This window comes from Glycine soja, chromosome 17 (assembly GCF_004193775.1).
Source record: "Glycine soja cultivar W05 chromosome 17, ASM419377v2, whole genome shotgun sequence".
In the NCBI taxonomy this organism is placed as follows: Eukaryota; Viridiplantae; Streptophyta; class Magnoliopsida; order Fabales; family Fabaceae; genus Glycine; species Glycine soja.
The window spans coordinates 26,146,548-26,218,636 of NC_041018.1; the positions used below are offsets into that span (position 1 = coordinate 26,146,548).

Consider the following 72,089-nt stretch of genomic DNA (forward strand, 5'->3'; position numbering starts at 1 on the left):
TTAGAACAAGGTTAGTTTCAGTGCATCTATTCAAAACCTTTTCCAGACTATCCAAACAATCATCAAAAGAGGATCCATATACAGTTAAATCATCCATAAACACCTCTATGCAATTTTCTTAAAAATCACTAAAAATACTAATCATTCACGGCTGGAAGGTACCAGGGGCATTGCATAGGCCGAAAGGCATCCTCCTATAGGCAAAAGTGCCGAAGGGGCAGGTGAATGTGGTTTTTTTCCTGATCCTCAAGAGCAATAGTGATTTGCATATAACCAGAAAAACCATCAAGGAAACAGTAGTGAGATTTACATGCCAGGCGTTCAAGCATCTGGTCAATGAATGGCAGTGGAAAATGGTCTTTTTTGGTAACCTGATTCAGCCTCCTATAGTCGATGCAGACTCTCCAACTGTTCTGCACCCGAGTAGGAATCAACTTCTCCTTCTCATTTTTTATCACGGTGAGGCCGGTTTTCTTCAGAACTACCTGGACGGGACTCACCCATTGGCTATCGGAGATAGGATAAATGATTCCAGCTTGCAAAAGCTTGGTTACCTCCTTCTTCACTACATCAAGAATCACCGGGTTGAGTCTTCTCTGTGGCTGTCTTAATGGTTTAGCCCCATCTTCTAAATTTATTTGATGCATACATGTGGATGGGCTAATACCAAGAATGTCCGCCAGGGTCCAGCCTATAGCCTTCTTATGCTTCTTGAGAACAGATAACAGCTTCTCCTCTTGCTCATCAGCAAGGGAGGCAGATATAATTACTAGAAAACTTTTGCTATCACCCAAGTAAGCATATTTTAAATTTGATGGCAGAGGCTTCAATTCTGGTGTGGGCGGCTAGATAATGTTTCTCAGCCTGTACCTCATAAAGAAAGTCAGAGGTATGTGTACTTCCTGAAACATGGTTAGTTCTATCTGACTCTATAAAATCAATCTCAAGAGGTAAAACATCACCAGACATGTAATCAATATCAAATTCAGATTCACTCTCAGCATCAAATTCAGACATATGATCAAGTGCAAATTCATATTCAATGCATGAAGAGTGACATGAATGTAGATTAGAATGAAGATCAGTCATGTATTCATCAACAATATGGTCAATTATTTCAACACGAAATACAGAAAGATCTTCAGATGGGTGTTTCATAGCATCAAGAATATTAAAATGAACAGTTGTATCACCAAACTCCATAGATAGTGTGCCTGCATATACATCGATCTTAGTTCTAGCAGTTTTCATAAAAGGTCTGCCTAGAATGATAGGAACTGATCCTTTAGAAAATCCCTCCTCCATATTCAAAATATAAAAATCAAGAGGGAAAATCAGCTCACCAACTCTAAATAAGACATCCTCTATGAAACCAGCAGGATAGGCAACACTTCTATTAGCTAAATGAATTACCACATCAGTTGACTGCAAAGGACCTAGAGATAGAGAATTAAAAATAGACAGAGGCATAATACTAATAGAAGCTCCTAAATCTAGCATGGCATTGTCAAACTTACTGTTCCCTATAATACAAGGTATGCTGAATGTACCTGGATCTTTACAGTTTTCCAAGATTTGGGGAACAGATATACCAATCAATGCAGAGACATTTCTGCCCATACTAATTCTTTCACTTCCTTTAAGCTTCTGCTTATTAGTGCACAACTCCTTCAAGAATTTAGCATATCTTGGAATTTACTTTATTGCATCCAGTAGAGGTATGTTTACCTCTACTTTTCTAAATGATTCCAAGATCTCCTTCTCCGCCTCTTCCATTTTTTTTGTTGGAAATTGCTCTTGGAGGGAATGGAAGAGGGATATGATGCTTCTCTTTAGATTCACCTGCATAGAAATTGTTAGGTAACTTACTCTTTAAATTTTTGTCATCATCTTTTTCTGGAGTAGAGTGAGGTTGGGCAGGTTCATTTGCGGATGAGGAAGATGCTACTGGTTAAGGTCCTTGACACTGCTTTCCTGACCTTAATGTAATGGCACTCACATTTTTGGGATTCTGGACAGATTGAGAAGGTAATCTATTAGAATTCTGGGACTGATGTTGATTTAACTGTATAGCCAACTGTCCCATATGATTAGTTAAGCTATGAATGGAGGCTCTGGTCTCTTGTTGAAACTGCATGTTTTGCATACTTATTTGCCTCACAAGTTCTTCAAGGGAAGGTTGCGGAGGGGCCTCAACTGTTTGGTGTTTCTGAGACTGTTGCCGTTGTTGCTGCTGGATTAGTGGAGGAACGTATGGTCTGCTTGGGCCAGCAGCATTCTGAAAATAAGGCTGTTGTTGTTGTTGTTGTTGTTGCTGATGCTGTTGTTGTGAAGGATTCGACCATCTAAGGTTGGGATGATTCCTCCACCTGGGATTGTACCTGTTGCTGGAGAGGTCATAATTATTCTGCTGTGGCTGGTTTTGCTGTTGAGGTTGAGGAGGTCTGTTGTAGATGTTTGCAGCATAAGCTTCAGGATGTTCAATTGCTTCAGATTGTTGCACAGAAGGGCAAAGGTCTGTGTGGTGGTCGACAGAGGAGCATAAACCACAGAGTCTGGCGACAGGTGCAGATTTTTGATTCATGGCCAGTTGGGTTACCAGGTTAACCAAGGCATCTAGTTTACCTTTAAGCTTTTTAGTCTCAGCTGATGAAGATGAATTTGTGGCTACTTTATGCACTCCTCTAATGACAATAGCATCACTTCTGGCACTAAATTGCTGGGAGTTTGAAGCTGTCTTCTCAATTAAATTTCTGGCTTCAGCAGGGGTCATGTCTCGAAGGGCTCCACCACTGGCAGCATCTATCATACTTCTCTCCATGTTGCTGAGTCCTTCATAAAAATATTGGATGAGAAGCTGCTCAGAAATTTGGAGGTGAGGGAAACTGGCACATAATTTCTTAAATCTCTCCCAATATTCATATAAGCTCTCTCCACTGAGTTGTCTAATGCCTGAAATATCTTTTCTGATGGTCGTGGTCCTGGAAGCAGGGAAATTTTTTTCTAAGAATACTCTCTTGAGGTCATCCCAGCTAGTGATGGACCTTGGAGCAAGGTAATATAGCCAGTCCTTTGCCACTCCCTCTAAAGAATGAGGAAAGGCCTTCACAAATATGTGATCCTCCTGAACATCTGGTGGCTTCATGGTGGAGCAGACAATATGGAATTCTTTTAGATGTTTGTGCGGGTCTTCACCTGCAAGGCCATGAAACTTTGGAAGCAAATGGGTCAGTTAAGTTTTAAGAACATATGGAACTTCCTCATCAGGGTATTGGATGCACAAGCTTTTGTAGGTGAAATCTGGTGCAGCCATTTCCCTTAGAGTCCTCTCACGGGGTGGAGGTTGTGCCATGTTCTCAGAATGTTCAAAACTATAATGCTCATGTCATACCCTAATTTCATCCGGGGATTATTACTTGTTGACATGCAACCTTTGGTTAGCCGCTTTGAGATACTTGGCGTCCTTTGTTGCACAATAAATGAAGTCCCGAGACGTGTCAGAAATCAAAAGGAAGCGGGCTAGCGTAATCCGTGAAATTCCGTGATGTGGCGAAAATCGAAAAGAGGTGTTTTTGCGTAATCTGTGAGTTTCCGTAACTTCTTCGAAAGCTAAAAATGGTGGCTTTGTTCCACGACATGATGCATCAAGAAATCGAGGTCTATGTAGACGACATGATCGCCAAGTCTAAAACCGAGGAGGAACACCTTGTCAACTTGTGGATGTTGTTCGAAAGGCTTAGGAAGTATCGATTGAGGTTAAACCCGGCTAAATGCACCTTCAGGGTCAAGTCAAGGAAATTACTGGGTTTCATCGTAAGCCAGAAAGGGATAGAGGTGGACCCCGAAAAGGTGAAAGCCATCCTTGAAATTCCAAAAACCGCGTACCGAGAAGCAGGTCCGAGGTTTCCTAGGGCGTTTGAACTACATTGCCAGATTCATATCACAGCTCACCGCTATCTGTGAGCCGTTGTTCAAGCTCTTACGCAAGAACCAATCCATCTGCTGGAATGAGGACTGTCAAGAGGCATTTGGAAGGATCAAACAATACCTCATGAACCCTCCCATGCTTATGCCGCCGGTGCCCGGAAGACCTCTCATCTTATATATGACGATTTTGGACGAGTCAATGGGGTGTATGCTGGGGCAACATGACGAGTCAGGGAAAAGAGAGCGCGCCATCTACTACTTGAGTAAAAAGTTCACGGCCTGTGAGATGAACTACTCCCTGCTGGAAAGAACGTGTTGTGCTTTAGTCTGGGCGTCCCATCGTCTAAGACAATACATGCTGAGCCATACCACCTGGCTGATATCCAAAATGGACCCCGTCAAGTACATCTTTGAGAAGTCTGCTCTGATAGGGCGGATCGCCCGGTGGCAGGTTTTGCTATCCGAGTTCGATATATTCTATGTCACCCAAAAGGCGATAAAGGGAAGTGCCTTGGCGGATTATTTGGCTTAGCAGCCTCCCAACGACTATCAACCCATGCATCTCGAGTTCCCGGATGAGGACATCATGGCCTTGTTTGAGGAAAAACTAGACGAGGACAGGGACAAGTGGATCGTGTGGTTTGATGGAGCCTCAAACGTTCTAGGCCATGGCGTTGGGGCAGCATTGGTCTCTTCAGACAATCAATGTATACCTTTCACAGCCAGGCTGGGGTTTGACTGCACCAATAACATGGCTGAATATGAAGCATGCGCTCTGGGCGTCCTGGCAGCAATTGACTTTAACGTCAAGCTACTCAAGGTGTACGGAGACTCGGCACTGGTGATTCACCAGCTGAGAGGATAATGGCAAACTAGAGACCACAAGCTGATACCCTATCAGGCCTATATCAAGGAACTGGATGGTTTCTTTGATGAGATCTCCTTCCATCACGTTCCCCGAGAGGAAAATCAAATGGCGGATGCGCTTGCCACTTTAGCGTCCATGTTCCAGCTGACACCGCACGGAGACCTACCGTACATTGAGTTCAGGTGTCATGGCAGACCCGCACATTGTTGTCTGGTGGAAGAAGAGCGGGACGGTAAGCCTTGGTATTTCGATATCAAGCGATACGTTGAAAGCAAAGAGTACCCACCGGAGGCTTCCGACAACGACAAGAGGACGTTGAGGAGATTGGCGGCAGGCTTCGTGAGCGGAAGCATACTATACAAGAGAAACCATGACATGGTTCTGCTACGCTACGTGAACGCTAAGGAAGCTGAGAGCATGCTAGGGGAGGTCCATGAGGGCTCTTTTGGTACGCACGCTAACGGGCACGTCATGGCTAGGAAGATCTTAAGGGTGGGTTACTATTGGCTCACCATGGAGAGCGATTCTTGTCTCCATGTGAGGAAGTGTCACAAATGCCATACGTTTGCAAACAATGTCAACGCTCCGCCCGTGCCTCTGAATGTTTTGACCGCACCATGGCCGTTTTCCATGTAGGGAATAGATGTGATTGGGGCCATAGAGCCCAAAGCCGCGAACGGACACCGTTTCATCCTAGTGGCGATCAATTATTTCACTAAGTGGGTCGAAGCCACGTCATACGCTAGCGTCACCAGAAGTGTGGTGGTCAGGTTCATTAAGAGGGAGATTTTCTGCTTGTATGGTTTGCCGAGGAAGATTATCATGGACAATGGCACCAACTTGAATAACAAGATGATGGGGGAAATGTGCGAGGAGTTTAAGATCCAACATCACAATTCCACACCATACAAACCCAAGATGAACGGAGCGGTTGATGTGCCATCATTATCTTCTATTTCTTAAACCCTTTTTGCGCCATTTTAATTACTGATTAGTCTTAATTGTCAAATTAATTAGGCAGTTTTATTATTTGGGCTCATTCAGCTAATTTGATGTTTTTAATCTAATTTCAGGAATTAATGAAACATTGGGCTTAATCCGGATTTTGGTTGTGGACTTGAAGAGGGCAAATAAAGCAGCGCTTACCTTAGTTAATTTCTAATTAGGAGATTGTAATTTTATTTTATGTGGTTCAGTGTTTATTTCGTTTTGGGCCAGAATAATGTAATAAGGCCCAGTGACTTTGAGTGACTCTTTTAAATAGCATCCTTGGGATTCGTGCAAGGCTATTCTGTTAGACTATTATTTAGAGCATAGGTTTTAGGGTTTTACATTTTTTCTAAGCTTATTGTTACTGTTCACGTAATGCACTTTTCCATTCTCTACTTCTAATTGCAATTTCGTTTTATATCTTCTGCTGCCTTTAGTTTCATTTACGTTTCTGCTTTAGTTTCAATTGCGTTTTTATTTCCAGTTTCATTTACGTTTCTGCCTTTAGCTTCAATTACGTTTTCTGTTTTTGGTTGAAATTATGGAAGACTAAATTTCTAGTGTTGTTTCCTTCTGAGGACGAAGCTTAACTCTCTTTGAGGTTCTGTTTATAATGTAGCTTCCTGGCAGTTTTCCCTTCACCAATTAACCCACATGCGTTTTGTTAATATGTGCACGTCTTGTGTTTGATTAATTGCCTTTGTGTTTAAATTGCGTTCATGCTTAATGAACAAGGGTTTAATTGGTGTATGTGTTGCTTAATCACATATTGACAGCCCTAAATTGATTTTCGCTTAGTAAATTAAAATAGGGTTGGATTAAGTGGTTAACTGTTAGGGACGAATTCTTCATAACCTAGGACAAGAGAATGGCTTCTGAATCAGAGGAAACAACACGTTTTTACTATTATTAATTTCATATTCTAGTTTGATTGTTATTTAATTCACACAACAAACAACCCCCCCATTGTTACTATTACTGCTAGTTATGAACATTTGGTTTATCATTGCTCGTTGGGAAAGGACCTAGGATCACTTCCTAGTTACTGCATTTTAACGTTTATTTGATTCGGGTACGGCCTCGATCAAATTTGGTGCCATTGCCGGGGAGCAGTGTCCAAAGGTTCATAATAGCTAGTGTCGTGTTAGTGTTTAATTCTTTCGTGTTTTATGTTTAATTGTTAGTGTTGTGTTAGTGTGTGTGTTAGTGTTGTTTAGGATCTTGGTATTTTGTTTAGTGTGTGTTCTGTTTTAGTTTTTCTGTTAAGCGCTTCCCCTGTTTCAGTTTTGGGTGTTTTGCTGTGAATAGTGTTTTGCGACGGATTTAGCGACCACTTTTGCTTGCGGCAAAACAGAGTAGTAGTGGAAATCATGTAGCGACGGATTTTAGCGACCACCCTTGCTGAATTATTTGGGATTTTTTGTTTAAGTAGCTAGAGTTGTTATTTTTGGCTGAATTTTTTTGTGGTAACTTCTTTTAATCCATATTTTGTGGGAAAAATAGCTAGAGCCTTTAGTTTGGTCAGATTTGAAAGTTCCAAAAAAGTAGCAAATTTTATTTTTGTCAAAACTTCAAACGACCATAACTTTTGCTTCAGTTATCAGAATCGCAAATATTATATAAGTATTTGGGGTAGAAAAAAATTTCCCATGCCGTGGGAGCCAGCCTATGGCCAGTTGAGGTCTCCTTCTTCCAAAAATTGCGATTTTGTCAAAAGTTTTTTACTTTCCAAGTATTATTCTCTTATTTTTCTTAACTTATCATTTTTAGCTTCTATAGTTAGACTTTGAATTTTCATTTGAATTTTTTTTTGCTATCCTCTCATCATTTTATAAGGTTGCTCACAAAATTTCAAGTCATTTGAATGTCATTTAATGGTAGTTGTAGTTCAAACCTACACTGTTACTTGCATCAGAAGGCAACTAGTTGTGTGCATGCTGAATGTAGTGTATGACTAGAGGCAATCCATTTGACTTACAACCCTTTGATCCTGAGATAGATAGGACATTTCATAGATTAGTTAGACATCATTTTATACCTTTTGAGCATCCTGAGCATTCTGTTACTAGAGAGTCTATGCATTATGTTATTGGTGATTTTGAACATCCTGATTTTGAGCATTCTGGTTGTGAACATTCTGAGAACATGGAACAACCTCCACCCCGTGAGAGGACTCTAAGGGAAATGGCTGCACCTGATTTCACCTACAAAAGCTTGTGCATCCAATACCCTGATGAGGATGTCCCACATGTTCTTAAAACTGGACTGATCCATTTGCTTCCAAAGTTTCATGGCCTTGCAGGTGAAGACCCACACAAACACCTGAAAGAATTCCATAGTGTCTACTCCACCATGAAACCACCAGATGTCCAGGAGGATCACATATTTCTGAAGGCCTTTCCTCATTCTTTAGAGGGAGTGGCAAAGGACTGGCTATACTACCTTGCTCCAAGGTCCATCACGAGCTGGGATGACCTCAAGAGAGTATTCTTAGAAAAAAATTTCCCTGCTTCCAGGACCATGACCATCAGAAAGGATATTTCAGGTATTAGACAACTCAGTGGGGAGAGCCTATATGAATACTGGGAGAGATTTAAAAAACTATGTGCCAGTTGCCCTCACCATCAGATTTCGGAGCAACTTCTTCTCCAATATTTTTATGAAGGACTCAGTAACATGGAGAGAAGTATGATAGATGCTGCCAGCGGTGGAGCCCTTAGTGACATGACCCCTACTGAAGCCAGAAATTTAATTGAGAAGATGGCTTCTAACTCCTAGTAGTTTAGCGCCATAAATGATGCTATAGTCATTAGAGGAGTGCATGAGGTAGCTACAAACTCATCTGCATCATCTGAAACAAAGAAGCTTGAAGGTAAACTAGATGCCTTGGTTAACTTGGTAACCCTATTGGCCTTGAATAAGAAATCTGCACCTGTCGCAAGAGTCTGTGGTTTATGCTCCTCTGCTGCCCACCATATAGACCTTTGCCCTTCCATGCAGCAACCTAGAGCAATTGAGCAGCCTGAAGCTTATGCTGCAAACATTTACAATAGACCTCCTCAACCTCAGCAGCAAAATCAATCACAGCAGAACAATTATGACCTCTCCAGCAACAGATACAATCCCGGATGGAGGAATCACCCTAATCTCAGATGGTCTAGCCCTCAACAACAACAACAACAGCCTGCTCCTTCCTTCCAAAATGCTGCTGGCCCAAGCAGACCATACATTCGTTCACCAATCCAACAACAACAACAGCCCCAGAAACAATAAACAGTTAAGGCTCCTCCGTAACCTTCCCTCGAAGAACTTTTGAGGCAAATGACTATGCAAAACATGCAGTTTCAAAAAGAGACCAGAGCCTCCATTCAGAGCTTAACTAATTAGATGGGACAATTGGCTACACAGTTAAATCAACAACAGTCCCAGAATTCTGACAAGCTGCCTTCTCAATCTGTCCAGAATCCCAAAAATGTGAGTGCCATTTCATTGAGGTTGGGAAAGCAGTGTCAAGGACCTCAACCAGTAGCACCTTCCTCATCTGCAAATGAACCTGCCCAACTTCACTCTACTCCAGAAAAAGATGATGACAAAAATTTAAAGAGTAAGTTACCTAACAATTTATGTGTAGGTGAATCTTCCACTAGTAATTCTGACTTGCAGAAGCAACATATCCCTCTTACATTCCCTCCAAGAGCAGTTCCCAACAAAAAAATGGAAGAGGCAGAGAAAGAGATCTTGGAAACATTTAGAAAGGTAGAGGTAAACATACCTTTGCAGGATGCAATAAAGCAAATTCCAAGATATGCTAAATTCTTGAAGGAGCTGTGCACTAATAAGCAAAAGCTTAAAGGAAGTGAACGAATTAGCATGGGCAGAAATGTCTCCGCATTGATTGGTAAATCTGTCCCCCAAATCCCTGAAAAATGTAAAGATCTAATGCAATCCTACCCCCCAAGGGCATTTGATAGAAGACTCCAAGAAGATTGGGCCAAAGATGCAAGAGAAGGCCCTAGGATTCTCATGAGCCTTAGGGTAGATTTCGGGCCAATGGGTTAAGTATGAGCCCACTTATCTTTGTACATATTAGATTAAGGTTTCATTAATTTTGGTCCTTGTATTTAGGGCTCCATAATGTAGGTAGGGTACCCTAGAAATATAGGATTTTTCAGCCTTTGTATTTTAGGGCACCTAGACTAGTTTTTGTATTAGGGGTAGTTTTGTAATTTCACATGCACTGAGTGAATATTTGATGTGTGTGGTTGGAAATAAATTTAATTGAATTGGTAGAAGCCCAATCCAATTAAATTTTAGAGGGGGAGGTGAGCATTTGCTTACCACACCCCATTGTCACATCATATAGTCACACTTTGTGCATGTTCTTCATGCTTTACATGCCTCATGACACCTAAGCACACTTAGTGGAGAATCTTGGAATTGATCTTGTATTAGTGGGCTGAACCATAACTAAAATTCACTAATCATAATTAGTGAAATTTTGGCTCCAAAGTTTGGCTCCACAAATTTAATTTCAAATTCAAGTGAAATTTGAATTGAAATTCAAATTTCCCTCCAATTTTGTGTGACACTTAGGCTATAAATAGAGGTCATGTGTGTGCATTTTTTTGGAACTTTGATCATTTGAATATTAACTTCAGATTTTAGAGCTCTTTTAGAGCACAAAATTTCGTGCTCTTCTCTCCCTCTCCCTTCATTCATTTCCTTCTTCCTCCAAGCTCTTATCCATGGCCTCCTATGGTGGTGAGCTTCTTCTAGACTCATCTTCTCCTTGAAGTGGCGTCTCCTCTCTCTCTTCCTTCTCCATTCTGTTGCCATTTATCTTCCAAGAAGCAAAGGAATCCATTGATGAAGAAGATCCTAGGCCTACAAGCTCCAATGGAGCTTACATCAAGATCCAGGTACATTCAACATACCTTGTATTATAGGGAATAGTAAGTTTGACAATGCCATGCTAGATTTAGGAGCTTCTGTTAGTGTTATGCCTCTGTCTATTTTTAATTCTCTATCTCTAGGTCCCTTGCAGTCAACTAATGTGGTAATTCATTTAGCTAATAGAAATGTTGCCTATCCTGCTGGTTTCATAGAGGATGTCTTAGTTAGAGTTGGTGAATTGATTTTCCCTGTTGATTTTTATATTTTGAATATAGAGGAGGGATTTTCTCAAGGATCAGTTCCCATCATTCTAGGCAGGCCCTTTATGAAAACTGCTAGAACTAAGATAGATGTATATGCAGGCACACTATCTATGGAGTTTGGTGACATAACTGTTCATTTTAATATTTTGGATGCTATGAAACACCCATCTGAAGATCTTTCTGTATTTCGTGCTGAAATAATTGACCATGTTGTTGATGAATACATGAATGATCTTTATTCTAATCTGCATGCCTCCCACTCTTCAAGCATTGAGTCTAAAATTGTACTTGATCATATGTCTGAATTTGATGCTGAGAGTGAATCTGAAATTGATATTGATTGCATGTCTGGTGGTGTTTTACCTCTTTAGATTGATTTTATAGAGTCAGATAGAACTAACCATGTTTCAGGAAGTACACATACATCTGACTTTCTTTATGAGGTACAGGTTGAGAAACCAACCATCTCCTTCTACCATTATCCAGCCGGCCACACCAGAATTGAAGCCACTGCCATCAAATTTAAAATACGCTTACTTGCATGATAGCAAAAGTTTTCCAGTAATTATATCTGCCTCCCTTGTTGATGAGCAAGAGGAGAAGTTGTTATTTGTTCTCAAGAAGCATAAGAAGGCTATAGGTTGGACCCTGGCGGACATTCCTGGTATTAGCCCATCCACGTGTATGCATCGAATAAATTTAGAGGATGGAGCTTGTCATACCCTAATTTCGTCCGGGGACTGTTGTTTGATGGCATGCAACCTTTGGTTGACCGCTTCGAGGTACTTGGCACCCTTTGTTGCACAATAGGTGAAGTTCCGAGACATGCCAGAAATCAAAAGGAAGCATTGTTACGCAATCCGTGAAATTCCGTAACATGCCGGAAATCAAAAGGAAGTATTGTTATGCAATCCGTGAGTTTTCCTAACATTCCGAAAGCTAAAAAAGGGAGCAATTACATGACCCGTAAGGTTCCGTAACCTTACGGAAAGAAAACAAGTATCGTTACGAAATTCGTAAAGTTTCATAACGTTACGGAAAAAGAATCACCAAAAAAAAGCAAAGGGGGTGTATTTAGTAAAAAAAAAAGGGGGTGCAAATAGCAACCAGGCCCACTTGGGCCTTCCAGGATGTTCCTCCAGAAGGCGGTTTCTTCTAGAGGAAGCAACTCCCCTATTGTCCTATAAATAGAGGGAGGAGTGAAGGTTAAAGGGGTTAAGCCCTTCTAGTACTTCGTAATCACTTAAAATTAGTGAGGAAAATTGTTTCCGTGAAGAAAATCCAAGCCGAGGCGCTTCCGTAACATTTCCGTGGGTGATTTCGCAAAGATTTTCGACCGTTCTTCATCGTTCGTCGTTCGTTCTTCGTCGTTCTTCGGTCTTCAACCGGTAAGTTCCCGAAATCAAACTTTTCAATTCATTCTATGTACCCTTGGTGGTCCGCATTTGTTTCGCGTACTTTTATTTTCGTTTCATTTACTTTTCGTACCCCCTTTTGACGTGCTTTAGTCATTTACTTAATTCATTTTCTCGCCTAATCAAAAAAATAAAATAAATTTCCACCGATCATTTGATTTGTAGTATCCGTTAATTTCTGTTAAAATGAAATCCGACCGTTCGATCATGCCGTAACCACGTTGGAAACCAAAAAGAGGTAAAATAATAATATAATAATCAAAAAATATCTTTTAGTAAAATAAACCAAAAAAAAGCAATCGGACGTTTCTCTTTGGGATTTCTCTTTCTTAAGTGAATTGACTAATAACTAAAGTCAAACTAAGGCTAAAATCAACTCGCAAAGTCAAGCTCGTCCACAAAAAATCACTAAAAAGGATTTTAAGGTTCGATACCTCAGTTTTTCTCACCAAGTAAAAATGGATCATTTTAAGGTCCAACGCCTTTAAAGGACCACCTTCCAAGTAAAAAGAATCGCTTGATTCGCCCTTTAGAAAGAACTACGTAGGTCTGATTTCCTCTTCAATGGAGGGTACGTAGGAGCAAAAGCCCTGCTTTTGTCGACCTCAAAAATAAAAAAGAAATAAAAGTTTAGATACGCAATTTCACACAATTCTAATTTAAGGTTGTTGTCCTTTGGGACAAACGTGAGAGGTGCTAATACCTTCCTCAAGCGTAAATACAACTCTCGAATCTGGAATATTCTTCATGACCGGTTTCCTTCGGTTTTTTCGACGTTTTCCCCAAATAAACGTTGGTGGCGACTCCGCGCATTTTCCTCCTTTGGAAGACGCACCCGTGAGCCTCGCCTCGCTCGCCTGCAAAAGGGTAGGTTGCGACAGTTAGTGACTCCACTGGGGACTGTTTTTGTGAGTTAGGCATATTTTAGGAAATTGTGGAATTGTGAAACTTTGTGTGTGCATTTTTTTTGAACTGTGTAAATATAATAAATGTTGTCTTTTCCACATTTTTACACTGCATTCTAAGCACCCACGGGTTTGAGTAAAAAAGGGGCCCTATACCCGGGTCCATGGGAATCTAAGGAGTGGAGGTGAATCTATGGTCATGCTAGGTCTCTGACTTGCTTGATAATAGTGAAACCTCGTCTAGAGCTTTCTCTCTTTATAATGTGTTGTCGCTGGTATTCCATACCGCCGCAATATTATTATCTTGAGTGATGATACCTCTAGAAAACAACCATGTGAGATATGGATCGTTGGGAGTAGTTATTAGAGACCCCTAGCTATTATCCTATAGGTCCCCAAATAGGGGCATGGAGAAAACACGCTCTGTGCCATTTGTTCTCATGCATTTTTCTGCGAATAGCACATAGATTATAGTTTTGCTGTATAGCTAGTGATATTTTGTCTCTTTAGAGTAATGCGTCACTTTTTAATGCATACGTTGGGGGCGCCGCAACGCCTACAACGTAGTATTAAAAAGATGGATCTTTTTCGGTCTCGCATATGTAAATTACCACTTGTTTTTCTTTTCGTTTCATGCATGCGCATTGCATCATTCATATCGGAGCCTTGACTCACCCTTTTTTAGGTAAATGATGGGGACAAATCAAAACGGAAAAAGATTCTATCAAGTCAAGATTAAGGGCCTAAATGTCACCAGCCTTAAGGAGTTGGGATGGTTGATGGGACCCCTCCAAAGGCAAGCCTTCCGCAAAGTGTACGGAAAGATTTTAGATTTGACCACAGCGGAGGTATTTACGGAAGCCATTGTATCCCTCGCCCAATACTATGACCAGTCGTTGAGATGCTTCACGTTTGGGGACTTCCAAATAGTACTGACTGTTGAAGAATTTGAGGAGAGTTTAGGATGCCCTCTTGGGAGAAGAAAACCGTATCTTTTCTCCGGGTTTCTTCCCTCCTTGAGCAAGATTGCAGCTGTGGTCGGAGATTCGGCGAGAGAGTTGGATTGTATGAAGCAAACTCGAAACGGCATAGTGGGCCTACCGCAGAAATACCTGGAAGGCAAGGCAAGGGATATGGCGAATCAAGAGGAGTGGGTCCCGTTTGTGGATATACTAGCTTTGCTAATCTTTGGGGTTGTCCTCTTTCCAAACATGGATGGTTTGGTGGACCTAGCCGCAATTGATGCTTTCCTTGCATATATCACCATAGCAAGGAGAGCCCAGTGGTAGCTATCTTGGCGGACTTATTTGATACATTTGACCGAAGGTGCGAGAAGAACATCGCACGGATTGTCTGCTGTTTACCCGCTCTTTGTGTGTGGTTGGTTTCGCACCTATTCCGACAAGACATAAGGCACCCGTGTCCGCTTCAAAGTCATCGTTCGTGCGTTGAAAAGAGAAGAGTAGATTAGGACCAATACTTGGCTGGGATAGGAGGCAGCACAATCAACTGGTTTCCTCGATGGAAGGAAGGAAAGGAGGGAGTTTTCTTCTCATGTGGGGACTACCCAAACGTTCCGTTGATAGGGACGATGGGTTGTATTAACTATAATCCCGCACTTGCTATAAGACAGTTAGGGTACCCCATGAGGAGAGCACCGATGGAAGAGAGCCTTTCACCTTTCCTTGTGAGAGATTTCGGCGCGCAAAGTTTCAAGATTGTACAAAGAGTCCACAAGACGTGGGAAAGCCCGTTAAGGAAAGATAAAGAACTTAGGGGCATCCGTAATGGCATCATCGGTGGTTATCATGAATGGCTAAGAGTTCATACATGAGGGTTAGATTGGCTCTCCAAGTTGAAAATTATCAACGAGGAGAACTTCGAAGCTCCGGAAGAGGATGAAGAAGTCCAAGCTCTAAAGTCAGAGCTAGGAAAGGCAAGGCTCGCCAAAGAAAAATTCAAGTTAGTCGCTACTGACATCCAGAAAGAGTGTGCCGAATTACGAGAGGAAAATGCAGCTACTGGAAGAGCCCTCGAACGAGAAACCAAGAGGGCTCGCAAGGAAGAGCATGGCCGAGATAAATTCCGAGGAGCTTTGTGGGGCAGCAACAATGAGCTCAAGCTCCGGAGAGAGGAAAGAGACCAGTCACGAGTACATGGCATGGTCTTAAAGGAAGAGTTAGCTGCTTGCTCAAGATCCAAGAGGAGTTTGGCCCAACACTTAGAAGCCACGGAGCAAAGCATGCTAGCTATAATAGGGCAGTACAAAGAAGAGTTAAGCCAGTCTTTGACCCATGAACAAAAACTAGTAGAGGACTTCGCACAAGCGTACGCCGAGAAGGAAGCAAGAGGGAGGGTGATTGATGCATTGCATCAAGAAGCAACCATGTGGATGGATCGGTTCGCCTTGACCTTAAATGGAAGTCAAGACCTCCCGGGACTACTAGCCAAAGCAAAGGCCATCGCCGAAGTGTGTTCAGCCCCAGAGGAAATTCATGGGCTAATCAATTACTGTCAACACATGATAGACGTAATGGCCCATATAATTAGAAACCGTTAGGTTCTGTTGTAACACTTTTGTATGATCTTGGCTAGATAAAATCTTTTGTTCCTTTTTATAAAAAGAGAAGTTCTAAAACTCATCACTTGTCTAAAAAGGCCTTGAGGTGGATCCAAGTGCTCTGATCATTCATTAGCATATTCATGTTTTGGTGGCATGCTCACCACTGTTTGTTTCTTTAGGGAACTCACTATAACTAAAAAAGCGCGAAGGCACCCCTATAACACTCGATCCAGAAGTAAGATGGATAACGAAGAGGGAGTGCAAGAACAGATGAAGGCTGACCTATCAGTCTTAAAAGATCAGATGGCTTCTATCACGGAGGCCATGCTAAAGATTCAAAAAACTATAGAAGATAATGCTACGGCGACCACTTCCAATATAGTTAGGGAAGCGGAACCGGTGCTACAGCCCGCAATAAACTTGGGCCGAGACAAAAACACGACGGTTTTCAATCGGAGGTATAGTCCTCAAGCCTACCCTTATGGTTTGCCTCCGAACTTCACTCCCCGTTCCGCTCTAGACGATTTGAGCCAAGCCCCTACCTTCGAGGGGCAGCTACCTCCTCATGCCGACTATCCTCTGCAGGAAGATGATGAAGGAGATGCCCATTTAGGCCCTCTACTTCCCCTCAAGGAACCGGCCCCCCAGGAGTTACCTCAACCAAACATAGTCCGCCACGTCCCGTCTCCATCCGCACCTGTTAAGGAACTCATTCCCATTGCAAAAGACAAGGGAAAGATTGATCTACTTGAAGAGAGGCTGAGAGCGGTATAAGGCCTCGGTAACTATCCGTTCTCGGATTTAGCGGATCTGTGTCTGGTACCTGACATCGTCATTCCTCCCAAGTTTAAAGTACCAGACTTTGATAAATACAAAGGGACAACGTGTCCAAAAGGTCATCTTCGGATGTATTGCCGAAGGATGGGGACATATTCTACGGACGAAAAGTTGTTAATGCACTTCTTTCAAGATAGCTTAGCCGGAGCAGCTGTGGCATGGTACACCAATCTGGAAGCTTCTCAGATCCGGTCATGGAAAGACTTGGCAACTGCCTTCATTAGGCAGTACCAATACAACACGGATATGGCTCCTGATCGGAACCAACTTCAGAGCATGACCAAGCGGGAACATGAGTCCATTAAAGAATATGCTCTGATGGAAGCTTGCTTGTGGGGCTTCTATGGAGGCTGGATCTTTGAGCTTCAATGGGGTCCTTTAATGGTGATTTTCCACCATGGAGATGCAGCGGAAGACAAATGAAAAGAGGTGAGAAAAGGCGCCATCCATTAAGGAATAAGCCATGGAAGAAGGAGCTTCACCACCAAGATGAGCCTTGGATAAGAAGCTTGGAGAGGATGCTTCAATGGAGGAAAAGAAAGAGGGAGAGAAAGAGAGAGGGGGGAGCACGAAATTGAAGGAAGAAAAAGGGAGAGAAGTTGAACTTTGAGTTATGTCTCACAAGACTCTCATTCATCAAAGTTACAACAAGTGTTACACATGCTTCTATTTATAGACTAGGTAGCTTCCTTGAGAAGCTTTCTTAAGAAAACTTCCTTGAGAAGCTTCTTTGAGAAAACTTCCTTGAGAAGCTAGAGTTTAGCTACACACACCCCTCTCATAACTAAGCTCACCTCCTTGAGAAGCTTCCTTAAGAAGATTCCTAAAGAAGCTAGAGCTTAGCTACACATACCTCTCTAATAGCTAAGCTCACCTCCTTGAGATGAGAAGCTAGAGCTTAGCTACACACCCCCTATAATAGCTAAGCTCACCCCCATGACAAAAAACATGAAAATAACAAAAAAAGTCCTTATTACAAAGACTACTCAAAATGCCCCGAAATACAAGGCTAAAACCCTATACTACTAGAATAACCAAAATACAAGGCCCAGACGAAGGAGAAACCTATTCTAATATTTACAAAGATAAGCGGGCTCATACTTAGCCTATGGGCTCGAAATCTACCCTAAGGCTCATGAGAACCCTAGGGCCTTCCCTTGGATCTGTAGCCCAATCTACTTGGAGTCTTCTAGCCAATGCCCTTGCGGGGTAGGATTGCATCATGCTCAAAGGTGGAGAGACCTAGCAGCCCAAGTCGTCCCACCTATGACTGAGAGGGAAATGATCACGATTATGGTAGATACGTTGCCTACGTTCTACTATGAGAAGCTGATAGGATATATGCCGGCTAACTTTGCAGACCTCGTCTTTGCCGGAGAAAGAATCGAGTCCAGACTGAGGAAAGGCAAGTTTGAATATGCCTCCAACGCTGCCCCTAACAACAATAGAAGAGCCCCAATGGTGGGCACACGAAAAAAGGAAGGAGATACCCACGCAGTCACCACCGCCCCAACATGGATGAAAATGCCCCAAAATGCCCAAAACTCATACCAACACAACCACCCAAACTTTTCGATCCGAGCCGGAAGTTCCCTCCCAACTCAAGTGGAAGGGCCTCCCGCAATAGAAAAAACGCCTGCCCAACACACAGCTCCAGCTACTCCTCGGCCAGCCAATAATACAACTCCTGGCGCGAGCTATAACAATGCACGACAGTCCCTAAAAGACGAGTTCTCTCCTGTTCCCATGGCATATTCTGAGTTGTGGCCATACCTGGGAAGGTCTTCCAGCCACCATACCACAAGTGGTACAACTTGAATGCCACATGCGCATACCATAGTGGAGCCCCCGGACACAACATTGACTCTTGCCTGCCGTTCAAGTATAAGGTGCAACACCTAATAAATGTCGGCTGGCTATCATTCCAAGAGGAGGGCCCCAACGTTAAAACCAATCCACTAGCCAGTCATGGAGGGGCTAGCGTAAACACCATCAAAAAGGATAGGCCATCAGGGTCAAAGAGATTAGAAGATGTGGCGACATCTAGACGATTCATCTGCCAGTTGCTGCAGGCAACATGCATGGTCTCTCGTGGTGAAGGCGAAAGTGACGAATGTCTGTTTCATCTCGGGGAATCACACGGCATGGAAACCTGCCCCGCGGTGGAAGAGTTACTTCAACAGCTCATGGACTGGGGGCAGCTCGAAGTGTACGAGGGAGATAGGGAAGAACCGCAGATTTGCATGCAGTCGGCAGAAAGGAAGATTCCCCTAACCCCCAATGCCCTAGTAATATGTTTCACTAGGAATGTGACCGGCTCCAGGTCCAAGTACCCCCCCGACAGCGCCCAAGCCAACGTCGTTTTCCTATCAAAGCAATAAGGCCGTTCCATGGAAGTATACCCCTCCCGCTTTTGGAGAAAGAGCTGCAACCGAGGTTTTGTTAGCCAAGGTGACCAACATCACCGGCCTTAGTGACGTAACCCGCAGTTGTCGGGTGTTTGCTCCCCCTCACTCGGCGGAATTTCCCTCCAAGGGGAAAGCACCCATGATCCAAGAGCCCGCAGATGTGGCCACCCCCTCAAAAGAAGTGGATCCCCCGATGGTAAAAGGAGCTGAAAAGAAAGAAGGTCTTCAAGGAAAGGCGGTGACCTTGGAAGAGGCTCATGAGTTTCTTCATCTCATCTAGCAAAGTGATTTTAAAGTAGTTGAGCAACTGAATAAAACTACGACAAGGATCTCTTTGCTCGAACTGCTCATAAACTCCGAGCCTCATCGTGCACTATTGGTAAAGGTCCTCAATGAAGCCCACGTAGCACACGACATCTCAGTCGAGGGTTTTGAAGGTATTGTTAATCATATAACTACCAATAACTACATCACGTTCGTGGAAGAAGAGATTCCCGTCGAGGGGAGAGGGTACAACAAAGCTCTACATGTATCTGTCAGATGCATGGACCATGTCGTCGCTAAGGTGCTCATCAACAATGGTTCAAGTTTAAATGTGATGCCAAAGACCACCTTGGAGAAGCTTCCTTTTAATGCATCACGTCTAAAACCATGTTCGATGGTAGTACGAGCCTTTGACGGTAGTCGGGGGGAGGTGATGGGGGAAATCGACATCCCCATTCAGATAGGCCCCCACACTTGCAATGTGGTTTTTCAAGTAATGGACATAAATCCCGCCTACAGCTGCCTTTTGGGGAGACCTTGGATTCACCCGCTAGGAGTGGTCCCTTCGACGCTTCACCAAAAATTGAAATTCGCGGTTGGTGGACTCTTGGTAATAGTGTCGGGCGAAGAAGATATGTTGGTAAGCTGCCCCTCCTTCGCACCATATGTAGAAGCAGCGGAGGAATCATTGGAAACAACTTTCCAATCCTTCGAGGTGGTGAGTTGTGCCTCTGTGTAAACGAGTCCGTTGCTACCTTGTCTCTCTAATGCGGCCCTAATGGTGGCGCGAGTAATGCTCAGGCACAGTTATGATCCCGGAATGGGTCTGGGCAAGGACAGCCACATGAATGCCGATGTGGTCAACATTAGAGGGAACCTGTACAAATATGGGTTGGGGTATGAACCCGGGAAACCGGGAAGAAGGAATGCACCGTCAAGACTCTAGGCAGATAGGGCATAGCCCGACCATGTTAGCCAGTGTTTCACAAGTGCCGGGATAATGTTCGAGGAAGAGGTGGTGGCAATAGGAGAGGAGTCTCCACAAGATCCGCCAAGTTTCATACGACCGTGCCATCCCAATTCCCAAGTGGGGAACTGGCGCGTGATGAGCCAGTCGGAAGTCTATACCGTTGATTCAATGTAATTAGAGGCTATAGATTCCTTTCTCTTTTGTTTTGAGAAATCTACCTTATTAAATAACAAAGAGATCTTGTTTCATCTGTTCTTGCGATTCCACTTTTTCTCATATCATTTTGCATGTTTTTGTTTTTTGTCTTGAATGGTATCGATGTGAGGGTCGATTCTTTGAGGATCCTAACAACGAGGGTTTGATAATCGATTTTGACCGAGAAGTAAGTCAAACAATAAACGAAGAAGAGGAAGAGGACATCCTTTAACCAGAGTTGGAGAGGTTGATTGCTTAGGAAGAACGCGAAATGAGGCCTCACCAAGAGGAAACCGAACTAATAAACTTAGAGATCGGAGAGGGAAAGAAAGAAGTGAAAGTAGGAACCGATATGACCGCACCTATCCGCCAAGGTTTGATAACCCTTCTTGAAGAATATGAAGACATCTTCGCATGGTCGTACCAAGACATGCCAGGTCTAGACCTCGACATTGTGCAGCATAAGTTGCCATTGAATCTTGGGTCTTCCCCGGTTAAGCAAAAACTACGAAGGATGACACCCGAAATGTCTTTGAAAATTGAAGAAGAAGTGAGAAAGTAGTTCGATGCGGGTTTCTTGGCTGTAGCCCGATACCCGGAGTGGGTAGTCAACATTGTCCCGGTCCCAAAAAAGGACGACAAAGTGCCAACATTTTCCCTTACCACACATTGATATACTGGTAGATAATACAACCAAGTTCGCCCTTTTCTCCTTTATGGATGGTTTCTCAGGGTATAATCAGATAAAGATGGCACCTGAAGATGTGGAGAAGACTACTTTCGTCACCCTATAGGGAACATTCTGCTACAAAGTGATGGCCTTCGGGCTGAAAAATGTTGGGGCAACCTATCAGCGTGCCATGGTAGCGTTGTTCCACGACATGATTCATAAAGAGATAGAAGTCTATGTAGATGACATGATTGCCAAATCTCGGACCAAGGAAGAACACCTCGTCAATCTGCGTAAGCTGTTTGGAAGGTTGCGGAAATACCAGCTGAAACTAAACCCCGCCAAGTGCACCTTCGGGGTGAAATCGGGGAAGTTATTGGGATTTATCATGAGCCAGAAAGGGATAGAGATAGATCCCGAGAAAGTGAAGGCCATACTTGAAATGCCAGTGCCACGCACGAAGAAGCAGGTTTGAGGTTTCCTGGGCAGATTGAATTACATCGCGAGATTTATCTCGCAACTCACCCCTACCTGCGAGCCCATCTTCAAACTATTGCGTAAGAACCAGGCGGTTCTGTGGAACAGCGACTGCCAAGAGGCCTTCAAAAAAATCAAACAGAGCCTCGCGAACCCCCCGGTGCTCATGCTACCTGTAACAGGAAGACCTCTTTTACTGTACATGACTGTGTTAGACGAGTCTATGGGGTGCGTGTTGGGTCAGCTCGATGACTCTGGGAAAAAGGAACAAGCCATTTACTATTTAAGCAAGAAGTTTACCGCCTGTGAGATGAATTACTCAATGTTGGAAAGGACGTGTTGCGCCTTGGTATAGGTGTCACATCGTCTTAGGCAGTACATGCTCAGTCATACCACGTGGCTTATTTCCAAAATGGATCCCGTGAAATACATCTTTGAGAAACCAGCCCTCACGGGACGAATCGCTAGGTGGCAGGTACTACTATCTGAATTCGATATTGTGTACGCCCCCCAAAAAGCGATAAAGGGGAGCGCCTTGGCAGATTATTTGGTCCAACAACCCCTCCAAGATTATCGGCCAATGCACCCTGAGTTCCCGGATGAAGACATCATGGCCTTATTCGAAGAGAAGCGGATGCACGAGGATATAGACAAATGGATTGTTTGTTTCGATGGGGCATCTAATGCTTTGGGCCATGGAGTAGGGGCAGTCCTTGTATCCCCAGATGATCAATGTATTCCTTTCACGGCCAGGCTAGGTTTCGATTGTACCAACAATATGGCCGAATATGAAGCGTGCGCCCTTGGGATTCAAACGGCCATTGATTTTGACGTGAAGCTACTCAAAGTGTATGGAGACTCGGCTTTGGTAATACACCAGTTGAGAGGAGAATGGGAAACTAGGGATCAAAAGTTGATACTCTATCAAACTCATATCTTGAAGTTAGCCGAATTCTTTGACGACATTTCTTTCCACCACATACCTCGGGAAGAGAACCAAATGGTCGATGCATTGGCCACCTTGGCATCCATGTTTCAACTTGCCCCACATGGGGATCTGCCGTACATTGAATTCAGATCTCGGGGCAAGCCGACACATTGTTGTGCGATAGAGGAAGAGCGAGATGGGAAACCATGGTATTTCGACATCAAACAGTATGTCGAGAACAAAGAATATCCACCAGGGATTTCTGACAATGACAAAAGAACGTTAAGGAGGTTGGCTGCTGGTTTCTTTGTGAGTGGTACCATCCTGTACAAACGGAACCACGACATGACCCTCCTGTGATGCGTAGATGCCAAAGAGGCGAACTACATGATTGAGGAAATCCACGGGGGTTCATTTAGGACACATGCCAATGGGCATGCTATGGCCAGGAAGATCCTTAGAGCAGGTTATTACTGGCTCACTATGGAAAGCGATTGCTGCACCCATGTAAGGAAATGCCATAAATGTCAAGCGTACGCAGACAATGTCAATGTTCTGCCACATCCTCTGAATGTCATGTCTGCCCCTTGGCCTTTTTCCATGTGGGGGATAGATGTCATTGGGGCCATCAAACCCAAAGCTTCGAATGGCCATCGCTTCATTCTTGTGGCGATAGATTATTTCACCAAATGGGTTGAAGCGACTTCTTATACCAATGTCACGAGGAGTGTGGTGGTCAAATTCATAAAGAAGGAACTGATTTGTCGATACGGACTCCCTAGGAAGATCATTACTGACAATGGCACCAATCTGAATAACAAAATGATGCAGGAAATGTGCGGGGATTTCAAGATCCAGAACCATAACTCCACCCCCTATCGGCCAAAGATGAACGGGGCTCTGGAGGCTGCAAATAAAAATATTAAGAAGATTATTCAGAAGATGACGGTGTCATACAAAGATTGGCATGAGATGTTGCCTTTTGCCCTGCATGGATATCGAACCTCGGTACGAACTTCTACTGGGGAAACACTGTATTCCTTTGTTTATAGGACGGAAGCAGTACTCCCATTTGAGGTAGAGGTCCCTTCCCAGAAGATACTAGCGGAATCAGGCCTAGAAGAATCAGAGTGGGCTCAAACATGCTACGACCAACTCAACCTTATTGAAGGTAAGCGTTTGACGGCCATGAGACATGGGCGCCTGTATCAACAAAGGATAAAGAACGCGTTCGACAAGAAGGTATGCCCGCACAAGTTCAATCAGGGGGACCTTGTCCTGAAAAAGATATCCCACGCTGTTTAAGATAATCGAGGGAAGTGGGCCTAGAATTACGAAGGACCTTTCGTTGTGAAAAGGGCTTTTTCTGGGGGTGCTCTAGTGCTCACCAACATGGATGGCGAGGAGCTACCCTCGCCCGTGAACTCCGATGTTGTTAAGCGATATTACGCTTGAAATCTAGGGCAATTGAGGAAACCACTACATGTTCTCTTTATTTTTTTGTGTTCTTCTTGGTTTCCTCCAAGGATTCTTGTCCGCTGTAATTGCCTCGTCACGGTTCTTTAAAAGAAGAAAACATGGGTCTGAGGCTTCAGTCCTTACTTTGGTTTTAAACCATGTGTAGTTTGTGATAACCTGAGCCCTTTCGCTCAGTTCATGGGGTGCCCCAAGAGCTTAATTAAAACTGAACCCAACCAGCTTTCACTAAGAAGATTATTGCATTTGAAAACATTCATGCATACGCATACGCATGCATAATTTGTGATAAACAGGGGCAGAATCGTCTTAGGCAGCGATCAGAGGTCGAGACAAGGTCAAAGGCAGAAACCAATCAAGATAAGACGACGATGCGGTCACGATTTGCCACACATTTTTGTTTCCTACTTTCAGGTACTTAGGGACGGACGCAAGGAGAGGCTAGGGTCATGACCAATAGATCGCCATCCTTTGCTTAGCCCGGGACAAATGGAAAGCGTCACTGTGAAGCAGCCCAGTATCCTTTAAAATCTCCAATAATTATTGATGTCGTGTCTATAAAGTAAGTATTAGATGCCTAATCTACCATGAAGGGTTTCGAGTAAGCGAACGTTGACCCTTAGGAGTCTTACTTGTTTCACCAAAAAAAAAATGCAGGTTAGCACGCCTGGGCGAGCAACCCCAGCACGAAATAAGTTGAAAAGGGGGAAGGGGGAAGGTTTCTGCACCAAAAACTCTCCCCCCCCCCCTCATTCAAAAAGAAAGCTACGGGAATCACCAATTTTGCAGCCCCTAGGTCACCATTTTTCGCGTTTTTGATTCCATTTTGCTCTATTATTCATCTCCAACGAGTAAGTACCTCATTCTTGGGCTCTTTGGCTTTCCATTGATGTATTTTGGTGCTCTAAGTTGCATGTATTTGCTCAAAACGTGAGGGATTTATCCTTGAATTATTGCTTGTTTTTGTTGAATTGAGGGGCTGTAGGGGATGGCCTTAGGCCTAGGGCGCGTTCTGAGATAATGGGGCATGCCACATTGCCCCCATTCCCTTTATTTTCATGCTTAAACATGCACCCACCAAGTGTTCGGTGAAATGCCTCAATGGCATTTGCGCATGATTTTGTGGAACTTAGCTTGCGAAATAAATTGTGCGCATTGTGAGTGTGTGGGTAGTTTGTAGAAGCTAGACTAAAGTGCCAAAAGGATGACTCATGCCTAGGAATCTAAGTTTCCGGTTTTGAATGTAAAAGATGCTTGAGTATTAGAATATGTTTGAGGAGTTTTTTTGACTAGAATTTAAGGCTTGCTGCCTCATGAGGAATGCCTTGCGCTTAGATAGCATGAAAAAGCCCTTCGATAATATGTATGTATGTAAATATGTTGAATAAAATGCCTTGCAAAATATGAATATATATAGCATGAAAATGCCTTGCATGAATATATATAGCATGAAGTGCCTTACAAAGTGTTTGGATGGGTAGCGTAAAAGTGTTTTTCAAAATATGTGTATTTGTGAGTAGGTAGCAAAAGAAGCCTTCCAAAAAATGTATGTATATATATAGGATGTAGCGTGAAAAGGTTTGTCAAAAAATATGTACATAGATGTGTGTCATAAAATGCCTCTCACCAAATTTTTATGTGTGCAAATGCATATGTGCCATAAAATAGCACGACCCCAATATGATTATTTTATAAAGTGCATGTTGACACTCGCGCCATATGAAGTTTTGTTTGGCTCTTGTTTGTAATGATTGGTATATTTCTTGTAAACTAACTTTCCAAATGTTGTCCTCGCAGGAAATGCCATCGAGGAAGCTCTCCGCAAAGAGATCTAGGAGGGACGCCGCGGCCGAAGGAACCAGCGCTGCTCCTGAGTTTGATAGCCATTGTTTCAGGAGCGCAGAGCACCAGCAGCATTTCGAGGCCATCAAAGGATGGTCGTTCCACCGAGAGAGACGTGTCCAGCTTAGGGACGATGAGTACATAGATTTTCAGGAAGAGATAGCTCGCCGGCGTTGGACGTCGCTGGTCACTCCCATGGCTATGTTTGACCTAGATATAGTCCTAGAGTTTTACGCTAATGCTTGGCCCACGGAGGAGGGCGTGCGGGACATGCGGTCATGGGTAAGGGGCCAGTGGATTCCTTTTGATGCAGACGCCCTCAGCCAGTTCCTGGGTGACCCGCTAGTGTTAGAGGAGGGTCAGGAGTGCGAGTTTAGTCAGAGAAGGAATCGGGCTGATGGATTTGACGAGGAGGCCATGGCCCAGCTGTTATGCATATCGGGTCAAGATTTTGCTCGGACCACTGCCGGGAGGCGATGCAGATCATGCGCACCAGCATGACCACCTTGACCCAGATGTGGATGACGTTGCTGCTCAGCAACGTCCTGCCCAGCGATCATAACTCCGACCTCCCTCTGCCAAAGTGTCAGCTGGTGTATGCCATCCTGACACGGATGAGCGTCCATGCGGCTCAGTTGATCGCTGACGCCATTTATTTATTTGCAGGTATGCCACCTACCAGGCACCCTCTAGAACCAGATAAGTCTAACAGGGCCCTGGGTTTTCCAGCATTGATCACGGGTCTCTTCCAGTCATTCGGGGTTCCTGTCACACCTAGTAAGGTGATTCGACCGCCGATCACCGGGGCCTTCATTGAGAAGTATTGCACGCCTAGACAGGCACAGGGTGATGCACCATAGGCCGCAGACGTACCGCCCCCACCTCATCAGGCTGATCCAACTGGGTCATTTGGCATGGAGCGGTATTTACAACACTTGGTTCGCCAGCAGGCGGCCAACCACAGGGGGTAGGTGCAGATACATGAGTGTCTTTACCAGCTCAGCATTAGTCAACAGAGACAGGGTTTCGCTCCTTTTGCGTGCCCTACTCCAGATCAGTTCAGGGCTGAGGTTGCATGGCCCGGAGATTGGCCTGATGCCCAGGCAGGGGAGGCGCCCGCAGAGGCTCTCGACGATGCAAAGGAGGCCCGCATGGATGAGGAGATGACAGATTTACTCGGTTTCTTGGGATGGAGTGGAGCCACGTGACCGGGAGATCCCCCGATTCATATTCTCTTTCATGTTTCCTCTTTTATCTTTAACATATTTTATTTTTATAACTTGAGGGACTAACGTTTGTTTTGTTTTTTCGATTGTCTTTTGTTTTGTGCATACATGTTGTTTGGACTGTTGCGTTGGTGCTTACTTCGTTATTGTCGATAATGTTTGTTGAAATTCTGAAACCTTGTAGAGTTTTCCTTTAGGAACGTCGTCCTAAAAATAAAACGAACAAAAATCATGATAATGCCAAAAATAGAAAAAAAGAAAGAAGCGTTGTGAACAAATGTTGTGTCTATTTATAAAGAAAAGAAAAGAGTTTTTAAAAAAGGTGTATGGAAAGATTTTGTGTGTGTGAGCAACGATTGTATATAAAGAAATTTTTGTATAAACCACATGTGTATGTTGAAAAAATGAAAAAGAAATCTTTGAACAGGAATAGAGTTTGTATATAGACCGTGTTGATATAAAGAGAAAGAGTTTTTAATGCGTGTGTATACAGAAAAAGTTCATCGTGTATAGGAATGTAGGTGTACAAAGAAAAGCTTTTCTCATAGATGGCGATGGATGTATAGTTTTTGCGAACATAAAAAAATGAAACAAAAAGAAAAAGAAAGAAATACCTCGAAGGTCGGCATGTTATGGTCATGGGAAGCATAAATCATTCGTAGAGAGCAAACATATATTTTGGAAACAAGAGACTGACGCTAAGAGTTTATTTTCCAGAATAACCGAGATGAGAATGGATGGATTCATTGAACCGATGAAAGAACATAATTTGGAAATATTGGGTCTACTTGTGTAAATCCCAAGCCTTAGTATCACAATGCCATAAGCTGGATGCTTGAGTACCCACCAAGCTGTAGCCATGACTAATTTTGCACGTTGTTTCCAAATCATCATTGTTACGCATGCCTCGTGGAAATAATATGGAAATTCAACCCGAGACCGACACCTTGACACACGAATTTGTTTTGCCCCAAATATCAAAATCGGGCTCGCACGATGAAAACACCATGTTGAGACACAACCTTATGCTACTTTGAACCATGGCCCATGAAAAGAATCCTCATCCTTTCCACCGAAGAAAAGGACAGCAGAATCTCCTCAAGGGAGAGCGAATAACGAATGCTAAAACCCGAATTCCCAATCAAAGATCGGAAAGGAAGAAATGAAAAGAAAGAAAAGAAAAGGAAAAGAAGGATTCCCGATCGAAGATCGGAAGAAAGTAAAAAGAAAAGGATTGAAGGAAAAACAAAATAATTCCCAATCAATACAGGAAACCAGGAAAGAGAACAGAAGATCTTCTGACCAGATAAATTTTCGGCAGGGTAAATGGCTGCCGGCAAAGGAAAATCCATTTTTGAAGTAGTTCTTTCTTTGGTATTCCTGTTCAAAGACGCTCTCGACTGGCGATATCCCGCCCCACATAAACAAAGAGGAAAAGACTGAAACACCCAGCTTCCTCTCCAAAAATACTACCCTCAAGAAAATCCTATTGATCCGTGATCGTGCGTGTGATCTTTTGGTTCGATAGGAAATCATGTGCAAAATAAAGTCATGGTGCAGCTATGGTTTGGGATTAGGGTAAAACCACTTACCTGTGTGAGTTTTTATACACTATGAGTGATTTTATTCCCAGTTTCAGTTTAACCCGACGTTTCCCCTGAATGTTCATTTAAAAGCTAAATGTTGACATTCGGCCCTTCATCTTCGGTTACAAGGAAAATTACTTTTAGCATGAGTATATTGTTTCTCTAAAATATGGTGCTCTCGTGAATGATTTATTTTTCCTTCCTAAAGCATGTTCGCCTTTTAGGTGAAAGTACCCGGTGGACCATTCGGTCCCGCCAACAAATCTTATCCGGAACCCCATGAATTGATTGTCATTCATGCATCCACCACCATCGAGTCTGGAGCCCCATGAATTGATTGCCTAGCACTGTTCATCTATCCTCCACCCTCAAATCTTATCTGGAGCCCCATGAATTGATTGTCATTCATGCATCCTCCACCATCGAGTCTGGAGCCCCACGAATTGATTGCCTAGCACTGTTCGTCTATCCTCCACCCACAAATCTTATCCGGAGCCCCATGAATTGATTGTCATTCATGCATACTCCACAATCGAGTCTGGAGCCCCACAAATTGATTGCCAAGCGCTTTTCGTCTATCCTCCACCCTCAAACCTTATCCGGAGCCCCATGAATTGATTTTCATTCATGCATCCTCCACCATTGAGTCTGGAGCCCCACGAATTGATTGCCTATTGTTGTTCCTCTATCCTCCACCCTTAAATCTTATCTGGAGCCCCATGAATTGATTGTCATTCATGCATCCTCCACCATCGAGTCTGGAGCCCCACGAATTGATTGCCTAGCGCTGTTCGTCTATCCTCCACCCTCAAATCTTATCCGGAGCCCCATGAATTGATTGTCATTCATGCATCCTCCATCATCGAGTTTGGAACCCCACAAATTGATTGCCCAGAGCTGTTCGTCTATCCTCCACCCTCAAATCTTATTCGGAGCCCCATGAATTGATTGTCATTCATGCATCCTTCACCATCGAGTCTGGAGCCCCACGAATTCATTGCTTAGCGCTGTTCGTCTATCCTCCACCCTCAAATCTTATCCGGAGCCCCATGAATTCATTGTCATTCATGCATCCTCCACCATCGAGTCTGGAGCCCCACGAATTGATTGCCTAGTGCTGTTCGTCTATCCTCCACCCTCAAAACTTATCTGGAGTCCCATGAATTGATTGTCAATCATGCATCCTCCACCATCGAGTCTGGAGCCCCACGAAATGATTGCCTAGTGTTGTTCATCTATCCTCCACCCTCAAATCTTTTCTGGAGTCCCATGAATTGATTGTCATTCATGCATCCTCCACCATCGAGTCTGGAGCCCCACAAATTGATTGCCTGGAACTGTTCATCTATCCTCCACCATCAAGTCTGTAGCCCCACAAATTGATTGTCTAGCGCTGTTCATCTATCTTCCACCCTCAAATCTTATCCGGTGTCCCATGAATTGATTGTCATTCATGCATCCTCCACCATCGAGTCTGGAGCCCCACAAATTGATTGCCTAGCGTTCTTCGTCTATCCTCCACCGTCAAATCTTATCCGGAGCCCCATGAATTGATTGTCATTCATGCATCCTCCACCATCGAGTCTGGAGCCCCACGAATTGATTGCCTAGCACTGTTCGTCTATCCTCCACCCTCAAATCTAATCCGGAACCCCATGAATTGATTGTCATTCATGCATCCTCCACCATAGAGTCTGGAGCCGCACGAATTGATTGTCTAGCGTTCTTCGTCTATTCTCCACCGTCAAATCTTATCCGGAGCCCTATGAATTGATTGTCATTCATGCATCCTCCACCATTGAGTCTGAAGCCCCATAAATTGATTGCCTAGCGTTGTTAGTCTATCCTCCACACTCAAATCTTATCCGGAGCCCCATGAATTGATTGTCATTCATGCATCCTCCACCATCGAGTCTGGAGCCCCACAAATTGATTGCCTGGCGTTGTTCATTTATCCTCCACCGTCAAATTTTATCCGTAGCCCTATGAATTGATTGTCATTCATGCATCCTCCACCATCAAGTCTGGAGCCCCACGAATTGATTGCCTAGCGCTGTTCGTCTATCCTCCACCCTCAAATCTTATCCGAAGCCCCATGAATTGATTGTCATTCATGCATCCTCCACCATCGAGTCTGGAGCCCCACGAATTGATTGCCTAGCGCTGTTCGTCTATCCTCCACCCTCAAATCTTATCTGGAGCCTGATGAATTGATTGTCATTCATGCATCCTCCACCATCGAGTCTGGAGCCCCACGAATTGATTGCCTAGCGCTGTTCGTCTATCCTCCACCCTCAAATCTTATCCGGAGCCCCATGAATTGATTGTCATTCATGCATCCTCCATCATCGAGTTTGGAGCCCCACAACTTGATTGCCTAGAGTTGTTCGTCTATCCTCCACCCTCAAATCTTATTCGGAGCCCCATGAATATTGTCATTCATGCATCCTCCACCATCGAGTCTAGAGCCCAACGAATTGATTGCCTAGCGCTGTTCGTCTATCCTCCACCCTGAAATCTTATCCGGGGCCCCACGAATTGATTGCCTATCACTGTTCGTGTATCCTCCACCATCCTATTCGGAGCCCCATGAATTGATTGCCTAGCGCTGTTCATGCGTCCTCCGTTATCAAGCACGGAGCCTCCGGTGATTGGAAAATATGGTTTTTGTTATTTTCCCGATCGGTTCCTTCGCCAAACATGTGTATACGTATATATTATGTTATTGGTGTCTTTTGTTTGTGTTAGTTTTGTGTTGTGCAGAGATAAAAGAAAGAGAGACGGGGGTCATCATAGGCTAATAACGGAGAGAGCGAAGACGGACGAAATCAGTGTTTTATCTTTGCTTTCCTCTTATCTCCGATAAAAGGTAAGTAAAGAGGGGCAACTGCCATACCCTAATTTCGTCTGGGGACTATTGTTTGATGTCATGCAACCTTTGGTTGACCGCTTCAAGGTACTTGGCCCCCTTTGTTTCACAGTACGTGAAGTTTCGAGACATGCCGGAAATGAAAAGGAAGCATTGTTACGCAATCCATGAAATTCCGTAACATGCCGGAAATCAAAAGGAAGTATTGTTACGCAATCCGTGAGTTTTCGTAACATTCCAAAAGCTAAAAAAGGGAGTAATTACATGACCCGTAAGGTTCCGTAACCTTACGAAAAGAAAACAAGTATCATTACGAAATTCATAAAGTTTCATAACGTTACGGAAAAAGAATCACCAAAAAAAGCAAATGGGGTGTATTTAGTAAAAAAGGGGTGCAAATAGCAACCAAGCCCACTTGGGTCTTCCAGGATGTTCCTCCAGAAGGCGGTTGCTTCTGGAGGAAGCAACCTGGCTCGCCTGGGCGAGCTGGGTGGCAAGCTCCTCCCTTATTTTCCTATAAATAGAGGGAGGAGTGAAGGTGAAAGGCGTTCAGCCCTTCTGGTACTTCGTAATCACTTAAAATTAGTGAGAAAAATTGTTTTCGTGAAGAAAATCCATGCCGAGGCGCTTCGGTAACGTTTCCGTAGGTTATTTCGCGAAGATTTTCGACCGTTCTTCGTCGTTCGTCGTTCGTTCTTCGTCGTTCTTCGGTCTTCAACCGGTAAGTTCCCAAAATCAAACTTTTCAATTCATTCTATGTACCCTTGGTGGTCCCCATTTGTTTCGCGTACTTTTATTTTCGTTTCATTTACTTTCCGTACCCCCTTTTGACGTGCTTTAGCCATTTACTTAAGTCATTTTCTCGCCTAATCATAAAAAATAAAATAAATTTCCACCGATCATTTGATTTGTAATATCCGTTAATTTCTATTAAAATGAAATCCGACCGTTCGGTCATGCCGTAACCATGTTGGAAACCAAAAAGAGGTAAAATAATAATATAATAATCAAAAAATATCTTTTAGTAAAATAAACCAAAAAAAGCAATTGGACGTTTCTCTTTGGGATTTCTCTTTCTTAATTGAATTGACTAATAACTAAAGTGAAACTAAGGCTAAAATCAACTCGCAAAGTCAAGCTCGTCCGCAAAAAATCACTAAAAAGGATTTTAAGGTTCGATACCTCAGTTTTTCTCACCAAGTAAAAATGGATCATTTTAAGGTCCAACGCCTTAAAATGAGCACCTTCCAAGTAAAAAGAATCGCTTGATTCGCCCTTTAGAAAGAACTACGTAGGTCTGATTTCCTCTTTGATGGAGGGTACGTAGGAGCAAGAGCCTCGCTTTTGTCGACCTCAAAAATAAAAAAAAAATAAAAGTTTAGATACGCAATTTCACACAATTCTAATTTAAGGTTGTTGTCCTTTGGGACAAACGTGAGAGGTGCTAATACCTTCCTCAAATGTAAATACAACTCCCGAATCTGGAATATTCTTCATGACCGGTTTCCTTCGGTTTTTCCGACGTTTTCCACAAATAAACGTTGGTGGCGACTCCGCGCATTTTCCTCCTTTGGAAGACACACCCGTGAGCCTCGCCTCGCTCGCCGATAAAAGGGTAGGTTGCGACAGAGCTAAACCAGTAAGACAGCCATAGAGAATACTCAACCCGGTGATTCTTGATGTAGTGAAGAAGGAGATAACCAAACTTTTGCAAGCTGGAATCATTTATTCTATCTCCGACAGCCAGTCCCGTCCAGGTAGTCCCGAAGAAAACCGGCCTCACCGTGATCAAAAATGAGAAGGAGGAGTTGATTCCTACTCAGGTGTAGAACAGTTGGAGAGTCTGCATCGACTATAGGAGGCTGAACTAGGTTACCAAAAAGGACCATTTCCCCCTGCCATTCATTGACCAGATGCTTGAATGCCTGGCAGGTAAATCTCACTACTATTTCCTTGATGGTTTTTCTGGTTATATGCAAATCACTATTGCTCCTGAGGATCAGGAAAAAACCACATTCACCTGCCCCTTTGGCACTTTTGCCGATTGGAGGATGCCTTTCAGCCTGTGCAATGCCCCTGGTACCTTCCAGCGGTGCATGATCAGTATTTTCAGTGATTTTTTAGAAAATTGCATAGAGGTGTATATGGATGATTTCACTGTATATGGATCCTCTTTTGATGTCTGTTTGGATAGTCTGGAAAAGGTTTTGAATAGATGCATTGAAACTAACCTTGTTCTAAATTTTGAAAAATGTCATTTTATGGTTGAGCAAGGTATAGTTTTAGGCCACATTATTTCCAATAAGGGCATTGAAGTAGATCCTGCAAAAATTTCTGTTATATCACAATTGCCTTACCCCTCTTATGTGCGAGAGGTGCGATCTTTTCTTGGTCATGCAGGATTCTACAAGCGCTTTATAAGAGATTTTAGCAAAGTAGCCCTTCCACTGTCCAACTTGTTGCAAAAGGAGGTGGAGTTTGACTTTAATGATAAATGCAAAGAGGCTTTTGATTGCCTCAAAAGAGCGCTGACTACCACCCCCATCATCCAGGCACCCGACTAGACAGCCCCTTTTGAGCTTATGTGTGATGCATCAAATTATGCATTGGGAGCTGTCCTTGCTCAGAAAATTGATAAATTGCCCAGGGTGATATATTATGCTTCTAGGACTTTAGATGCTGCCCAAGCGAATTATACTACTACTGAGAAAGAGCTACTAGCCATAGTTTTTGCTCTTGAAAAATTTTGATCTTATTTGCTTGGTACCCGTATTATTGTTTATACTGACCATGCAGCTCTAAAGTACTTGTTGAAGAAGGATGATTCTAAGCCTGGGTTGATCCGATGGATGCTCTGGCTCCAAGAGTTTGACTTGGAGATCCGTGATAGGAGCGGAGCACAAAATTTAGTTGCTGATCATTTGAGTCGGATCGAACGTGTGTTTGATGCGGATTCCCCCATTCGGGATGATTTCCCGGATGTCAATTATTTAGTTGCTTTTGTTTTTCCTCCCTTAGCATCTAAGGCTCAAAAAGATAAAATTAAAAGTGATGCTAAGCATTTTATTTGGGATGACCCTTACTTGTGGAAATTGTCCAGTGATCAGGTCATTAGACGATGCATTCCAGATCATGAGACTAACTCTGTCCTGCAGTTCTGTCATTCTTCCGCACCGAGAGGTCATCAGGGTGTTCATAGGACAGCTCGCAAAGTGCTTGACTGTGGCTTTTATTGGCCCACCATCTTTAAAGATGCGTGGAAGATTTGTAGCACTTGTGAGTAGTGTCAGAGAGCAGGAAGTGCACTTACATGGCGACAACAAATGCCTCAGCAACCGATGCTATTTTGTGAGATGTTTGATGTTTGGGGCATAGATTTCATGGGTCCTTTTCCTGTCTGTTTTGGTTATGTTTACATTCTCCTTGCAGTTGATTATGTTTCAAAATTGGTGGAAGCCAAACCCACTAGAACTAATGATGTTAAGGTTGTTGCAGATTTTGTCAGAGCTAATATGTTTTGCAGGTTTAGAGTACCTAAAGCAATTGTTAGTGATCAAGGAACCCATTTTTGCAACAAATCAATGCATGCCTTGCTTAAAAAGTACGGGGTTGTACACAGAGTATCCCACCATACCACCCCCAAACCAATGGACAGGCAGAAATTTCTAACAGGGAGATCAAGAGAATCTTAGAAAAGATTGTGCAGCCAAGCAGGAAAGATTGGAGTATCAGGCTTGATGATGCTCTTTGGGCACATCGGACTGCCTATAAAGCACCCATAGGAATGTCTCCTTATCGGGTTGTCTTTGGAAAGGCATGTCATCTTCCAGTGGAGATTGAGCACAAAGCATACTGGGCAGTGAAGACTTGCAACTTCTCTATGGATCAAGCTGGTGAGGAAAGAAAGTTGCAGCTGAGTGAGTTAGATGAGATCCGCCTAGAAGCCTACAAGAATGCCAAGTTCTACAAAGAAAAGACCAAGAAGTTCCATGATAGCATGATAATTAAGAAGGACTTCATGGTTGGGCAAAAAGTATTATTGTATAATTCTAGGTTTGGACTCATGAGTGGTAAGTTATGGTCTAAGTGGATTGGTCCTTTTGTTGTTACTAATGTTTTTCCTTATGGTACAGTTGAGATCAAAAGCGACTCCACAAACAAGAGCTTCAAGGTCAACAGACACCGACTTAAGCCATTCCTCACAAACCCTTCTTTAGTGGACGTAGTGGTGGAAGAGACTTCCTTACTCCACCCTACTCTTCCTCCACCATGACTTAGGGAGTTCTTCTTTTCCTATCTCCTTCTTTGCCTTTATTACACTTGTCCGATTCTATTTGATGGTTTAATTGCTTTTAATCTTTTAATTGTGCTACATTGAGGACAATGTGTTGTTTAAGTAGGGGGGGTGTTCTTTGGTTTGGTTTTGCTAGTTTTGTCGGTTTTGTTAATTTTGTTAGTTAGTGGTGCTAAATTTGTTAATTTTGTTGGGTTTCTAGTTTAATATTTTAGGTCAATTCTGTTTGCATGTACAACTTTGCATGTTTTTCTTTGAATTATAGGATATGTTCAAGAAATGGGTAATTGTTTTGAAAATAAAAGTCTCTTGACATTTTGTGATTTGAAATCCTTGATTTTCCTCTACATGTCATGATAGTTTTGAAAGCTCAATTCAAAAGTGATAAGTTTACCTTTGTGAGAATTTGAGCCATCCATCATCATAATCATTTGGTGTGTTTTGCCCCATTGATTGCTTGCACAATAGCCTTGGTTTGATTCTTGTTGATGCTTCCTAATTCACATGCACATTTGGAAATGATTTAGACAATTTTGTTCTTATAAGCCTCTAACCAAATGGACTTACCTTGAATTAATTCCTTTGTTAACCCTTTTGAGCCTTGTTTCCCTTTCCTTGTTTTGAAGCTCACTACAAGCCTTAAGTGAAAAACCATGATATCACCATATCCTTAAGGAATTTTGGAGCTTTGGAATTATTTTGGGAATAAGTGTAGGGGGTTTTTGTTTCATTGGATAACATGTTTTGTTGGCTATGCTTCATGACGTATTTTGGGCCATACTTGATGTACATTGTATATTGCTTAAATGTTGGACATGCTGAATGAGATGTTGTTTCTTAAATGCTACAAAGCAAAAAAAAAAATTCAAAAAAGAAAAAGAAAAGCAATAAAGTTGAGTGAATAAGATCTTAAATGAAAAAAGAATGATGAGACTCTTGGTTCTACTCTTTATGTTTAAATTTTATCTTTAGGTCTTCTTATTTTTTTTTCTTAATATGCACTTATTCCCCATTTCTCCTCTATTCCTTTGGGATTTAGCCACTTATTCCGTATTTTTCCCTACCTTGTCCTTGGCCCCATTACAACCTTAAAAGACCTTTTGATCCTCATGTGCTTGTGTTTATGGGTTGATTGTCAATTTTAGAATCTTGCCAAGTTTATGTGGTGTTGGTTTTCATGGGTGCTTTGAGGGTAAATAGTAGCCTAGACACTTGAGAGATAGAACATATATCTTGTGAGGCTTTATCACTTTTCATTCTTGAGCTGATTAACTATCTTGCCATGATTGGGTTGCTTCGATGATTTTCATGAATGTCTTGACTTTTCGGATCTCTTCATGTTAGATGTTAGATGTTACCCATTCCTTTCATTCCTTGATGTTCATTGAGAAATATGTGAATGTTCTTGTTTGTCTCTCTTTGATATCCTTGGATTTTGTTCTTTGTTTCATTTTGCCCAGGAGTGCAAAAGGCTAAGTATGGGGGGTTTTGATGTGCCATCATTTTCTTCTATTTCTTAAACCCTTTTTGCACCATTTTAATTACTGATTAGTCTTAATTGTCAAATTAATTAGGCAGTTTTATTATTTGGGCTCATTCAGCTAATTTGATGTTTTTAATCTAATTTAAGGAATTAATGAAACATTGGGCTTAATCCGGATTTTGGTTGTGGACTTGAAGAGGGCAAATAAAGCAGCGCGCTTACCTTAGTTAATTTCTAATTAGGAGATTGCAATTTTATTTTATGTGGTTCAGTGTTTATTTTGTTTTGGGCCAGAATAATGTAATAGGGCCCAGTGACTTTGAGTGACTCTTTTAAATAGAAGCCTTGGGATTTGTGCAAGGCTATTCTATTAGACTATTATTTAGAGCATAGGGTTTAGGGTTTTACGTTTTTTCTAAGCTTATTGTTAATGTTCACGTAATGCACTTTTCCATTCTCTACTTCTAATTGCAATTTCGTTTTTATTTCTTCTGCTACCTGTAGTTTCATTTACGTTTCTGCTTTAGTTTCAATTGCATTTCTATTTCCAATTTCATTTACGTTTCTCCCTTTAGCTTCAATTACGTTTTCTGTTTTTGGTTGAAATTATGGAAGGCTAAATTTCTGGTGTTGTTTCCTTCTGAGGACGAAGCTTAACTCTCTTCGAGGTTCTGGTTATAATGTCGCTTCCTGGCAGTTTTCCCTTCACCAATTAACCCACATGCATTCTGTTAATCTGTGCACGCTTCATGTTCGATTAATTGCCTCTGTGCTTAAATTGCGTTCATGCTTAATGAACAAGGGGTTAATTGGTGTATGTGTTGCTTAATCACATATTGACAACCCTAAATTGATTTTTTCTTAGTAAATTAAAATAGGGTTAGATTAAGTGGTTAACTGTTAGGGACGAATTCTTCATAACCTAGGACAAGAGAATGGCTTCTAAATCAGAGGAAACAACACGTTTTTACTATTATTAATTTTGTATTCCAGTTTGGTTGTTCTTTAATTCACACAACAAACAATCCCCCCCCCCCCATTGTTACTGTTACTGCTAGTATATTATGAACATTTGGTTTATCATTGCTCATTGGGAAACGACCTAGGATCACTTCCTAGTTACTGCATAATAACGTTTATTTGATTCGGGTACGGCCTCGATCAACCAGTTTTAGGAAAAATATTTTTTTCCACTTTTGCTTAAGTCAACTTTAGCCATTTTTTATTAAAAATTAAAAAGGCAAAATACCCATATATGGCAACATTTAGCATGTCCACCGTGGCTAACAAATGGTCATTAATGTTGTTAATTTGATCTTATCAACATTAATCCTAACCAAGTTTCATTTGGAGCAAGCCTTAAAGTCTTATTATCTCTTTACTTCTCCAAACAAATCAAACTTGGAACCTTCATTCTCCATTGTTTTGCACATGTTCTTCAAGGGATGGAGAAGAATCCATTTTCTTCTTCTTCTAAGCCTCATACAAGTGTTCTTGAGGCTTTTTCCCTCAAAGCTTTGTTAAGAGACTATTAATCTTCATTCTCTTGTTTCCTCACCATTTTTGTGCAAAACTCTCTTTCTTGGTTCCAAATTTCTTTATTTTTCATCCTTTTAAGCTTGGGAACCTCCAGATCTGAGTTCTTGGTTCATATGAGAATTTTCGTGCAACCTTCATCAAGGTAAGGGGGGTCTTTCCACTTCTTGAACCCTGGCCTTGTTGTCTTTGGAAGCTAGGCTTCATTGCATGTTGTTTTGATGTTCAAATATTCATAGTTAATGTCTTGGCTGGAATTGGAGGATATGTTGTTTTCTGTAAATTTTAAGGTTAAAAATGAGTTCTTTTGGTGTCAAAACTTAGGGTTAGCCTTAAATTGGAGTTTTCTAGCAAAAGTTATGAACAAAACCAGTTTAAGAATTTTTGTAGGATTAAATCTGTCACGAAAATAGAATGGTGGTTATGGATGTATGGACTATTTCCTTGAATATTTGACTTAAAAAAAAAGAGTTTGTTAGGTGTGAAAATATAAGGTAGCATGTAAAATTTATGAAAAACCGATTTTCAGAACACCCTTAAAAAGTTTATGACAAGTTTAAGAGTCAAACTTTGTGAAACTGGATAGCAACTTGACAATGAACATTAAATGACTTAATATGGTAATTCTAAGACTAAAAATGGATTTAGAATAAAGAAAACCCTATGGGAAGTGTCAGGGAGCCCTGAGAACCGCTCTAGGATCCACTGTGAACTTGTAATCTAAGAGAAACAAAATTACTAAACCCATGAGGACCAACTTGTATTAATTCTCTAATTTGTAACTTAATGTTGTATGTAATGTTTGTGGATTATGGTTAATGCTGAAATTAATTGCAATTTTTTGTTCTTTGTAATGTTGTATGTACTTTTATGCCTCAAAATGTTATGCATATCATTAATGTGACTGTTGAGATATAAGTTGAATGCAATGTTCAATGCTGAGATTGATTGTATGCATACACAATGACTACTATTATTCTTTAAGTGAATATATTTCCTGCTAGTATGAACTCTGACACTTTTATCTATGGCATGTGATTTATATTTTTTCAATATATTGATAGTCACCTGTACGTTCTTTGGTATGTGCTTAGGGATGTCCAACCCTCAGTAAATTGCTTCTTATAAATCTTGGGATATTATAAATATAGTCGTTATGCTGCCGAATTTTTAGTAGATTTGTGTGAAAAGTGATTTTTATCACTTTAGGGGCCTAGAATGGTTCCCTAAGAGTAGTATGTAGGCTTGAGCCTCGTTCCTCTCTGTGTATATATGAATGTTTTTTCTATGTGATGTATACGACATGAAGGCTACTCACACAATGCGATGGAAAGATGCAAGAAGATTGAAGGAAGAGTAAGGAACCATTAGTTTTGTCCCATCTTTGAGATGGCGTGTTTTGTTATTAGATTTCATCCGTGAGATGATGTGGTTATGGCTAGATGTCATCTATGAGATTGTGAGGTATATGATTATGGTTCATCTATGAGATGGTAAGGTATGTGGTTATGTTCCATCTGTGAAATAGTGATGTTTATGTTGAGAAATGGATTATTAACAGGGTACACTACGGTATAGTGGACATAGAGGTTCAAAGAACTTGGGGGAATTAGCAAGTGGTGACTACTCGGCATTTGGTGCACTCATTTGGCACGAGGAACTCACAGGCCTCACTTTGCTACTCCTAATAGGCTCTGAGACTATACATTTTGGATTTGGGAGCTCGAGGATCGATATACGTTGTACCTGTATGTGGCAATCACTTTGAACTGTCATCCATGTGGTTGTGTAAGACCACCAATACCTGGGAGGCTTAGTGGAATTGTTGGTCCCTATTATGTATCGAGTGTGACAAGCAGCTGTGTTTAGTGTGATTATCAATTATGTCAAGTTGTAGTATTTGAATGTATAAAGAGTGATAGTCAATGGTTTTAAGTACTATAGTCATTTATGTCAAGTGTTATAGTTATGCACTCTAGGGCATCGAGAGTGTTGTTTTCCTAGAAAAACCATATGCCATGGTTATGTAAGTCGTATTCTTTATGTGTTGTTTGTAGCATTTGAGGAGCAAAGGGCTCACCCTTACAACCAATAACTTTCTGTAGAAGCAAAGCTTCATGGTGAATCAAAGGTGATTCAAAGGTGTTTTGATGATAACAATGATGATAACAAAAGATGATGACAAAGGTGATGACAAAAAGCTCAAAGATCAATCAAAGAACAACTCAAGTGAATCAAAGATCAATCAAAGAACAACTCAAGTGAATCAAGAACAATTCAAGAGTTCAAGATAAGAATCAAGAAGAATTCAAGACTCAAGAAGAAAGTTTAGAGTCAAGAATCAAGATTCAAGGTTCAAGATCTCAAGAATCAAGATCAAGATTCAAGACTCAAGATTCAAGAATCAAGAGAAGGCTTAATCAAGATAAGTATGAAAAGTTTTTCTCAAAAATTGAGTGGCACATGATTTTTCTCAAAACATGTTTACCAAAGAGTTTTTACTCTCTGGTAATTGATTACCAGATTGTTGTAATCGATTACCAGTAGCAAAATTTTTTTGAAAAAGTTTTCAAATTGAATTTACAACGTTCCAATTAATTTCAAAAAGCTGTAATCGATTACAATGTTTTGGTAATCGATTACCAGTGCCTTTGAACGTTGAAATTCAAATTCAAATGTGAAGAGTCATATCCTTTGGTTATATAAAGGAGCATGATGGCTCTTGGGTGAAGAAGGGTGCTAGAAATGTTGGTGAAGAAGGACATGAAGGAGAAGATTCATCTCTACTTTCGAAGATTATGGACAGGTTTGATGGTCTTCAAACCTTTGTTGGTGAGAGGTTTGACACTTTTGAATTGCAAGTGGATATGTGCTTCAATGAAATGGAGTCAAGAATGACAAAGGTTGAAGAACATGTATCTTACATTCGTTCAAGCTTCGATCTTCCACCACCGCCGCCACCATCATCTTAGATTTCTATTTTAATATTATTAGTAATTTGATTTTCAGCCTTGTATTTTGGCTATATTATTATGGTATTTGAACAATTTACTATTTCCCTATTTGCATGGTATGTTCGCACAAATATTAAGTATGTTATTTGGCTATGTGGATTTTATAATGATTGTTGCTTCATGATTCTTGCTTCATGGTTTGATTGATATTTTTTCATGAACATTGTATGGATGTTTAAGTTATATTTGTATACCTTAAGTTTGATACGCACTTTGGCTTTTTGTTGATGCCAAAGGGGGAGAGAAATGTGATTAAATCAAGAATTCACATGAGTAATCAACTTATTTTTAAGATAAGCATAAATTCAAAAACAAAGGGGGAGAATTTATGTGAGTGATCGACTAGGAAAAAGTTTGTGTGTGTTTCTTGATTTTAGAAGTTGTCATCATCAAAAAGGGGGAGATTGTAGAAGCAAAGCTTCATGGTGAATCAAAGGTGATTCAAAGGTGTTTTGATGATAATAATGATGATAACAAAAGATGATGACAAAGGTGATGACAAAAAGCTCAAAGATCAATCAAAGAACAACTCAAGTGAATCAAAGATCAATCAAAGAACAACTCAAGTGAATCAAAGATCAATCAAAGAACAACTCAAGAGTTCAAGATAAGAATCAAGAAGAATTCAAGACTCAAGAAGAAAGTTTAGAATCAAGATTCCAGGTTCAAGATCTCAAGAATCAAGATCAAGATTCAAGACTCAAGATTCAAGAATCAAGGGAAGGCTTAATCAAGATAAGTATGAAAAGTTTTCTCAAAAATTGAGTAGCACATGATTTTTCTCAAAACATGTTTACCAAAGAGTTTTTACTCTCTGGTAATCAATTACCAGATTGTTGTAATCGATTACCATTAGCAAAATTGTTTTGAAAAAGTTTTCAAATTGAATTTACAACGTTTCAATTAATTTCAAAAAGCTGTAATCGATTACAATGTTTTGGTAATCGATTACCAATGCCTTTGAATGTTGAAATTCAAATTCAAATGTGAAGAGTCATATCCTTTCACGTAAAAGCTTTGTGTAATCGATTACACTTATTTGGTAATCGATTACCAGTGACTGTTTCTGAATAAATCAAAAGATGTAACTCTTCAAAAAGGTTTTGACTTTTTCAAATTGGTTTTAAGTTTTTTCTAAAAGTTATAACTCTTCTGAATGGTCTTCTTGACTAGACATGAAGAGTCTATAAAAGCAAGGCTTTGTTTTTCATTTTCAATCAATTCATTCTTTCAATCTTGAATACCTTTCCAATCAATATCTTACAATCCTTTACAAGCCTTGAATCTCTTTGAACTTCTTCTTCTTCTTTGTACCAAAAGCTTTCTGAAGTTTTTCGGTTTTCTAAACCTTGAAAACTTGTGCTATTCATCTTTTCATACTATTCTCCCTTTTCCAAAAAGAATTCGTCAAGGACTAACCGCCTGAATTCTTTTAGTGTCTCTCTTCTCCCTTTGCCAAAAAGAATTCGCCAAGGACTAACCGCCTGAATTCTTTTTGTGTCTCTCTTCTCCCTTTTCCAAAAGAACAAAGGACTAACCACCTGAATTCTTTAGTGTCTCCCTTCTCCCTTGTCAAAGAATTCAAAATGACACAGTCTGAGAATTTTTTTTGATTCTTCCCTTTCCCTTATACAAAAGTGTTCAAAGGACTAACCGCTTGAGAATTCTTTTATATCCCCATTCACAAAGTATCAAAGGTTTAACAGCCTGAGATCTTTGTCTTAACACATTGGAGGGTACATCCTTTGTGGTACAAGTAGAGGGTACATCTACTTGGGTTTGACTGAGAACAAGAGAGGGTACATCTCTTGTGAATCAGTTCTAGTGGAGGGTACATCCACTAGGGTTTCAAAGAGAACAAGGGAGGGTACATCCCTTGTGTATCTTTGCTTGTAAAAGGATGTTTACAAGGTTGAAAGAAATCTCAAGGACTGCAGGTCGCTTGGGGACTGGATGTAGGCACGGGTTGTTGCCGAACCAGTATAAAAACTCTTGAGTGTTTGTTTCCTTCTTCCCTACTCTTTTACTTTCCGCTGTGCATTTAATTTCCGCTTTTACTTTCTGTTAAGTTTCTCTTCTACTCCTCATTCTCTTAACAATTTAGTAAAAGCCTTAAAAGAGTAATTTTTAATTAGTAAAGGTTTAGGAATAATTAATTCAACCCCCCCTTCTTAATTATTCTGAGGTCACTCGATCCAACACTTTCAGGTACCGACATCAGAGGAGACCATGATAATCTCATGTCTGTGGAGATAGATGAGTACAAATAGTTTTTGTGGAAGTTAGAACCTTCATCTAAGTAGGATGAGGATGATTATTCCAAGGATCCATCTCTCAGATATAGTTTGGTACCTTGGGTCGAGTAGATGTTTGCTCTAAGACCTAGGTTTTCTTTTGGATGTATCCATTTTTGAGTTGGGTGTACCTAGGTTCAGAGAGTAATTTTTTATTACACTTACTTTTAGACATTTATGAGTTGTAATTAAATTTTATTTTCCTGTGACACGGTACTATGGTACTTTTTATTATTATGTATGAAGACTATGTTATTTCACCCTTGTATTTAATTATTCTCTTGCAAGGTTCATATCTTTTCGAAGGTCGTGATTATTGTAAATGTGTTACAAATTCTTTGTTATTTGTACTGAATTTCAAGAAATGATGTTAATGTGTTGTTATATGTTTTAATGGAATTTTTTGACATGTATTTCAAGAATAAAAAGAATTTACAAGGGCTTTCCAAGCAATGTTTTGAACTAGAATCTGTGGTGTTACACACACTCCTTCATTTTGAAATCTTTTATAGAATTCAAAAAAGACATTAAAAGACTCATCATTGTGAGTTAGGAACATAATCCATGTCCTCCTAGAGTAGTCGTCCACTATGACTAACCCATACCTTTTGCCACTAATAGACGAAGTCCTAGTTGGTCCAAACATATCAAGATGTAGTAATTCTAATGGCCTTGAGGTGGAAACAATGTTTTTGCTAGAAAAAGATGTTTTGATTTGTTTCCTCTTTTGACATGATTTGCAGAGAAGATCATCCTTATATGATATACTTGGTAGACCTCTTACAAAGTTATGTTTTTGCAATTTTGAGATTAACCTCAGACTTGCATGACCAAGTTTCTTATATCATACCCGATGATTTTTCTTTAATAGTCAACATGCAAGATACATTTTGATTTGTAACCTCACCAATCTTTATCCTATACAAATTTCTTTTTCTTTTAGCAGAAAAGAGCATGGATTCATCCTTTTTTTTTACGATGCACTCATCTTTGTTGAAGGAAACATCATATCCGTTGTTACATAATTGACTTATGCTCAGTAAATTTCCTTTAAGGCCTTCAACAAACAAAATATTATCAATAGACAGGTGAGCATACATACCTATCATGCCTATTCCTGTGATTAGACATTTTTTATCACCTCCAAAAGTTATGGCTCCACCATGATAGGGAGTCAAGCGTTGGAACATATACTTTTCTCATGTCATGTGTCGTGAGAAGCCATTATCTAGGTACCATGATGGGCGTGTTCTTCCTGTTGTCAAAGATATCTGCAACAAGAATAATTCATCTTTAGGCACCCAAATATTTTTGGGTCCTTTCTTGTTAGTTCTAAATGCATTGGATTTTCCCTTCTTGGGAACATCCCAACATTTTGAGATCATGTGACCCACCTTGCCACAAAAGTAACAAACTATTGTTTCCTTATCATGATTGTACACATCTCCTTCATACCCATTTCTAGATTTGTCTATTGGCTCTCTACAAATCATTACTATCTGATCAAGAACATCTATTGATTTGGAAAATTTGGTTATTGCAGTCTTTAGAGAGTCAATTTCCTCATGAAGTTTTATAACATCCTGAGGTTGACTTTCTAAAGCTTCATTTTTCAAAAGCTTTTCATTCTAAAACTTTATTATTTTCTTGTGATTCTCACATTCCACTCAAAAATTATGTTTACTTATTTCTAAGTCCTCATAATCTTCGTGTACTTGTGGACACTCTCTCCATAACTCATACCTTTCATCTTTTTGATGACTATGAAGCTCATTAAGCTCTTTTTGCAAGACTTTTAGCTTATTTTCCAATTCCTGAAAGTCTTCCAAAAGAGTAGTCTTTTCCTTGGATATAGTCTCATTTTCTAGACTAAGCTTGGTCTCTTTTATCCTGAGAGTTTTACAAGCATCACAGTCTTTAGTAGACTCATCCATAGAAACCACTACTTTGCCATGAAGAGCTTTTTCAAGTTCTTTATGATCTTTGCAGATTTTTTCGAAGTCCTTTCGTAAATATTTTTAAGCTTTTGAAATAATGGATAAAATTGAGAGAAGCTCATGATAGGCTTTTTTAAAGACCCAAGGTCATTGAGATCTACCTCATCATCTTGGTCTGATTTAGATTCTTCTGAGGTTGTCTCTACCATTATACATATGTTGGCTTCTTCTTCTCCTTCCTCATCAGAGGAGGTATCGTTCAGGTCATCCCAAGTGTTCATGAGTCCTTTCTTATCCTTGGACTTGAAGTATTTCTTCTTGTCCTTGGATGTTTCCAAATCTGGACATTTAGATTTGAAGTGTCCAGGCTTTTTACACTCATAGCAAATGATGGAGCTCTTTTCTTTACCCTTTTTTCTCTTTGAATGTCTTTTTGGAGGAGTTCTCCCACCTTGATATGCTTTTGTTTCTCCACATCTTTCATATTTTCTTCGAGATGAAGGCTAGTTCGTCCTCATCTTCAAACACATTCTCAGAATCATCATTAGAGGAGTCTTCCAGACATAAAGCTCAAGATTTCCTTTTGGATGTAGGCTTGGAGGATAATTCTTTGGACGATGAAACCTTTTTGTCCTTCTAAACGTTGAGTGTGAGGGATTTTCCCTTCTTGATGTCTTCATCCCGTTTGAAGCTTTTGTTCAAGGACCTTGAGAGTTCCAACGAGCTCTTCAAGAGAGATGGTATCAAGGTTCTTCAAGGCTATTAGAACTGTTATCCGTGGTCTCCATTTTCTAGATGGACTTCCCAAGATTTTGTCAATATGATCATAATAATCATAAGTTCTACCTAAGGATCTAAGTTCATTTAGTATAGTTTGAAAGTGGCTAAACATACATTATATATCTTCTCCTTCTTTCATTGTAAATAGTTCATACTTACGCGTGAGGAGACTTAGCTTGTTCTTTTTTACTTGTGATGACCCTTCATATGTTATGGCAAAGGTGTCCCACATTTGTTTTGCGCTTCTAAAGCTATGGACTTTGGTGTATTCTTATTCTACTAGTGCACATAGAAGATCATTTTGTGCTTTTGAGTTAAGTAGAATCTTTGTTTCTGTTCATCCGCCCACCGGTTTCTAGAAAACTCATTTAACTCTTCAACAAGGGGAATGTGATCTCTATTTTCTACAACATCCCACATGTCGATGTGCATGGATTCAAAATGTGCAATAATCCTTTCCTGCCAGTAATCATATTTGATTCCTTTGAACAAAGGATGTTTGTTGGTGGGGTAACCTTCTTCCATTGCTTGCTTTGATAGGATCTTTTCCTCTGTAACAGTTAGATACTCAACCCAAGAGGTCGAGCTCTAATACCAATTGAAATAGAATAAATCACACTAGAAAAAAGGAGAGTTGAATAGTGTGTAATTTTCTCATAAGATATAAGGTTTTTGAAAAAGTCATCTACTTGTCAAAGACACGTTTAAGTCAGACAAATGGACAATCGCCCATTACTTAATAAGAATAGGTTTTATAAAAGATCAAAGACAGATTTTGACTCATGTGAATGAATAAAACGTTTAAGAATTGATTTAGAGTCCTTGTCATTCTCTTAACAAGAGTTACTCAACATAACACAAACACTTACAAGTAGAGGACACTTAATAACGCCAGTTTACACATAGTCGTCCATTGAGTGTTGACGCTTCCTCATAATAGCTTTCTAGAATACGTGTCAAACTTAAAAGCTCATTATGTAGTATGTCATGCTTTTTCTAACACATGATAACACAAATAATCAATACTTTATATTTTTGTTAAACATCAAATAACTATGCATACCACCATGTCAAAATGGGACAACACCTCTTAATAAGTTTGCAGAAGACACAAAAATAATGATGATGACTTGTACAAGACAAGCATGCAAAGATTACAAACCATTCCTAAGTAAAAATCTCAAGTTCAAATGTCCCCATGGTACAAAATTTCCACATACCAAACAGCAAACAAGGGAGGTCAGCATACTTTAGGTCAACCTCGAGCACTTTTTTTTGGGTTCCCTATTTTACGTTTCATAATCCCCCTTTTGCTTCCTCCAAGTCTTCTTTTTATAAGCTTCAACACATTTGATAACCCAAAAGCATCCAAAATATAATTTTTTTTATCGACACATATTAATTGTTAGTATTATTTTTTTTTTTGTTAGTAGAAGAGATTGAACCAATAACATTTCCGTATTTCCCTTCTTCCTTAACCATTCAACCCACTTTAAATCTCGCACCAAAAATATAGTTATTTTTTTGTACTTTAAATTTACGTGCATTCATGTTTTTCGGACATTTATGGATTTATGCAAATTGATACTTTTTTTCATGATCTATCAATGTTAATTCAATTTTAGCTTCTTCTTTTAACATTTATTTATAGGAATTTTTACAATAATTTAGTAGTGGATCTCCAAGTGGAACGAGCAATTTTGTTACATCTTTGACATCTAAATATATATATGAAAAAGTTGAGTGATACTTTCTTTGGACTAACATTACTATGTTGTCTATAAGAAAAAGGGAATAAATGTGTTGCAAGATAAGTGGAACTTGACACTAAAATAATGGTATGTTATGTATGAAAATGCAATTCCCAAACTTCAAATAATTGTATTGAACCTCCTTTTAGTGTCATGTTATTCCTCTTGTAGTGATAGGAATTGAAGCTATTTATTCATTCCTTGAAAAAGAAATAGACTCAATTTTGAGAAAATTAAAGATTTATTTATGGTTCATACAAATCTTTAGCTCTCATGGACCATTAAGAATTATAATGAGAGTAACACAAAAATGTGAGAACAACATGGTAGGGATGAATAAGATCAAAGCAGTACATGCCTAGAATATGGCAGTGAGTTATGTTCCACGTACAAAATTAGCCAGACAAATGGGAAAACAAAAGTATGCTTTGCTCTTGGTCTCCGGAAGTGCTAGTTTCTTGATAAATCAAATTTAAGGTGGCTTTTTTTTTTTTTTTTTTTTTTTTTTACCAATGATGGACAAAAAAGAGTGATGAGTTTATGTCGGATACGGATGAGGTACTCATAACCGTTCAATGTAGGTAAACACTACAATGAATTGAATGATATAAGAAGAAGAAAAAAAATGATAGAAACAAGAAGAGTTTATGATAATATTGATAATGATATAAATAAGTTCATTATCATGTAAAAGCTTCCACTACAATAGCAGTAATTAGTGTGCGAAAGCTACATTCATCTCATGATTCATTCCATTTTTGCATCATTATACTACCTAGAGCATAATAAAACTCTTAGCATAGATATACTTTTCACCTATTAGTTTAACAAACTAATAACAACACTATAAAAACAACTAACAATACTATAATTTTGAAGTCTCAGATAAATATGTTAAAAGTCCCTTGAAAAATGACTGAATTTTATTATAAGTCCCAAATAAATTTTTCTTTATTTTAAATTCTCGATATATTAAAATCTTTGTTTTAAATCTCTATCATCAGTTAAGTGATGACATATTACCTTACAAACTAATTTTCTAAATATCATCAACGATTATAATAGTGTCACGTCATCACATAACTAACAAGAAAGACTCAAAACAAAAGTTTTAATAAATTAAGAATTCAACACAACCAAAAAATTTATTAAGAATCCAAAATAAAATTCGATCATTTATGAGGACTTTAAACATATTAAATCTTACATCATTATACTACCTACACGGTGCAAGAGCATAATAAAACTCTAGCAACAAATATACTTTTCACCTATTAGTTTTTCAAACAAAACCACTAACAATGCTCTAATTTCTCCAAGTGTTTATAGTATCTATCTGTTGTTTACTAAAAACTAATCTACAAAGTAGGTAAGTCCCTATAATCAAATTACTCTTCTTCCTTGCCTGCAGAAGCTTCAAGATTTGGCCCCGGAGCAGGACCATAAGCCCAACAAACAGCAAGAAAGTAGAGGTAGTTAATTATACTTAAGAAACTGAGCAGTGCATAATAGTAATTCAGATGTCCACTATTAATGTTAGTTGATAGCCAGCTCTTGTTCCCTCCTACACTAGTGACCTTGTCCACAATGCTCACCAACACACTTGCCACTGTATTAGCAGCAGCTAGTTCAAGAGTGAAAATAGCCATTGCAAAACTAGACATGGATTTGGGAATATAACTGTAGAAAAACTCAAGCTGCCCAACTGAGCTGAAAGCCTCAGCTATTCCAAGGAAAAAAAACTCAGGAACAAGCCATAAAACTGACATTTGAATTACAGCATTAGGTTGGTCTTCAAAGCCTTCTTTAATGGCCGCATTTCGTCTCATAGTTTCAACTATAGCTGATGTTGCCTTAGTTACACATACAAACAAAAATCCTACCCCAATTCTAGTTTTGCAACTGAATCCTCTAGGCAAGCCTGTGTATTTTGCTAGTAGAGGTACCATTACGCGCTCATATGTGGGAATGATTATTGTTAGGGTGATTACACTGATAAGACTAAAGGATCCTGCAGGCATCTCGAAATTGCCAAATAACCTTCGGTCCATTGTATTAGCTTGGATGATAGAGAATGAGGTTTGGGAGGCAGTAATCATAAAGATGCCAGTGGACCACATAGGAAGGATTCTGAGCATAGATTTCAGTGACTCAACCTGTTCCACTGTGCATTGGCTCCATGGATCTGAAACTGATCCATCAGGGTTTGAGATTGTCTCAGGATTTCTTATTATGCAAGCTTTGTTCAAACACCTATAAAAGAAGATAAATTGAGTTCACTCAAAGTATTCAGTATTATAGGATGATACGACCAGAACATGAGTTTGTGATAGAATGACCCTACAGTCCTTGTGAAAATTTTTGTTCTGGGTTAAATATGTTTAAGGTATAAATAGTTGAATTTTTTTCTGGGTTTTTAATAAATTTTTGTTGTTTTGAGTCTCTGTTATATTGAATTGTGTTTTGAGTCCCACCATCAATTAAGTGATAATATGTCACCTTATAAATTGTTCTTGCTAACACTATCAACAGTTGTTATTGTATTACATCATCACTTAATTGACAATAGAAACTCAAAACAAATATTTTAATATATTAGGGACCCACAACAACCAAAAAATTTATTAGACACCCAAAATAAAATTTGATCATTTACCAGGGACCTTAAACATATTTAATCCAAAACTAATTACCTTAAACAAAGTTAATAAATGAGTGTTATTATCCAAATATAATGAAAATTTTCTCTCATGAAATATATAGGGGCAAAAGAGTATTTGAGAAGTGAAATTGAGAGGAAACTAGATCATGAGGGCATGCACAAGTACCTAAGGCTATCCGTAGGGACCATCAGCTCCGAATCACGGTCATGATAATACTGATCAAAGTTGCAATCAGGAAGAGTAAGTTTTCTGTTCTTTACAGCCACCACAACTACTTGTGCAAAACTAGTGAGTAAGCTGTGACTTGGCTTCACTTTGGCATAGAACGGTGAACCAAGAATGAAACTGATAGCCGATACCAACATTAGCACAGCAGGTATTCCAAACCCAATTTTCCATCCAAGATTTTCTTGAATGTACACAATTACACTCATGGAAAACACAGTTGATACTCCAACTGAGGTATAATACCAATTAAAGTAGCTATCCAAGAGCCTCTCATCATTGGACCTTACTTTGATTGTCAATTGATCTGCTCCAAATGCAATGGAACAAGGTCTAACACAACCAGCTCCAATGGAAATTAATCCCAGGGAAAGGAACAACACAGCTAGTTGGGCAGCTGAAGCAGAGTTGCAACCTAGCATGAGTGATTGACAGGAAGGTCTTAGCTCTGGGATCATTGCAGTTAACCACAAAGTGGTTAAACCCTGTGAGAGACATGAAATATTATAGCAGCATTAGGAAAGTAAGCATCAAAAGAAACTTTTATCTCAAGTATCATGAAAAACATTTCCTATATTTCCTTGGGAAATCAAAGCAGTTGAGCATTATTAAACACCCTATGCAAGAGTACACATAAGCAAGCCATGAATGATGACTCTAGCCTACACCAACAAAAGTAATTACAAACTTGAGATATGAATAAATTTCGGCAAGAAGTTCAATGGCTCTCATTTAAATATAACATCAAGCTACTATGTCAGTGTTTAGGATCTTGGATTAGGTAGTGCGCCTGAAGCAATTTTCTGAACAAAGTTTTACAGAATTCCTTGAATCATGACACGACAGGCAAATAAAGAAGCTTTTGAACAATGTTTTTGCTTAATCGCACTTGTATTACAACACTTCCCCCACCCTTTTTTTTTATGAATTCAATCCCATAATTTTAATAATGCCATTTTATTTCATCCATTAACTTGACATTCAATATTTAAAAGAGATGTTGAGATACCAATACAGTGCTTGCTGGCATAGATGTACAATAAAATATCACATGAATCTTCTATTAAATATTAAATGACAAGTTAATAGATACATCAAAAATTCAAAATTGTATTAATGTGAGGAAGAACCTTGCCGCCCATAGTTATCCAATAGGATTTGAATAAAATTACTTCCAATGAAAAATAATGTAGTTTAACGGTTTTTTTTTCAGTGAATACACCCTCTCTCCTATTTTTTCTCAATTTACATCACATTATAATTTAATTCACAATCTACACTACTTTAGACTTTCGTGTTTTGATTCACACCATTTTGCAAATGAACATGGTCAAAGAGGCACCGCTGCAAACTCAAATGAATATGAATACACTTTCTCTCACCTTTTTGTTTTTTTTTAATTTAAAATATTATAAAATATAAATATTATATTATATAATTTTTTAATTGGTTTTAAAATTATTTAAAAATTTTGCATAATAAAATTTTTGGTTACTTTTAACAAACCAGTAATCGAAATACAAGAAGACACGTATCCTACACAACATATTTTAGATCATCATTAGTTTTTTCATTTTTGCATTGTAATTGTATTTTTAATATGTTTCATTATTTTCGACTATCATCATAGTTACTACACTTTGAAATTTTATGTCTATTGTATAAGATAGATGTATCAATTATTTTTTCATTGTATTTTTTAATTTGTTTTAATACTACTAACTAATTTTCTTATTTTTTAATTAACGAACATAACAAAAAAAATTATCAAATTTAACTATAAAATTACATACAATATAACTAAAAAATTGTACTCTAATTTTATCCAATTTATTTTCTTTTTCTTTATCTGTATATTTTTCTTTTAAAAAACAACAAAAAAATTATAAAATTTAATTTAATAAATAAGTAATTTTAAAACCAATTTTAAAAATTATATAATATACTATTTATATTTTAAATTAAAATAAAAACAAAAAAGGTGAGATAGAGTGTATTCACGTTCATTTGAGTTTGCAGCTGTGAGATCTTTTTGTCCAAGTTCATTTACAAAATGGTGTGAATCAAAACAAAAAGTCCAAAGTAATGTAGATTAGAAATTAAATTACAAAATGGTATAGATTAGGAAAAAATAGGAGAGAGAGTATGTATTCAAAAAAAAAAAAAAAAACTGTAGTTTAACCTACTAGGGTTGGCCTAGTGATGGATCTTGGTATAAAATGTATGAAGTCAAACCTAGTGCAACCATTGTATATGAAAAAATTGTAGGTTAAATTAGTTTTTTAGTCCTTTAATTTATTTTTTAGATTCAATTTGGTCCTTTAGTTTTTCTTGGATTCAATTTAATCTACTAATTTTTTAAATTGATTAAATTTAAACCTAAATAATAAATTAGAGGACAAAATTTAATTTAATTTCAAAATTGTATATAAAAAAAATAATGCTGTGGTTTATACAAAGAAAACATTGCAAAAAGGATGATGAAATTTAAGCGTTCTTTGGACACTAACTAGACAATTTCCTTATCCAATCAATTAGCAAATACACATACATCACTGGACACGTGTTTTTTAGCATGACTTACAAGAAGGCTGGAGAAGGAACCGATGCAAATGACGATGAATCTACCAAAGTAAGAGTCTGAGAGAAAGGCCCCGAATAAGGATAAAACGCTGCACATGGCAGACCAAGTGTTAATTACTTTTGTGCCCTCCACAATAGCCATGCCGTAATCGTTGCTCAGATACAGTATCATGTTAGGCATGATCCCGTAGCTCGCCACCTTCTCCAGACACTCGTTCACTGATTCATAATTTTTTCCACAACAAAACATAGTCAAAACAACATCGTTTATTAAAGAGTGAGTGATTGAGTAACCCTTTATAACTATGCGGAATTTAAAAAAAAAAAAACATTATTATTCGTAAGGTTCGCATGCTTAACTGAACATTCTGTGGATCTGAGTTCGTATATTCACCCCTACGAGAAGTGAATGAAATGTTTATTATTGAAGTTAAAGTGAGTGAGCGAGTAGTACCTATGATGAAGGGCATGGTTCTTAAACCACCCTTTCCCTTTGTGGGTTTATCAGAAGAAGTGCCATTTTCTAAGAGCTTCTCATTCGCTGCACCGGAAGACTCCATCGCTTTTCTTTTCTATGAAGTGTGGCGTTGAATTGAATGAAAGAGTATGGTGCAAAGAAATTAAAAGGCGTAAAACATCGGAGTTTATATGTGGATGAAAAAGAAAGTAGCATTTTTCAATTAGATAACAAATACTGATTTTAACTTATTCAACTTCGTCCTATACTCAATTTGCCGAATTATTTCTTCAAAAAGAAAAATTTTGCCGAATATTTTGAAGGACAAATGTCAAGTTCTTGAGGATCCAGCTTCTTTCAAAAAACACATGTCACTGTGTGAGTAATTTTTTATATATGAACTAATTAGTGACCTGTGCGTGCACGGGTCATTCTACAGTTTTTTTCTATTGAAATTGTGTTTAAATTAAAAATTTAATTTTTTTTAATGTTTGAAAAATAATAATTTGAAATAAATTAATAATACAAAGTAAACTAGGCCTTAGTTAGGATGTATTAAAATTTTAATGAAGGTAAGAATAACAATAATTTAAACGTAAATATGTAATTTAAGTATAGTTATTATTATACTTTATTATTTACTACATTATAATAGATAATTAAAAGTATACTGAAGTAGATAAGAGTTACATACTTAAGCTTTAAAGAAAAGAAAACAAAATAAATGAGTTAATACTTAGTTAAGTACCCGTGCGTACGCCCGTGTATGCCGAAAAGTTATATTTACAGCATAGTTATAGACATAAAGTTATAATATTAGATAATATTATCATGTATTCAATTGGAAACTAATAAAATGAGAACAAAAATAAATATAAGCTAAAAAATTTATAATCAACACGTTGAAACTAATTTGAAGGTCAAGTAAAATAAAACAAATATTATATAATAAACTATCAATTAACAAAGTATTTAAATTTAGAAACATTAATTATTTGTAGGAAAATTTCGACCACAATTGTTTATTTACAAAAAATGGCATATGATACAATTACATTGTATTCAATTTATAAATATAATCAAAACAAAGCATAATTAACCGCTAGAGTCAATTTTTACTCTCTTTCTCCCATTATTGTAAATAATGTGACATTTCAGCATCTTTGAAAATCAAATGAGTGAATCTTCTTTCTTTCATAAAATAATACAATACCGTGCAGGCCTACGAATAAGCTGCAAAATTAAATGTATAATATAATTATATACATTTAGTTATAACCGTGTAAAACTTATTAAATAAGAACTAAAACTAATATTATTGAAATATATAATATATTTTATAAAATAGCACTATCTATTTAGCTTCGATGATATCCATGATTATTAATGTTTTAAAATTTTATAAACAATGAAATACATATTTATTTTATTAAGGCTATTGTTGTTAGAAATATTGTTAGTATATTATTTTCAAAAAAACTATTTATGAAGTAAGAATCTAAAACTGTCAACATATTGAAATGCATTAATGATAATTATATTGAAAAATAATTATCAGACTAATTTGAAGCCATCAGCTTGATAATTAAAATATTAAAACAAATCAAAGTATTTTTTAAAAAATTAGAAAACAAAGTTAAACCCAAAAAATAAAAAGTATTTAATCTTATCTTTATATATAGTTATTTTGTAAAAAGATATATAAATGATTGTTAAGATAAGCATGAATGGAGCAACACAAGATTCTATCTTATTCGTTAATCATCTCCATCCCCATTCATATATTGGATGACGATCATAAACAAGTATAGAAGAGATAAAATGAATATTAATAACAATAATAGTTATCATAGATCCTTATATAATATAATTGTAACCGTGGAGAACATATTTAATTAGAACCAAAACTAATATGATTGAAATATATAATATATTTTATAAAATATCACTATCTATCTCTCGACAATGATATCAATTGTTATTCATATTTTAAAATTTTATAAATAACGAAATACATATTTAATTTTATTGAAATTATTGTTATTAGATATGTTATTAGTATATTATTTACAAAAAGCTAACCTATGAAGTAAAAATCTAAAACCGTTAACATATTAAAATACATTCATGATAAATATATTGAAAAAAATGTCAGACTAATTTGGAGCATCAGCTTGACAATTAAAACATGGGAACAAATCAAAGTAGTTTTTAAAAATTTAGAAAATAAAATTAAACCCAAAAAAATAAACAAATTAAAAAAATAGTTAATCTTATGTTTATATATAATTATTTTGTAAAAAATGTATAAATGATAGTTAAGATAAGCATGAATGGAGAAACACAAGATTGTATCTTATTCATTAATCGTCTTCATTGATGTTACTCGACGACGATAATAAATAAATATAGAAAAGAGAAAATGAATATTAATAACAATAATAATTACCATAGATACTTACATAGTATAACGGTAACCATGAATAACTAATTTAATTAGAATCAAAACTAATATGATTAAAATATATAATATATTTTATAAAATATCATTGTCTATTTAGCTATGATGATATCAATCGTTATTCATATTTTAAAATTTTATTAACAATTAAATAAATATTTAATTTTATTGAGATTATTATTATTAGTATATTATTTACAAAATATTAAACTATGAAGTAAAAATCTTAAACGGATAACATATTAAAATGCATTCATGATAAGTATATTGAGAAAAAAATGTTAGCCTAACTTGGAGCATTAGCTTGACAATTAAAACATAAGAACAAATCAAAGTATTTTTTAAAAATTTAGAAAACAAAATTAAACCCAAAAAAATAAAAAAAAGTAAAAAGTATTTACGTCTATGTTTATACATAATTATTTTGTTAAAAAAATCTATAAATGATAGTTAAGATAAGCATGAATGGAGTACCACAAGATTGTATCTTATTCGTTAATCATCTCCATCCGTCCATATACTTGACGACGATAACAAATAGAAGAGAGAAAATGAATATTAATAATAATAATAATAACTATCATAGATACTACATAATATAATTGTAACAGTGAGTAACTTATTTAATTAGACCTAAAACTAATATGATTGAAATATACAATATATTTTATAAAATATCATTGTCTATTTCACTACAATGATATCAATCATTATTCATACTTTAAAATTATATAAACAATGAAATACATATTTAATTTTATTCTGATTATTATTATTAGCTATGGTTCAGCTCACTAATCCAAGATCAAGTCCAAGATTCTTCACTAAGTGTGCTTAGGTGTCATGAGGCATGTAAAGCATGAAGGACATGCACAAAGTGTGACTATATAATGTGGCAATGGGGTGTAGCAAGCAAATACTCACCTCCCCCTCTAAAATTTAATTGGATTAGGCTTCTCCCAATTTAATTAAATTTATTTCCAATCACACACATCAAATATTCACTTAATGCATGTGAAATTACAAAACTACCTGTAATACAAAAACTAGTCTAGGTGCCCTAAAATACAAGGGCTGAAAAATCCTACATTTCTATGGTACCTTACCTATATTATGGAGCCCTAAATACAAGGCCCAAAAATAATGAAACCTTAATCTAATATGCACTACTACAAAAAGCAGTTTTAACATCGGCCTATTAACATCGGTTTTAGCCAAAACTGATGTTAAGTTAAACGCGGTGGCATATTTCTAAATAAAGTATACTTCTTAACATCAGTTTTTCAAAAAACTGATGTTAATGCATACACGCTAACATCGGTTCTTTAAAAACCGATGTTAACATATCATACGTTAACATCGGTTTTTTGAAAAACTGATGTTAACGTGTATGCATTAACATCGGTTTTTTGAAAAATTGATGTTAAGATATGATACGTTAGCATCGGTTTTTCTCATAAAACCGATGTTAACGTTAACATCTATGGATTAACATCAGTTTTTTTTTTTAAGAAAACCAGTGTTGTCTTTATAATTTAAAATTAGAGAACGCGAGCCCTACTTTCCTCGTGCTCTATTTTTCTTCTTCTTCCTCGCTTCTTCTTCTTTGCGACCTCACAGTACAAGCTTTTGTAACTGTATGTTACCTAGGTACAGGCTCACGGTACAGGGTTTTGTTCTTGGCGAACTCACAGTATAGGGTTTTGTTCTTCGCGACCTCACGGTACAGGGTTTTGTTCTTCGCGACTTCACGGTACAGGGTTTTCTTCTTCTTCTTGTTCCTGTTGTTATTTGTTTGTTTGTTTGTTTTTTCTCCTTTTCTTCTTCTTTGTAACTGTACGTTACCCAGGTGGTCATTGCAAAGAGGTTCGTGCTTGCAAGGTGCTCAAGGTGGTGACTTTCAGTCCGTTGGTGCTCGCAATGTGCTCACAAGGTGCTTCGTGCTCCCAAGGTGCCTATTTTATAATTTTGGTTATATCTGGTTTATGAGTATGGTTATGTAAATATTGTTATTTTGCTACACGCGTATGAGTATGATTAGAAATTTTTTGGTTTATGAGTATGATTAGAACTTTTTTGTTTGTTTATTTGTTTAGAGTATAATGTTGTCTGAATGAGAATTGTGATTTCTGGAGGGGTAGATTGCTACTGGGCTTTGTTTGAGGGGTAGACTTATTAGGTTGCTTTTGTGTTAGAAAATAATAATCACCCCCACTAGAGAATGGCTTTATTGGTACTGGTCTTTGTGTGAGGGGTAGACACAGACATTGGGTTTGCATGATGAACAGAATTTGAGTTAGGCTTGTTTATGGTTGGACTTTGGTGTTGTTGAGGGTTGAAGTCTGATAAGTTGATGTTTTGTGGCAGTAAGTTCTGGGGTCTGGATTTAGCTTCCAATCAACACACATAAATGGGTTATGTGTAGGCCAAGGTTTTTGATACTATTTTGAAATTGAAATTGGGTTTGAGATATTGGGAGTAAAAGGGGTGTTTTGGATACTATTTTGAAGGTTTTGTTCTTTGAGTGCAGGCCAAGGTTGATTTTGGTTAACTCATGAAGCAAAGCAATTGCAATTAGGAGATTACCTATAAATTAAGGTATGTTATTTCAAGTTATAATTATATTTTCATTTATACCTTTGCACTAAATAATTCAATTTTAAACTATGGTGTCTAGACTATGTATGCCTTCTAAATTAAGGTATGTTATTTCAAGTTATATATGTATTGTTGTAGCAACTTATTTTATAAGATTAAGCACAAAAGCTTATTAAACAGATCTCTTAGTTAAATTAAGTGGCTATAAGGATTTTCTTATAAGCTTTCTTCAAAACAAGTATTTTAATTATATGTAGTTTTTTAAAAGAAAACTCTCTAATTTCTAGCTTTTTCCACACAATACATACTCACACTTAACATATAGAACCCTTTCACTTAATTTCTTCTTCACGGATAGCTTGTTTTACTCACACCTCTCAAATTGATCACCTTCATTATGCTTGCAACCTCCACAGATCATCTACCACCACCCAACATAAACCAACCTCTCTTTTTCTTTTCTCCTCAATATAACCCTTCAATTAGCCAAACCATCCACAAGCTGACATGCATGAACATTTTCCTTCTTTTTATTCCCTAAGCCAAGTTCTTCAATAGCTTAAGCAGGTGTTCTTAACTCGTCAACAGAGCATCTCCTTCTCGTAATATAAGAAGCAAAGAGGTTTTTATAAAATTGTGTCTTTATGTTGTAGTGCATGTTATAATGGAGAAATTGTGTTAATTTCCAATGGTGTGATTAGGAATACTTCAGAGATTTAAAATAGATCTCTGAATGGCCATAGAGCTATAAGGTAAGGTAGCTCATAGAGCTACTTCACCGGCCATGATTGAAGGTCAAGGAACAAGAATTACCTTGAGATATTAATTATGGATGTGTGTGTATTGTAGAAACTGATGTTGGAAGTGCATTAACTGCTATTAACCAAAATGGATGTTGTTCACATGGTTTAATGAAATAGGTTGGGACAAGGAAGGGACAAAGGAGAACACACATCTTTTAGAAGAAATTGAAAAGGTTAGGTGATCGGAACCTGTTATGTTATTTTTTACTGCAAAATTAGATCTTATGCTATGTATGTGATGAAGTTTGCATATGCTTGTTGCATTCGTATGGCTTGCTACATTCGTATGACCATAGAGTGGTGGCAGTGAAGTGCCTATAGAATGTCACAGGTAGAGATGCTGAGTTTTGGGCAGAAGTCACAATCATTGCCAGAATGCACCACCTCAACTTGGTGAGGCTGTGGGGATTCTATGCTGAGAAGGGCCAAAGGGTACTTGTCTATGAACACATCCCTGGTGGATCATTGGACAAGTACCTCTTCAGGGTCAATAAGTATCATAACAATAACAATCTTAAGGAGCAATCAAGTAGTTTGAATCCAAACACACCACAACAAGAAATACATGTTTTGGATTAGAGCATGAGGTACATAATAGCCCTTGGTATGGCAAGGGCCATTGCCTACTTACATGAGGAGTGTTTGGAGTGGGTTTTGCACTATGACATCAAGCTAGAGAAAATTCTACTATGTGATGACTTTTGTCCCAAGATATCAGATTTTCGGCTTGCCAAGTTGAGGAAAAAAGAGGACATGGCCACCATGTCTAGGAGGAAGGGCACACTAGGGTACATGGCACTAGAATGGATCACTGCAGACCCAATTACCTCAAAGGCTGATGTGTATAGTTTTGGCATGGTGCTTTTGGAGCTTGTGAGTGGGATTAGGAACTGTGAGATCCAAGGTTTTGTGGTTAGGAGTGAGGAGTGGTACTTCCCTGGTTGGGCCTTTGATAAGATGTTTAAGAAGATGAGAGGGGAGGAGATTTTGGATGGGCAAATTAGGGATGCTTATGATAGTAGGGCACACTTTAAGATGGTTAATAGGATGGTGAAGACTGCAATGTGGTGTTTGCAAGATAGGCCTGAGTTAAGGCCCACTATGGGGAAGGTGGCCAAGATGTTGGAAGGGACTGTGGAGATCACTGAGCCCAAAAAGCCCACTGTTTTCTTCCTTGGTGAAGAGTAGATTCATGATAAAGTTTGTGTGTGATGTTCAACCTTTCTTGTTTAAGTTTCTCTCGTTATATCTCTTGTATCGGCATGGTAGCATGTATGCTCAATAGTTGGAACGATGACAAATAAATTGGGTGATCAAGTGTATAAATATTACCTTTGTTTTTCTTCTAATGCTATGTTTTATTCGAGTATAGTTTCATTTTACTGCATATCAAATATAAATGATTATACAGTCGCAAGGAAATCATAGACATATATAATGAATGTTTTTGTGTTGAAAAAGTTGGTTTACCTTTAAGAGAAAAAATCATTTTATTTACTTTATCGTTTAATATTACTTCATAAGGTAACGGGAAAATTTGAAGGAAGATTGATAAGAGGACTCGGGATAGCATTACTCATATCTTTTTAACATAATATAAGAAGTAGAGATTCCCTAACAATAGTACTTACTAGTTACAAAATCCATTGTTACCGTTCTATTATCATGCAAAACCATGAACATCTTAACTATGAACATGTGCAAAAGCCACTATTATTTGTTTGTCATTGGTTAGAATATTAGCTTTTTAATTACATCAGTTTGGACTCAAAATTCTCTCTCTCTCTCTCTCTCTCTCTCTTTACGGTAAGAAACTTATATAATTTCACTATCAATATGAACAACAATACAGGTTGGAATATTATCAAAATATTTGTTGATAGATTATTTATGATGTTTACTTGTGTCGCAACCTACCCTTTTGTGAGCAAGCGAGGCGAGGCTCACGGGTGCGTCCTCCATGGGAGGAAAATGCACGGAGTCGCCACCAACGTTTATTGAAAGGAAAACGTTAGAAAAACCGAAGGAAGCCGATCATAAAGAATATTCCAGATTCGGGAGTTATGTTTACGCTTGAGGAAGGTATTAGGACCTCTCACGTTTGTCCCAAAAGACAACAGCCTTAAATTTAGAGTTGTGAAATCATGTATCCTAAACTTTTGTCTCTTTTTATTTTTTGAGGTCGACAAAAGCGGGGTTTTTGCTCCTACGTATCCTCCATCGAAGAGGAAATCAGACCTACGTAGTTCTTTCAAAAGGGGCAAATCAAGTGATTCTTTTTACTTTGGAAGGTGGTCATTTAAGGCGTTGGACCTTAAAATGATCCATTTTCAATGGTGAGAAAGCTAAGGCGTTGGACCTTTAACCATTTCACGAGGTCGACAAAAGCGGGGCTTTTGCTCCTACGTATCCTCCATCGAAGAGGAAATTAGACCTACGTAGTTCTCGCGAATGCGGTAAAGTTACATGTTGATTTTATGCTTTTGAACGGTCCATGTTAACCGATAAAAGCAAAGAGGACCGTTTTAAGGCGTTGGACCCTAAAGCGGTTTTCAGTGATTTTTACGGACAAAGCTTGATTTGTGAGTTGATTTTAGCCTTTGTTTCACTTTGGTTATTAGTCAATTCATTCAAGGAAACTTCCAAAGAAAAACGTCCGATCAATTTTTTTTTATTATTTTATTTAAAGATATTTTTGATTATTTTATTATTATTTTGCCCTTTTTTGGTTTAACCGAGGTTACAGCATGAATGATCGGTTATATTTTGTTTTAACAGTGATTAAACGGAATTACAATACAAATAATCGGTTGAAATTCATTTCATCATTTATTAGGCGAGAAAACGGCTTAAACGATCGGTTAAAACTCGTTAAAAACAGAAGAAAAAGAAACCAAAATTGAACGAAATAAAGATGAAAGCCAAAACCAAGAAATGAATTAAAATTCTCGGATTTGGAAACTTACCCGTTAAAGAACAAAAAACGGATGAAGAACGGAGGAAAACCTTCAAGGATTTGCTTACGGAAACCTCTCGGAAGCGTTACGGAAGCACCTCGGCTTGGATTTTCTTCACGGAAACAATTTTTTTCACCCAAAACAGCTGAAATGCATAGCCAAGGGGAATCAGGGACCCTTAGAACAGCCTCATTTTGATAAGTTTCGAAAATACTTTGGAAGGCCCAATTTCAAAATTGTTATTTGCACCCCCCCCCCATTTTGATAAGTTCACCCCCATCTTTCGTAATTTATGGAAAAGTTACGGAAGCCTATAGGACTTAATTTTCTTCTTTTTTCTCTTCCTTCTCACCCATATTATGTGAAATATGCTTATTTAGGGTTATGGAAATTTTACGGAAGCATTACGGGTGTCCCGGAAGCCATTTTTTAACAAAACAGGGGAGGTGGTTGCCACCCAGCTCGCCCAGGCGAGCTAGGTTGCTTCCACCTTAAGCAAGAAAATGCCCAGAAACCTCTAGTAGGGCCCAGATTTGAAAATTTATATTTGCACCCCCATTTTACTAAATACACCCCTTTGCCCCTTTTTTGTTGATTCTTTTTCCGTAATGTTACGGAACCTCATGAATTACGTAATGATACTTGTTTTCTTTCCGTAATGTCACGAAACTTTACGGATTACGCAACCATCCCCTCTTCGGCTTCTAGAATGTTACAGAACTTTACAGATTACGCAATAATGTTTCCTTTCGACTCTCGACATGTCGCGGAACTTCACGGATTGCTTAACGATGGGTGTCAAGTTCCTCGAAGCAGTCAAGAGAAGGTTGCATGCCATCAAACAAATGGTCCCCGGAGGAAATTAGGGTATGACAGTTGCCCCTCTTTACTTACCTTTTATCGAAGATAGGAGGAAAGTAAAGACAAGACACTGAATTCATGGGACTCCGGACTCGATGATGGAGTATGCACGAACAACGCTAGGCAATCAATTCGTGGGGCATCGGACTCAATGGTGGAGGATGCATGAACAACGTTAGGCAATCAATTCATGGGACTCCGGACTTGATGATGGAGGATGCACGAACAGCGCTAGGCAATCAATTCGTGGGGCTCCGGACTCAATGGTGGAGGATGCATGAACAGCGCTAGGCAATCAATTCATGGGGCTCCGTATAAGATTTGATGGTGGAGGATGCACGAACAGCGCTAGGCAATCAATTCGTGGGGCTCCAGACCCGATGGTGGAAGATGCATGAACAGCGCTAGGCAATCAATTCATGGGGCTCCGAATAAGATTTGATGGTGGAGGATGCACGAACAGCGCTAGGCAATCAATTCGTGGGGCTCCAGACTCGATGGTGGACGAAGCATGAACAATGCTTGGCAATCAATTCATAGGGCTCCGAATAAGATTTGATGGTGGAGGATGCACGAACAGCGCTAGGCAATCAATTCGTAGGGCTCCAGACTCGATGGTGGAGGATGAATGAACAGCGCTAGGCAATCAATTCATAGGGCTCTGAATAAGATTTGATGGTGGAGGATGCACGAACAGCGCTAGGCAATCAATTCGTGGGGCTCCAGACTCGATCGTGGAGTATGCATGAATAACGCTAGGCAATCAATTCATGGGGCTCCGAATAAGATTTGATGGTGGATGTCGCAACGTGCCCTTTTGCGGGCGAGTGAGGCGAGGCTCACGGGTGCGCTTTCCAAAGGAGGAAAGATGCGCGGAGTCGCCACCAACGTTTATTTGTGGAAAACGTCGGAAAAACCGAAGGAAACCGGTCAAAATGAAAATTCTAAGTTCGGGAGTTGTATTTACGCTTGAGGTAGGTATTAGCACCTCTTATGTTTGTCTCGAAGGACAACAACCTATTTTTGGAATTGTGGAAATTGTATTATCTTAACTTTTAGTTCTTTTTATTTTTTGAGGTCGACAAAAGCGGGGCTTTTGCTCCTACGTACCATCCGTCAAAGAGGAAATCAGACCTACGTAGTTCTTCCTTATGCGTGAATCAAGTGTTTCTTTTTACTTGAAAGGCGATCATTTTAAGGCGTTGGACCTTAAAAAATGATCATTTTTACTTGGTAAGAAACTGAAATGATAAACTTTCAAAACCCTATTTTTTGTGGACGAGCTTGACTAGGCGAGTTGATTTTAGCCTTAGTTTCACTTTAGTTATTAGTCAATTCAATTAAGAATGAGAAATCCCAAAGAGAAAACGTCCGATTGATTTTTCGCTTTATTTTACTAAAAGGTATTTTTTGATTATTATATTATTATTTTACCTCTTTTTTGATTTCCCACGTGGTTACGGCATGACCGAACGGTCAGAATTCATTTTAACCGAAATTAACGGATGATGCAATTCAAACGATCGGTGGAAATTTATTTTATTTTTAGATTAGGCGAGAAATGACTTAAATAAATGACTTAAGCACGTCAAAAGGGGTATAAAAAGCGAATGAAAACGAGAATAAAAATACATGAAACAAAATGTGGACCACCACGGGTACATAGAATGAATTGAAAAGCTCGGTTTGAGGTACTTACCCGTTGAAGACTGAAGAAAATGAAGAACGAACGATGAATGTTGAAGAACGGTCGAGAATCTTCGCGTAATTACTCACGAAAACGTTACGGAAGCGCCTTGGCTTGGATTTTCTTCACGGAAATAATTTTCCTCAGCAATTTTGAGAGAATAAGAAGTGCCAAGAAGGCTGAACCCCTTCTCCCTTCACTCCTCCCCCTATTTATAGCAAAATAGGGGAGGAGCTTGCCACCCAGCTCGCCCAGGCGAGCTAGGTTGCTTCCTCCAGAAGCAACAGCCTTCTGGAGGAAGAATTTGGAAGGCCCAAGTCGGGCTGATTGCTATTTGTACTCCCCTTTTTACTAAATGCACCCCCTTTACCTTTTTTGGTAATTCTTTTTCCGTAACGTTACGAAACTTTACGAATTTCGTAACAATACTTATTTTCCTTCCGCAAGGTTACGGATCTTTACGAATTATGTATTTACCCCTTTTTTTAGCTCTCGAAGAAGTTACGATAACTCACGGGTTGCGAAAAATACCTCTTTTCGATTTCCGTCACATCACGGAATTTTCAAGGATTGCGTAAGCCTGCTTCCTTTTGATTTTTGGCACGTCTCGGGACTTCACATATTGTGCAAGAAAGGGTGCCAAATATCTCGAAGCGGCCAATCAATGGTTGTATATCATCAAATTATAATCCCCGGACGAAATTAGGGTATGACAGTTGTCCCTCTTTACTTACCTCTCATCGGAGATAAGAGGAAAGCAAAGATAAGACACTGATTTCGTCCATCCTGCCCTTTCTGTGATGACGATTCTCGTCTCTACTCTTTCCTTTTTTGTTGTACAACACAAAACAAAATACAAACAACAACAAGAACAACGAATATAATATACATATACACATATACACACGTTTGGCGAAGGAACTGATATGGAAATCAACAGAAGAACATATTTCCCAATCAGCAGAGGCTCCGCGCTTGATAATGGAGGACACATGAACAGCGCTAGGCAATAACATTCATGGGGCTCCGAAAAAAAGGGGGAGAATGGAGGATTGCCTTGAGGGTCCGCACTTACGCAATCATGAAACATAGCTCCAAACTCGAAGGTGGAGGACACATGAACAGCGCTAGGCAATAACATTCATGGGGCTTCGAAAAAGGGGGAGAATGGAGGATTGCCTTGAGGGTCCGCACTTAGGCAATCATGAAACATAGCTCCAAACTCGAAGGTGGAGGACACATGAACAGCGCTAGGCAATAACATTCATGGGGCTCCGAAAAAAGGGGGAGAATGGAGGATTGCCTTGAGGGTCCGCACTTAAGCAATCATGAAACATAGCTCCAAACTCGAAGGTGGAGGACACATGAACAACGCTAGGCAATAACATTCATGGGACTCCGAAAAAGGGGGAGAATGGAGGATTGCCTTGAGGGTTCGCACTTAGGAAATCATGAAACATAGCTCCAAACTCGAAGGTGGAGGACACATGAACAGCGCTAGGCAATAACATTCATGGGGCTCGGAAAAAGGGGGGAGAATGGAGGATTGCCTTGAGGGTCCGCACTTAGGCAATCATGAAACATAGCTCCAAACTCGAAGGTGGAGGACACATGAACAGCGCTAGGCAATAACATTCATGGGGCTCCGAAAAAGGGGGAGAATGGAGGATTGCCTTGAGGGTCCGCACTTAGGCAATCATGAAACATAGCTCCAAACTCGAAGGTGGAGGACACATGAACATCGCTAGGCAATAACATTCATGGGGCTCCGAAAAAGGGGGAGAATGGAGGATTGCCTTGAGGGTCCGCACTTAGGCAATCATGAAACATAGCTCCAAACTCGAAGGTGGAGGACACATGAACAGCGCTAGGCAATAACATTCATGGGGCTCGGAAAAAGGGGGGAGAATGGAGGATTGCCTTGAGGGTCCGCAGTTAGGCAATCATAAAACATAGCTCCAAACTCGAAGGTGAAGGACACATGAACAGCGCTAGGCAATAACATTCATGGGGCTCTGAAAAAAAGGGGTTGGCGGGACCGAATGGTCCACCGGGTTTTTCCACCTGAAAGGCAAACATGCTTTTTGTAAAGAAAAATAAATCATTCGCGAGAGCACCATATCTTAGAGAAACAATATACTTGTGCCAAGGGTAATCTTCCTTGTAACCGAGAATGAAGGGCAGGACGTCAACTTTTAGCTTTTAAATGAACATGCAGGGGAAACATCGGGCTAAGCTGAATATAAATCACTCATAGTGTATAAAACTCACAAGGCAAGTGTTTTATCCTATTCCCAAACCATAACTGCACCATGACTCTATTTTGCACACGACTTCCTATCGAATCAAAGATCAAACGTACGATCACGGACCAATAGGATTTTCTCGAGGGTAGTGTTTTTTGGAGAGGAAGCTGGGTGTTTCGGTCTTTTCCTCTTTGTTCATGTGGGGTGGGATATCGCCTGTCGAGAATGACTTTGAATGGCAATTCGAAAGGAAGAGACACCAAAAATGGGTTTTCCTTTGCCGACAGTCACTTATTTTTGCCAAAAATTTATCTGGTCTGAAGATTTTCCATTCCCTTTCTTTCATTGATCGAGAATTACTCTGTTTTCCTCCGATCTCTTCCATTTTCACTTCCTTTCGATCTTCGATCGAGAATCCTTCTTTTTCTTTCTTTTTTATTATTCTTTTTCTTTCTTTTCTTTTCATTTCTTCCTTTTTCTTTCCACTTCCTCCTTTCCTTTCTTTGGGAAATCGGGTTTCAGCATTCTATTTGCTCTCCCTTGAGGAGATTCCGCTGTCCTTTGCTTCGGGGGAAAGGATGAGGATTCTTTTGATAGGCCAAGGTTCAAAAAAAAAGTCAAAGGTTGTGTTAATGGAGTCTTTTATCGTGGGAACCCAATCTTGACATCTGGGGCAAAATAAATTTGGGTGTCAAGGTTTCAATTTCGGGCAAAACTTCCATATTATTCCATAAGGCACGCGCAACAATGATGATTTGGAAACAACGTGCAAAATTAGTCATGGCCACAGCCAGGTGGGTACTCAAGCATCCCGTTTATGGCATTGTAATATTACGGTCAGGAATTTACAAAAACAGACCCAACATTTCCCAATTATGTTCTTTCATCAATTCAATGAACTCATCCATTCTTATCTCGGTTATTTCGGAAAATAAACTCTTAGCATCAGTCCCTTGTTTCCAGAAGATACGTTTGCTCTTTACGAATGATTTATACTTCTTGAACTATAACATGTCGACCTTTGCAGTCTTTCTTTCTTTTTCCTTTTTCTTTCATTTTCATATTCACAAAACTATACACCCGTGGTCCTTTATGAGGAAAACTTTCCTTTGTACATCTACATTCTTATACATGACAAACTTTTTCTGTACACGCATTGGAACTCTTTCTCTTTACGTCACACGGTCTATATACAAACCCTATTTACGTTCAAATATTTTTTTATTTTTCCCAACACACACTTATGGTTCACACAAAAGTTTCTTCATATATACTCGTTGCTCACACACACAAGAATTCCTTTCCACGCATCATTTACACACAAAAAATCCTTTTATACACACTTTCCTTTTTCTTTGTATACGCAGACATTTTATTCACAACGCTTCTTTCTTTTTATTAGGATTTTTGGTTCATTTTATTTTTAGGATGACGTTCCTAAATGAAAAACTCTACACGGTTCCGGAATTTCAACAAACACTATTGACAACAACGAAGTAAGCACTAACGCAATAGTCCAAACAAAATATATGCACAAAACAAATGACAATTGCGACATCAAAAACAAACATTAGTCCCTCAAGTCATGTAAATGATAAAAGATGAAACATAAAAGAACATGAATCTGGGGATCCCACGGTCATGTGGCTCCGCATGCCACCGGTCTCTTGGGACACGGTAACAAAAAGTGGGGTGGTCGACAAAAGCAGGGCTTTTGCTCCTACGTATCCTCAATTTGTGATGAGGAATTCAGACCTATGTAGTTCTTGATAACTGTGAGACTAAAAATAGTCTTGGTGTTTTCTTCACCAAAATGCGAACATGCTTTAGTAAAGAGACAAAACTTCCAACTGATCAGAGCAACACATGCTTTTTGGATGAAAAACAATGTGTCTATCGGGGAAGGAGAGTATGCTGATGAAATTTTCTCATAACCGTAAATGAGATTTTGGATGTTAGCATTTCGTTTCTAAACGACCATTTAGAGGAAACACGGGGTCCAACAAAGATAGGAGAAAATCACTCAAAGTGTATCAATTTCACACATGTAAGTGTTTTATCCTAATTCCGAACCATAGATATGTCATGACTTGATTTTGCAAATCACTTCCTATCAAATCAAAGATTACATGCGTGATCATGGATCAATAGGACTTATTTTGGGAATGGTTTTTAGGTGGAGAATTTTGGCTTTGAGTGTTTTTGCCTTTTCCTCTTCTGTTTTTGTTTAGTGCGTGGCGAGAAAGTCGCTAGCGCACAAGATTTTATCGGCAATCAAAGGGAGAGGACCACTTTAGGTCGTGGTTTCCTTTTTCTTGTTCACTTGGTGAAAATTCTATATTGTTTAGATATTGTCTGGCCCAAAGACCTTTCTGCATGTTTCTTCTGTTTTCTTCCGATCCTTGATCGAGAATTTTTCTTTTTTTTTTCTTTTTTTTTTTTGCTTTCTCCCACTCTTTGATTGGGAATTTTCTTTCTCTTTTTTTTTTTGTGTCTTCTCCCTTTCTTGGATTGGGAATTTTCCTTCTCTTTGTGTTTTCTTCTGAGGGCAAGGATTGACATTCTCACCCTGGGTCAAGGTTTATGATAAATTGGGATTTTGGCTCAAGGCTTGTAGAACGGCTGGTCACGATATATGTCAGGGTTTGGCCAGCGGTTCGGGGATAAAGGGGACGTCCCACATTATTTCCATGATACACATGCAACAATGATGATTAGGAAATTTTATGCAAAACTGGTCATGCATGCACCTATGTGGATACTCAAGCATCAAGTTTTTTATGGTCATGTGACACTAGGGCTCAGGATTCATTTTCCCTATTTAAGTTAACCCAGTGTTTCCAAAATACGTTCTTTTATCAATTTGTGCATTCATTCGAGTCCATTTTGGGTGTCCGGGAAAATTTTCACCGCATTCACCCTTCAAGTGTATACACATTCTTTCAAAAACTAGTTATGATCAGCAAATTTTTTCAAAGAAAAGTTGGAAGTCATCTTTTTTCAAAAGCATGTTGTTTTTTAGCTAGACAACCTTTATTATATTTTTTTTTTTCTATATTTTTTTTCTTCTTATTCTTTTCTTGCTCGCTCTCTTTTTGCTCTTTTTTTTTCCATGAGGTATTTTGCTACCTAAACATACGTATCATATGTGAGGTATTTTGCCATATACATGCGTGTCCAAGGTATCTTGCTACCTAAACATACATATATATGTTTTGTGAGATATTTTTGCTATATACATGCATATCCAAGGTATCTTGCTACCTAAACATACATATATATATTTTGTGAAGTATTTTTGCTACATACATGCATATTCAAGGTATCTTTCTACCTAAACATACATATATATATTTTGTGAAGTATTTTTTTTGCTACATACATGCATATCCAAGGTATCTTTCTACCTAAACATACATACATATATATATATATATATATATATATATATATATATATATATATATATATATATTGTGAGGTATGACTACCTTCCGAGCTTGTGCTTGTTTTATTTAAATTCCTAGGATCATGAGCAACTAGGTGTGTCCTGCTATGACTTGAGAAACAAAAAGTGATCAAATAACAAGCAGAGATTTAAAAAGGTACTAGGTTGCCTCCTAGTAGCGCTTCTTTAACGTCTTGAGCTGGACGCTTGATGGCTTGTCGGTCACGGACCTAGTACTTTGCTTACCTTTGGCTTTGGACTTGGTCGCCTATTGGTCGGCCGTGGGTCGTAAGCAACGCTCTAACCTTTTTGTTGATGAGCTGAGGTGAACTCTAGAGGTGATGGCGGTGCGTCTGTTGCCCGCTGTCGGCCATCCCCAGGCTGCTGCGGTGTTTCGCCCTGCGCCTGCCTGGGGACGCAGTACTTCTTGATGAAAGCT

The 72,089-nt window shown here is 39.0% G+C and overlaps 1 protein-coding gene and 2 non-coding genes across 3 annotated transcripts; 1 reads left to right on the forward strand and 2 right to left on the reverse strand.

The window, feature by feature from the left end:
- The first annotated feature begins 2,867 nt into the window (after positions 1–2,867).
- On the forward strand, positions 2,868–2,974 carry LOC114394361. Its single transcript, XR_003662760.1, has one exon. It is a non-coding gene; the product is annotated as a small nucleolar RNA R71 (small nucleolar RNA).
- A 5,334-nt stretch (positions 2,975–8,308) lies between these two features.
- LOC114394332 lies at positions 8,309–8,415 on the reverse strand. The gene has a single exon (XR_003662733.1). It is a non-coding gene; the product is annotated as a small nucleolar RNA R71 (small nucleolar RNA).
- A 41,372-nt stretch (positions 8,416–49,787) lies between these two features.
- LOC114392575 (protein NRT1/ PTR FAMILY 1.2-like) lies at positions 49,788–54,771 on the reverse strand. The gene is made up of 4 exons (XM_028353759.1): positions 54,587–54,771; positions 54,134–54,351; positions 51,490–52,034; positions 49,788–50,914 (listed from the first exon to the last, which is right to left on the reverse strand). Exons 1-4 carry the CDS (start codon positions 54,690–54,692, stop codon positions 50,050–50,052), a joined length of 1,734 nt encoding a protein of 577 aa, XP_028209560.1. The 5' UTR covers positions 54,693–54,771; the 3' UTR covers positions 49,788–50,049.
- Positions 54,772–72,089: the final 17,318 nt, after the last annotated feature.

Coding starts and splice junctions, on each gene's coding strand:
- LOC114392575 (XM_028353759.1), bottom strand. CDS start 54,692: ATGGAGTCTTCCGGTGCAGCGAATGAGAAGCTCTTAGAAAATGGCACT. Junction 54,352..54,586: donor AACCATGCCCTTCATCATAG/GTACTACTCGCT, acceptor ATTATGAATCAG/TGAACGAGTGTCTGGAGAAG. Junction 52,035..54,133: donor GTTCCTTCTCCAGCCTTCTT/GTAAGTCATGCT, acceptor TGTCTCTCACAG/GGTTTAACCACTTTGTGGTT.